The sequence below is a fragment of the Manis javanica genome, chromosome 10, assembly GCF_040802235.1.
Source record: "Manis javanica isolate MJ-LG chromosome 10, MJ_LKY, whole genome shotgun sequence".
Classification (NCBI taxonomy): domain Eukaryota; kingdom Metazoa; phylum Chordata; class Mammalia; order Pholidota; family Manidae; genus Manis; species Manis javanica.
In genome coordinates, this window is record NC_133165.1 from 102035306 (window position 1) to 102107394 (window position 72089).

At 39.5% G+C, this 72089-nt stretch overlaps 1 pseudogene; it reads right to left on the bottom strand.

Moving 5' to 3' along the window:
* Window positions 1-26586: 26586 nt before the first annotated feature.
* LOC108395225 (large ribosomal subunit protein eL43-like) lies at window positions 26587-26967 on the bottom strand (annotated as a pseudogene).
* Between the last annotated feature and the right edge of the window lie 45122 nt (window positions 26968-72089).

Sequence of the window (72089 nt, forward strand, 5' to 3'; positions counted from 1 at the left end):
GGAAATACTGTTCTCTTTAGATGGTGAATACTGTTGAAAATTATAGGCACTCAGTAAAAGTATGAAAATAATACATGGGACTTCTCAAGAGAGATGGGGGGGAAAGAGGGAATAAAGAAAAAGCAGGTCATCCCAAAAAGGCAGTAAAAGAGGGGGGAAAAGCAGCACCAAAAAAGAAGGCATGGGAAAAATAAAACTAAAAATGAAGTCACAAAAACTAATCATGTATATTGGTAATCGCAGGAAGTACGAATTTGTTAAACTCTGTAGTCAAAGACAGATATGTCCAGCTTGAATAAATTAATAAAATCCTGCTCATGCTGCTTCTAAAAGACACTACTGAAATATGATGATAATGAAAGGTTAAAAGTGACTGGAAGGAAAATCATATACCAGGAAAACATTAATTACAAGAAAGCAGGTATAGCACTATTGAAGGGAAAGAGAATTATTAGGAGTAAAGCTGGAGGGAATAATTTATCTGAAAACTACAGAAATCCTGACTGTAAGAACCACACCACACAGATTCACACTACATAAAGCAGCAATTAGATAACAAATTCAGACAACATACCTCTTTGAGAAACTGATAGGTCAGTTAAGCAGATGAAATAATTGGTAAGGTCACAAAACATTTTGCAAAACAAAGTAAAAATTCTTGAATATACCTCTTACATATTAGAATCTTGAATCCTAAAATTAGAGAATAGTATTTTTTTAAGCATGCAGTGAACATTTACAAAATCACACACAATGTCACAAAGGACTAAGGATTAAAGTACACATCTGATCTTTCCCTCCATGACACCAGTAAGTATAGTTAGAAACATCTCAAAGCTTTGGAAATTTAAAAAATATATTAAAAATCGTTTACTGGTTAAAAATGTTATTGAATTATAAAATATTTAAAATTAAATGACAATGAGAACATCACATTTTAAAGGTTATAAAGTGGGGCTATTACCTAGAGAAAACTTGTAATCTTTAACACATAAAGTACAAAGGGAAAAAACATGAAAATTTAACGTTAAACATTTAAGTGAAGAAGTTATGAAAAGAACATTGTAAACCTAAAGTAAGTACAAGGAAAGAAATAATAAAAACAATATATTGATGAAAAGAGAAAAAGAAAAAGAGAAAGAGCAACTAAACCAATGTCCTATTGAAAAGACTAGTAAAAATTTTATTAGTCTCCAGCATAACTGATTTTAAAAAAGAGAGAGAGAATAAATAAATAAAATTAGGAAGCTTAAAAGGGCAAATAAGTACAGACATAGGACATATTTAAGCACATAAAGTGATAAACAGCTTAATGACAATACATTTTTACATAATTATTAAAATGAATAATAGTCTAGACAAATATAAATTACTATGATCAGACAATAATGGAAAAGTAGGAGACATGAGCAGATTTATTTATAATCATTATATAAATTTGATCTACATCCAAAATTTCCTTTTTATATAAAAGAACTGGTTAAGATAATTTTACTGGAGAGACCTATCAAATCTTCCAGGAACAGATAATTGTGCTATATAAACTGTTTCAGAAAACAACGAAGGAAGGAACTCTCCCTACATTATTTCATGAGGCTAATCCTATCTAGGTAGTAAAAGCAGACAAATCAGTATCCAAAAGAAAGAAAACTTAAAAGGCATATCTCATTCACGAATATAAATGCAAACATCATAAATGAAATACTAGTAAACCAAATCCAATTATGTATTTGTGCATGATTTTATGTAGGACTTTGCAGAAGAGGGCAAAGATGATTCAATATTAGACATATTTGCTAATATAATTTATCACATGAGCAGATTAAAGGAGAGAAAAGCTCAGGGTAATTTGAAAAAATATTAAAAATATAACTCAATCAATATTTTAAAACTTCAGCCAGATAAGAATTGGAAGAATCTTTCATAGTCTGATAAAAAGACTCTACCTCAAACTGAAACCAAACATTGTAATTAGTGATAGGATCATTCCCTTCAAAATCAGGAACAAATGCCAATATCAACTTCTATTTAATATTTGTATAGAAGATCTTGACCAGTTGCAATTCAAAAGATGTGGATTATCCATAGACTGAGATAAAATATTTGCAAAATATATATTTGATAAAGGACTTATATCTAGAATATAAAAACTTTTTCTAGAATCTATAAGTTAACTGTAAGTTATTTACTAATAAATCTGAGATGTGAGGGACCCTATAGAGAAAATTATAGAAATTTGTTCAAGTACGCAAGGAAGATGTTAATCTTTGGAGATATATATAGATATATGTCATTATGGGAAGGCTTAATATCATTTAGATGTCAGTTTTCATCTAATAAATCTCTAAATTCAAGGCAACTGATCACAATCCCGACAAGAGTTTTCCACGGGCTTGACAGAGAGCTATTTCAAAAATTATATGGATGAATAAAGGGGTGGATGGAGAAGGGATGGATTAAGAATAGTCAAGACACTTTTGAAGAAGTAGGAGGGCAAATTTGCCTGGTTTGATATGAAGAGTTATTATTGAATCAGATTAATAAATGCAATGTGATATTCTTGCAGGTGTAAGAAACAGATTAGTGAAAGAATAGATAACACAGAAATGAGCCTATATAATGTGTGTGTGTGTGTGTATGTGTGTATGTGTGTGTGTGTGTGTGTGTGTGTGTGTGTGTGTGTGTTGTGAAACTAATATGACAGAGGTATCATTACGGATCAGTGGAGAAAAAGAATTGTTTACTATCTGGTCTGGGACAATTGGTTTGCATTACAGAAGAAGACCAAATTAGATCCCCACTTTATGCCTTTCTTTCACAAAAAGAAATTTTAGATAGATAAAATTGCTGATGTGAAATGCAGAACTTTAATATGTATAGAAGAAAACATTAAAATATCTTTATAGTATCTGAATAAGCAATGCTATCATAAAACAAGACATAGAAAGCATAAACTATAAATGAAAGGACTGATAGTAATTGATACCACATTAAAATGTAAATTTCTATATAAATATAGGCACCATGAACAAACAAAAAAGATAAGCCACAGTTTTAAAAACTATAAATTAAAGGATTAAAAACAATTTATTAGCCTCCAAAATACATAAACAATTTCAATTAATATTAAGTAAGTGGTAGACAATCACTCTCACATCTCCAGCTCCCTGTGTTTTGAGAAAAAGTTATGAATAAGTAATTCATAAAGAGAAAGCAAAAATCCCAATAAGAACATGAACAGTAATCAGGAAAATTCAATAAAGCATCAGTGAAAGAATGTAAGCCCTTCCACTTTGTAAAAATCAAATGTCTGATACTATCAGAAATACAATGGCATCTGGCATAGGGTCTTGATGCTGGAATCAGGATCTCCCACAGTGGGCTACAAACTCTTTGGATAGTAAGAACCACAAGTCCATCCATAAAGGACATAAATACATTACACCAAAATGATGTAAGGCAGAGAAATGAAAAAGGAGATTTGTAAGTATCAACATGGTTAAAACTAGAAAATTTGGTTGAGTGAACAAAGTAATTATCAAAAGTGGACCTTGAATATGATACCATTTATGTAAATTCTCAGGATGTAAATACAAGATTGCCTATTGTATATGGAAATATATGTATAGTAAAAGTGCAGAAAGAGTACACAGCAACCTCAGAATAATAAGAGCTATCTCTGGGAGTGGAAGAGTTGGATAGGAAAGGTTACTTTCAAATCCATATTATTTAAAACAAAAACTCTGAAGTAATTATGAAAAAGTGTTTGTTAAATCTAAGTAATGGGTACAAAAGAACCTGATATGTTACCCTATGAGGTCTTTTCACGTTTAAAATATACCAAAATTAAGATAAAGTTTTAAAAAAGTCATATACAGTTTTCTGACTAATGCAGATACTGAGTAAAATTAGCAAAATTAGAGTTATAGTACAAATAAATAAATAGAAATATCCACTGTCTTATTACCTATTTCAAAACCCTCTGGATTATAGGCTACATTTGGAACCCGGTTTGTGCATTTGGGAAGAGAGATTGTCAAGGGTTTTATATATGATGCTGATATCTTGGAAGCACCAGTTTTCAGTCATTTATACCAAATATGCAAATAGATTTTAAGTGGGTAACACCAGATGGGCTACTTGGTCATTGTTATATGTCATAGTCCCCATGTTCTCAGCACCAATAGTGGCTGAGAGGGCCAGAATGTACTAGACAGCTCTTGCTCTTTATCAAAACCCTATTTGCTCTGGCTGCCAGGAAACAAGTTCACTGAAGTATCAGGCATAGCCGCCAATTTAATCTAGTTTGGGTTCTTATTTATTTATTCCTTCTCTTACTTGGTTTTTCATCTTTGATTTCAACAGTCCTATTTTCTTTTGTTTTAAGCTAATTCCAAAAGCAATAGAAAACAAAAATAAGTTATTAAAAAATAAATGAAATGTTAAGAAAGCACTTGTTCCCTTTGATTTTATGTGAATATGATTTACATATGTGAATATTATTTAAATATGCTTTTCTGACTTCCTGTTTTCTCTTATCATTTCATTTTATGGAGCCATTGACAGTAAATCTTGTTCCTGCAAAAATAAAATTGGAATTCCCACAAATTGGATTGTCCCAGCAATAAACTTTTAAGGCCTTCTATTTTAGTGTTATGTGGAAGCTTGTGTCTCATTATCATTCACTAAACCATTCATTAATTCCACAAATATTTGTTGAATGCCAATTATATACATCTACAGCATATATCAAGATGTTGAAAGATTCACCTGAAAAATGTTGAAAAATACACAAAATAAAAGGTTATTTACTAACTTGGCATGATATAAGATGGCCGATAATCAATTGTAATTTAAGTGAATGTTCTTTTAGAAAATAAAATAGAAAACATTAAAAAAAATCAAAAACCTCTAGGACATTCCTTTTACTACATAGTCTATCACCTTTCCATTGTTTAAAAGAGAAATAGTTCTAATTTTAAACTTCAATAAATATTTTATTTGGGGGGAAGAAAACAAAAGAGAAATTAAAGAAGTTGAAAGATTCAATTAATTTGAGTTCCCTTTTCTTAAAGCCTTAGTTCTCAGTACGTGGCCATGTCTAGGAATATTTTTCATTGTCATAACGAAAGAGGTGCTCGGGGTCTCGAGGGGAGAGGATCTTCAGACGTTGCTAAAGATCCAAAAAACATCGAACAGTCCTCTTCCCCTGCCCCAAAAAGAAGTATCCGGCTCAAATGACAGTAGCGTCATGGTTAAGAGACCCCAGTTTCAAATAAGTTGAAGTTAAATATTAGAGATTTAGAAGAGCTAATTGCTTTTTAAATAACGTTTGATTTCTCCTGGATACTATGGAATCCTTCAAACGTGTGGCTCAGATTCCTCATTTTGTGAACAGTAACAGAGGGTTTGGGGCATGAAAATATCAATTCCAACCAATCTACACACTTACTTTATCTCCTGTATGTCTCTTTTCAGCAAAAGAGGCCACTTACAGAGCGATACCATATACCCAACGGCTTACATTTTCTTGTCAAATCATAGTTAAAAAAAAAATCTTTAATACCATGATTTGTTCTTTCAACTACCCGTAGAAAAAAAGGCGTTTTCCATTTTGGTTATACGGTGTTTCAGTAAGATAGAAAATACTGAATTGTAAAGGTTTGAACTCTTCAAGTAAAACTTTGTGCTTCCCGTTTGAAAGAAAGATGAATTTAAAGTGGCTAAGGGGAGAAAGTCCGCTGGCGTTGCTGCCATTTGTAGTACATGGAATTGTTGTCTAGCGAGAAGAGACCTGGCTTAGGGATCAGAAGGCAGGACTTTCAATCTGGCAGGTCCTCGACGTGTGGAGCAGGGACAGTGTCAGCCTCACCAGGGAATTTGTGAGAAACGCAAGTTCATGGGCCCCACTTTGACCTGCGGACTCATATTCTGGAGCAAATAAGCCCTCCATGTAATTCTGATGCACTTTCGAGTATGAAAACCACAGGCCAAAGATCCTACTTATATCCCCTGGGTAAGTCCGTCACCCTCACTCACCCTCAATTTCTTTCTGTTTTTGTCTCTCTGGCTGAAAACAAAAGACTTGGATATAAAGACCCAGGAAACTGCACACATGATGCTAATACTGTTAATCAGTGACACAGCAGAATCAGGATCCACACGGCTGAAGACAGAAGATCTAGACCTTACTTACAAACATGTCCTTGACTTTTTCTGTCAGTTATCCCCAAAGTGGAGATGTCCACCCCTGGGGCAGGAGGCTCAGGCCGTTTATCAATCAGATACAGGGTTCATGGAAATGACTCAGTGTTTACCAGGGTAAACAGGGAAACTTGCAAACGATGCAAAAAAGGCACCCCAAAATATTGAACAAGTGTTTGATCCTGGCATAACTGTATCCGGGTGTACTCGGTCTCTGTTGATAACAAATTGTACACTGAACTTCAGTCTCACCAGTGAAGTCTGAGAACTAAAAACACACTGTGGAAATGGCACAGGGTCTGATTGGTCACCTACTGTTTTTTAAAAAATGAAGTTTTTATATTAGTCTCTAAATTAATAATGTTTAAATTAATCTCTCATGCTCTCATTTCCTTCTTCATTGCTAAGCTGCTGCAGTGGCAAATGCTCTTAGAATAACACAGGTTGAAGAATCTCAACTGGATCCCTAAGCAGTCACTGGACTATTTTTGATTATGACTATAAAACCACCTGAAGATTTTTAGTGTCTTAGCTGAGGCTCCTACGTGACATTATGAAAGATTTTTCCCCAACCCATCCCCAAGCACAGCTTAGCAAAGGCTCTACTTACTGGAATTTAAGTTCTAAGCTATTTTATTTCCTTCATCTCATAAAGTCAAAAGAGCATCTTAGAAAATTGCGTGGGCATCACACAATATCATCATTGTAGGTTTTATTTTTATTTAGAGCATGGAGAGAAGTCATTTATTCAAAGCTGGTTTTTGTCTTGCGTGGTACCCATCTGTAAAAGTAGGATCCTACTACCTCCCAGAGTTGTTTGGATAATTTAATGAGCTTATAAGATATTTAGTACATGAAAAGATTTTAATGCAGTGGTTGGCACACAATGAATGCTCGTTTAAGAACATACATAGTTATCTCCAAAAGTTGGTTGAAAGACTGGGGCTTGCTTTTGTGAACACAGAAGGATCTCTCCCAACTCTACCCACAGCATTTGGGTTTTCTTGGTAAATATGACTGGATTCACTGGTGAATATCATGAATATAGTGATGGGTATAACAAAAACTATAGTGTTTTGTTTTTCGGTCTTGCTATCTACGTAGGTAGCAAGATGAACAGAATTTTAGTCATGGGGTGCCCTGGACTTGGAATTTGGGTTATAAAAGAACATTTGTGAAACAGAGGATCAATATGTGAACATATCATTGCCCTACTGATAAGGAGAGTCAAACAGAGCAGATTTTTACTGCCAAAATGGGGGTACTGATAAAAGCGTCCTTTGCCTCTTGAGGACCTTTAAATTTGGGGTGATAAGGTGCCTGCCCTGGTCAGTATGTCATAGTGACTCTTAGTCAAGCCTAGTTGTTTCATTACCCTGGGGGCATTGCAGCATGCCCTCCCCCTACTTTGGCCCCAAATCTCTAATACCAGTGAAAGTGACTGATAAAAACAGTAATGATGCACTGAGAAGTCACTCTGTGCCATTAATTCAACTAGTGAGCATTTGTTATGTGGAGACATTGGGCAACATGCTGCAGATTCAACAGTACAAATGACAAAACCATACCCGGCTCTGCCCTGAGTTCCCCATTAGGTTCTTCACGTACTAACTATTGTCTCCACTACAGGGGTGATACCATTAGCCCCATTCACAGATTAGAATGATAAGGCTCAGAGAGGTTAAGTAACTCAGACACCAGATTCAAATTCAGATTTTCTTAACTCTTAACACATTTTATTTTTAAAATACCATAGGGTCTCCAACTATATTTAGTGTGTAGCCCTTTCTGTCATGAGAATTGTAAACTCTAAACACTCTTAAGAGGAGCAATGATAGATCCAGAATAACTTTTTGCACTTAATTTTGCATAAACGCCTACTCGGGGTTTAAGCAATGGCTGCCATTCATGTATAGGTTGCTTATTTCTTCTTATGTCAACTTTTTGCTTACATTTTCTTGTTTAAACCTCACCAAAATCCAAGGAGAGGAATGCTCTTCTCTGTTGTTATTCACATGTGCTGCGGAGGAAACCGAGACCATTCCAACCTAGTTCTCTGCTTGGTGCACTGGATTTACCTTCCATCCTGACGGGTCAGGGGAGCAGTGGCGCACAGCCCCCATGGGAGTGATATGATTGTGTGGCTGTGCATAGTGCATGAATGTCAGACAAACGGATCACACCCCTGTCATTACAGTGATTTCTCTCCTTTCAACAAATGGGTATTTCTGACTAACACTGAGATGAGCTGATTTATGTTGACCTAAAATATCATTTGATTGATATGTGGTTTATAATGACTGCTTTTAACATTTTAAGATTATTCCCTAAATGGATGGAAAGAGAAGTCACAATGGAACAAAGGGTCTAATTTAATTCTGCAGGAGTCTGTGTGTAGAAAGATCCTGGGGTGTATGTCCTTCTGGTATATTTTATGAGTACAATCTGGGTGTAGCTCTGATGTGTAAATAAAATCCTTGAAGTTTCAAACCCTGATCCCTCAGCTTATTACCCCTATGGTCTTGGAAAACTTACGGTTCAGTTTCCTCATCTATCAAAGGAAGCTAGAATCCTTTCTTTCTGTTAGTGTTATAAGGATTAAATCAGATAATTTATGTAAAAATGCTTTATAAATCACAAAGGAAATTGGTGTCCTTAAGTTTTTAAGTTTGGGACATAAATGAAGGAAGAGAAAAGGCTAATGTTTTCTTAACTCCAGAGACTTAGAGAGAACTCATGCCTGGGGGGAAACCATGCCATTGCAGCTATCATTCACATGTCTGCCTCCTTCCCTAGTTCTGAAGATCTGAAGAACAGCCACCATGCTGTATTCACTTTGTTTACCTCCTGCGGCTGGCACACACAGAAAAAAGCCCTTAAGTACTTAATAAATATTTTGAAGAATGAATGAATTCAACTGTCTCCTGGGAGGTGAGAATGTGAAGGGAACATAAAGCCCTGTGGTTCATCATCAGGATCCACTGCTAATTCAATGGCACGGGTGCCATTAGCAATTAGAGTTGGTCCAAGATCACACATGGACCTTTTGTATACTTTGTAATTTACCTGTCTCTCTAGGCACTAGATCTCTTTAAGTACCTGGAACTATGAAAACATTAGCATTTATACTATCACAAGCTATGTCTTGGCCTTATGAGTATAGGGAAACCAAAGTATTATTATACTTTACATTTCTGTGATTTAAATTTCCAAATTCTTGAAGATTCAGTACACCGAGACTGCCCATAAAAATATACAGAATATGGCCCATTTTGCCCAAAAAGTCCCAGCTTATATCTGCTGTCCTGGTCCTGGGGGTAATTATTAATATATTGTTCCGTCTTTCAATTTTAAAAGTGTTCTGTTCTGGACAAGATAAACCATCAAGGATGTGACTTGCCAGATGCCTTCATTGTCAGTAGAACTGGGGGAAACAATAAAATGGGCAAGAGCAGGTGGGCTTTTGGGACTAACAACCTGGATCTTAATTCCATCCCCTTAATTTATAAGCTGTTTAATCTTGGGCAAGTTACTTAACCTCTCTAAATGTCATTAGTAATTTCTGTTATTAAAACAGGGTTGATAACAGCATCTACCTCAGTGGTCATTGTCAGAATTAAATGACATAACAGATAAGGAGAAGTATAAGGCCTGGTGTGCAATAATCACTTAATAAATACTGGTTATCAGCTATGAATGTAATTTTTCTCCCATTTTTGACCCACTGCAGGCAGGACAGCCACTAAATGCAACTGGTCTTATCTGGTCCTATGTTTGCGGGAAAAGCCCAGTCCAGAGACGGGAGCAGCAGAGAAAGTGCGGTGCTAACTGGCCAGACACTAATGAAGAATCATGGTCTGACAGTTCTGGATGATTTTTCAGAGAACAGAATCTCCAAAAATCTGTTCCCCCGCCACCCACTACCCACCCAGTCAGCTACAGGCCTCAGGAAGGCAGGAACGGTATCTAACCTTTTTACTATTTGTAAAATCTGTATTTCCAGCGGAGCCAAGATGGCAGTGTGAGTAGAGCAGAAGAAATCTCCTCCCAAAACCATACATATTTTTGAAAATACAACAAATACAACTATCCCTAAAAGAGAGACCAGAAGACACAGGACAACAGCCAGACTACATCCACACCTGTGAGAACCCAGTGCCTTGTGAAGGGGGTAAGATACAAGCTGCAGCACGGCGGGACCTGAGCGCCCCTCACCCCAGCTCCTGGCAGGAGGAGAGGAGTCAGAGCGGGGAGGGAGAGGGAGCCCAGGACTGCTAAACACCCAGCCCCAGCCATCTGCACCAGAGCGCAGACACAGTGCGTGCGTGAGGTGCTGGATACTAGGGAAACAGGACAGTAACACCTGTGAGTGGGTCCCCACAGTCAGTGCCCCTGGGACAAAAAAAGCGAGTGCTTTTTGAAAGTCTTAAAGGGACAGGGGCCTCACAGCTGGATGGAGGTGCCCCGGTGCAATCAGCCCAGTAACTGGGAATCCCGGGGAACTCTGGGCACTCCAAACCCCTGGACAGCAGTGAAGCTCGGAGGCCCCTCATGGTGATAAACAGCCTCCTGCCTGTTCCCCTTCCAGCGCAACTCTGCCATAGAGGCAGTGGCCACACCCACAGCAACTGGGCAGAGCTTCTTCCACAGCGGCTGGGCAAGAATCAGACATGCTGTCTGCGTGCAGCTTCCCAGCACAGGCTGCTAGGGGTCGCTGTTCTCCCAGGAGAGGAAGGCCACAAACCAGCAAGAAGGGACGTTCTCCCAGCTGACACACGTGCCAGTTCCCACACTACCTCTACCACCATGAAAAGGCAGAAGAATTTGATACAGACCAGACTAACCCAGACATCCTCCCCTGAGAAGGAATCTGGGGAGATAGACCTAACCAATCTCCCTGAAAGAGAATTCAAAATAAAGCTCATAACCATGCTGATGGAGCTGCAGAGAAATATGCAAGAGCTAAGGGAACAAGTCTGGAGGGAGATTACAGAAATGAAACAATCTTTGGAAGGACTTAAGAGAAGACTGGATGAGGTGCAAGAGGCTGTTAATGGAATAGAAATCAGAGAACAGGAACGCAGAGAAGCTGATGGAGAGAGAGATAAAAGGAACTCCAGGAATGAAACAATATTAAGAGAACTGTATGACCAATCCAAAAGGAACAATATCCACCTTATAGGGGTACCAGAAGAAGAAGAGAGAGAAAAAGGGATAGAAAGTGTATTTCAAGAAATAATTGCTGAAAACTTCCCCAAACTGGGGGAGGAAATAACTAATCAGACTACAGAGGTACACAGAACTCCCAACAGAAGGGACCCAAGGAGGACAACACCAAGATACATAATAATTAAAATGGCAAGGACAGAGTTTTAAAGGCAGCCAGAGAGAGGGAAAAGGTCACCCACAAAGGAAAACCCTTCAGGCTATCATCAGACTTCTCAACAGAAACCTTACAGGCCAGAAGAGAATGGCATGACATATTTAACGAAATGAAACAGAAGGGCCATGAACCAAAATACTGTATCCAGCACGATTATCATTTAAATATGAAGGAGGTATTAAACAATTCCCAGACAAGCAAAAGTTCAGGGAATTTGTCTCCCACTAACCACCTCTACAGGGTATGTTAGAGGGACTGCCTTAGATGGGAGCACTCCTAAAAAGAGCACATAACAAAACACCTAACATATGAAGAATGGAGGAGGAGGAATAAGAAGGGAAAGAAATAATGAATCACCAGACAGTGTTTATAATAGCTCAATAATCGAGTTAAGTTAGACAGTAAGATACTAAAGAAGCTAACCTTGAACCTTTGAAAACCACGAATCTAAAGCCTGCAATGGCAATAAGTACATTCTTTCAATATTCACCCTAAATGTAAATGGACTGAATGCACCAATCAAAAGACACAGAGAAATAGAATAGATAAAAAAGCAAGACCCATCTATATGCTGCTTACAAGAGACTCACCTCAAACCCAAAGACATGTACAGACTAAAAGTCAAGGGATGGAAAAAGATATTTCATGCAAACAACAGGGAAAAAAAAGCAGGTGTTGCAGTACTAGTATCAGACAAAATAGACTTCAAAACAAAGAAAGTAACAAGACATAAAGAAGGACATTACATAATGATAAAGGGCTCAGTCCAACAAGAGGATATAGCCATTATAAATACATATGCACCCAACACAGGAGCACCAACATATGTGAAACAAATACTAACAGAATTAAAGGAGGAAATAGAATGCAGTGCATTCATTTTAGGAGACTTCAACATGCCACTCACTCCAAAGGATAGATACACCGGACAGAAAATAAGCAAGGACACAGAGGCACTGAACAACACACTAGAACAGATGGACCTAATAGACATCTATAGAACTCTACATCCAAGCAATAGGATACACATTCTTCTCAAGTGCACATGGAACATTCTCCAGAATAGACCACATACTAGACCACAAAAAGAGCCTCAGTAAATTTCAAAAGATTGAAATTCTACCAACCAACTTTTCAGACCACAAAGATATAAAACTAGAAATAAATTGTACAAAGAAAACAAAAAGGCTCACAAACACATGGAGGCTTAACAACATGCTCCTAAATAATCAATGGATCAATGAACAAATTAAAGTAGAGATCAAGGAACACATGGAAACAAATGACAACAACAACACAAAGCTTCAACTTCTGTGAGACACAGTGAAAGCAGTCTTAAGAGGAAAGTATACAGCAATCCAGGCATACTTAAAGAAGGAATAACAATCCCAAATGAATAGTCTAATGTCACAATTATCAAAATTGGAAAAAGAAGAACAAATGAGGCCTAAAGTCAGCAGAAGGAGGGACATAATAAAGATCAGAGAAGAAATAAATAAAATTGAGAAGAATAAAACAATAGAAAAAAATCAATGAAACCAAGAGCTGGTTCTTTGAGAAAATAAACAAAATAGATAAGCCTCTAGCCAAACTTATTAAGAGAAAAAGAGAATCAATACACATCAACAGAATCAGAAATGGGAAAGGAAAAATCATGACAGACCCCACAGAAATACAAAGAATTACTAGAGAATACTATGAAAACCTATATGCTAACAAGCTGGAAAACCTAGAAGAAATGGACAACTTCCTAGAAAAATACAACCTTCCAAGACTGACGAAGGAAGAAACACAAAATTTAAACAAACCGATTACGAGCAAAGAAATTGAAGTGATAATCAAAAAACTACCCAAGAACAAAACCCCCAGGCCAGATGGATTTACCTCAGAATTTTATCAGACATACAGAGAATACATAATACCCATTCTCCTTAAAGTTTTCCAAAAAATAGAAGAAGAGGAGGGAATACTCACAAACTCATTCTATGAAGCCAACATCACCCTAATACCAAAACCAGGCAAACACCCCACCAAAAAAGAAAATTACAGACCAATATCCCTGATGAACATAGATGCAAAACTACTCAACAAAATATTAGCAAACTGAATTAAAAAATATATCAAAAGGATCATACACCACGACCAAGTGGGATTCATCCCAGGGATGCAAGGATGGGACAGCATTCGAAAATCCATCAACATCATCCACCACGTCAACAAAAAGAAGGACAAAAACCACATGATCATCTCCAAAGATGCTGAAAAGGCTTTTGACAAAATTCAACATCCATTCATGATTAAAACTCTCAACAAAATGGGTATAGAGGGGAAGTACCTCAACATAATAAATGACATATATGATAAACCCACAGCTGACATCATACTGAACAGTGAGAAGCTGAAAGCTTTTCCTCTGAGATTGGGAACAAGACAGGGATGCCCACTCTCTCCACTGCTATTTAACATAGTACTGGAGGTCCTAGCCACGGCAATTAGACAAAACAAAGAAATACAAGGAATCCAGATTGGTAAAGAAGAAGTTAAACTGTCACAATTTGCAGATGACATTATATTGTACATAAAAATTCCTAAAGACTCCACTCAAGAACTACTAGAACTGATATCAGAATACAGCAAAGTTACAGGATACAAAATTAACACACAGAAATCTGTGGCTTTCCTATACACTAACAATGAACCAATAGAAAGAGAAATCAGGAAAACAATTTCATTCACAATTGCATCAAAAAGAACAAAATACCTAGGAATAAACCTAACCAAAGAAGTGAAAGACCTATACCCTGAAAACTACAAGTCACTCTTAAGAGAAATTAAAGAGGACACTAAGAAATGGAAACTTATCCCATGCTCTTGGCTAGGAAGAATTAATATTGTCAAAATGGCCATCCTGCCCAAAGCAATATACAGATTTGATGCAATCCCTATCAAATTACCAACAGCATTCTTCAACAAACTCTCACTCCCCAACTTCAAGCTATATTACAAAGCCATAGTAATCAAGACAATTTGGTACTGGCACAAGAACAGAGCCACAGACCAGTGAAACAGATTAGAGACTCCAGACATTAACCCAAACATATATGGTGAATTAATATTAGATAAAGGAGGCATGGACATACAATGGGGAAATGACAGTCTCTTCAACAGATGGTGCTGGCAAAACTGGACAGCTACATGTAAGAGAATGAAACTAAATCACTGTCTAACCCCAAACACAAAAGTAAATTCGAAATGGATCAAAGACCTGAATGTAAGTCATGAAACCATAAACTCTTAGAAAAAAACATAGGCAAAAATCTCTTGGACATAAACATGAGTGACTTCTTCATGAACATATCTCCCCGGGCAAGGGAAACAAAAGCAAAAATGAACAAGTGGAACTACATCAAGCTGAAAAGCTTCTGTACAGCAAAGGACACCATCAATAAAACAAAAAGGTACCCTACAGTATGGGAGAATATATTCATAAATGACAGATCTGATAAAGGGTTGACATCCAAAATATATAAAGAGCTCATGCACCTCAACAAACAAAAAGCAAATAATCCAATTAAAAAATGGGCAGAGTAGCTGAACAGACAGTTCTCCAAAGAAGAAATTCAGATGGCCAACAGACACATGAAAAGATGCTCCACATCGCTAGTCATCAGAGAAATGCAAATTCAAACCACAATGAGATATCACCTCACTCCAGTAAGGATGGCCACCATCCAAAAGACAAACAACAACAAATGTTGGTGAGGTTGTGGAGAAAGGGGAACCCTCCTACACTGCTGGTGGGAATGTAAATTAGTTCAACCATTATAGAAAGCAGTATGGAGGTTCCTCAAAAAACTCAAAATAGAAATACAATTTGACCCAGGAATTCCACTTCTAGGAATTTACCCTAAGAATGCAGCAGCCCAGTTTGAAAAAAACAGATTCACCCCTATGTTTATCGCAGCAGTATTTACAATAGCCAAGATATGGAAGTAACCTAAGTGTCCATCAGTAGATGAATGGATAAAGAAGATGTGGTACATATACACAATGGAATATTATTCAGCCATAAGAAGAAAGCAAATCCTACCATTTGCAACAACATGGATGGAGCTAGAGGGTATTATGCTCAGTGAAATAGGCCAGGCGGAGAAAGACAATGGAGTATAAGAACAAAGAAAAACTGAAGCAAAACAGCAGCAGAATCAGAGAACCCAAGAATGGACTAACAGTTACCAAAGGGAAAGGTACTGGGGAGAATGGGAGGGAAGGGATGGATAAGGGTGGGGAAAAAGAAAGAGGGTATTACGATTAGCATGTATTATGTGGGGGGCCTCATGGTGAGGGCTGTGCAACACAGAGAAGACAAGTAGTGATTCTACAACATCTTACTATGCTGATGGACAGTGACTGTAATGTGGTTTGTGGGGGGGACTTGGTGAAGGGGGGACCCTAGTAAACATAATGTTCTTAATGTAACTGTAGATTAATGATAACAACAACAAAAAAATGTCTGTAAAAAAAATAAATCTGTATTCCCAGCACCTAGCTCAACACATGGATGTAGAAGACTTTTCATAAATATTTGCTGAAAACAAACAAAAAGAGCTAAGGGGAATGACACCATACATGTGTGTGTGCACACATACATGGAGTCACCATTTCTGACCTCATACCCCTAAGCCAGGCCCCACCCTTCATGATATGGAGAGGGAGGCGACTGAATTTGCCAGCTCCATCCACACTTGGCCATTGGCCTTGCTGTTAGCTGGAGACCCTTAATGAGGTGGTATAGCCATGGGTTACTTCTGCTTCTGGGGAACTTAACTATTGGCCATCTCACTCAATTACCAACTGGGAGTCCCCAGAGCACTAGAGGTCTGGGGACAAGGGGTGGCAAAGAAGGACAGAAAGAGAGAAGAGCCATTTCTTATAATTCCAGAAAACACAGATACAATTTATAAAACCACCCTTTGGGCAGTGCCTGATAGGCACTGGTCCCCACACCATATGCATTGGAGACACAGTTATGAGTAGGACAAGCTCTTTGCTGGGGAGTTGAGTTCGAGGGGACAGACAAGGAGCCTGTTTCTGGGACGGGATAGAAGCCCATGGAAGACAAACAGGAGCACTGAAGGGGGTGATTCAAAAAAACAATATTATAAGAATTAGATAAGATAAATGGCAGCTATTCCTATATATTATTACTATAATAATTATAATTAGTATTACTATATTTATATAGTAATTATTATTTTAAAATACATTATTAATATAAGCATTATTACTATAATTATTGATAGTATTATTGTACTATATTATTGTTATAATAATAATTATTATTTTTAAACTTTCTTAAAAAAAGCCTGGATGTGAAGAAAATAGTAGAATGTTCATAGATTGACAGGGAAAATGGATAAAGACTCAGCATAAATATTTTACATCATAAGTGCTCTAGAAGCTAGCAGATTAAATACTTTGTGCTATGCCCGAAATCATGAACTTCTGGGGACACCCAATCTGGCAAAAAATTTAAGTCAGTTGAAGTGGGAAGAGACTGAGATTTATTTAAATCCTGCTTTCAAATAATTTCCAAGATGCCCTATCTGTAACAGAGTGGTAAAAACAGAGTACAATTTCATCAAAATAATGAAAATGATATATGCTGTCTTCTACCATCTTGAAGCAGAGATCCTGGGTGAACTCACCTTCCAAGAAATGAAAATAATCTACTCAAGCTTAGCAATGCAATTAAAAGCTTAATTCCAACTTCAGAAATGGCCAAAGATGGCTCTTCACAAGAAAGAGATGAAGTAATTGACAAGAAGGACTGAGAGTTGACTTGGCCCTGGTCATCAGGCTGAATGAAAACTTGCGTTTGTGGCTTTGGGATGCTGCAGCAATGTCGGGCGGGACGGCATTCAAAGGAATGTTGTCTCACCGGAGCATCCATGAAATCCAAGAACACACAGCTGCATCAAATATGGAATGTCCTTAGCCTGCACGACTTCTGTGCTCTGTGGCAGGAAGAACAGACAGACCAGGTCGGCATGCAGGGAGACAGCCAACTTTGGTATCTGACTCAGTGGACCAAAGATGGCTGGTGCCCCGGCAACCAGGCCACCACTGTCCCATGGATCCACAGAAGGCCGATCCTCAGGTATTTCTGACACAAAAAGCCTGATTCAGTGACCCTGGTTATAAGAATTGCTATTCCTAAGGGTTTGAGATTTGATTCATACTGGATGAAAAGATTAGTCACTGCTAGGTTTTGTGACTAAAATATCTGTATTACTATATTTTGTAGCCCAAGTGATTTGTATTTCAACTCAGCAAGAAACTAGTAACATAAGCACTGTTGTGTGGGGAATAACATTTGCGTAGGGAAATTTAGATGGAAATTACCTTACCTAATAGAGATAGGCCAGAGGGTGATATTTTTGAGAAAATATGTGAACTGGGGATTAAAGGTATAGTTTCAAAGTGAAGCAAAGAAGTGAGGAAATTTTAGAAATTACTAAGGTTGAGCAAACCAATTGATGGATTCTGATTTTTTGTTATCCGAAAAATTTCCTGAATCCTTTATGTCATTTCCTATGTGTACATACAGCCCTCAAGTCTGTTCAAGGTGGCCATGGTATAATTAGACTTTTTTTCTTGTGAAATTCTGTTTAATTAGGATCAAAATAGGGGCCAGGCCGGCAGAAGAACCACAACAGTAGCATGAAGTGCTTTGAAAGGGATAAGCCAAGGGATGCAAATATCTTTGTTTTTCTGTTCTGACAGCTCTTCCTTCTGTCTGTAAATGTGGGGAGTTGCTGATGACACTCCTTGAGTTTAAAAGGAACAAACAGTGATTTGTGGAGGGATTCACAGTGAATGCATTTCAGGGTCCCTATGACAGTAGAGCCAGCATTCCTGAAGTTTAGGGCATTAGGCTTTCTGTGAACATCCGGGCATTTTTGTTTTCTTTTGTGACCTGGGAGGGCAATTTAGGGCAATGTTTGAGCCATTATTTTTATTCATTCACCCATTCACCAGATATTTATTGAGCACCTACTATGTGCCAAGCACTATACAGCTTCTGGGAATCAAGCAGTAAACCAGACATACGAACTCTCTGGGAATATAGGAGAAAATCTAACAGACCAGAAAAAATGTAAATATAAAAGTAAAATGTACAGTGTTAGGTGGTAATAAGTTTTATGGAAAAAAAAATAAAACAGGAAAGGGAGACAGTGTTGGCACAGCATTGAGATTTTTAATAGGACTATAAGAAATGCCCTCACTGATGAGGTTAACATTTGACTAAAAATCTGAAGGAGATAGGCAAGCAAGCCACGTGGCTCTCATAGGGATGTGTGTTCCAGGCAGCGGAAACACGGGTTCCAAGGTTCTGAGTTAGAAGCCTGCCTGGTATAATGAAGGAACAGCAAGTGTAAGAAAGTGGGGAGGTGCGTTACTAAGAGCTACGACGGGCCAGATTGAAAAGGGTCTTAAAAGCCAATATGAGGACTTTTTTAATTGGGTTATTTGTTTTTTGTTTGTTGAGGCGTGTGAGCTCTTTATATATTCTGGACGCAAGCCTTATCAGATCTGTCATTTTCAAATATATTCTCCCATACTGTAGGGTTCCTTTTTGTTCTATTGATTGAAAAGGGTCTTAAAAGCCAATATGAGGACTTTGCTTTTTTAGTATGAGATGGGAAGCTGTGGGAGGGTATGGACGGAGGAACGGTAGAGCTGCCTTGCATTTTAAAAGGATTGATCTGACTGCTGTGAGGAGAATATAGTGAGGAAGAGCAAGGGTGAAGTAAGACCAGTTAAGAAGCTCGTGCAATAGCCCAGGTAAGAGATGGCAGTGGATATCAGTTCTAGTAGTTTTGGAGTGGAGTCTTTAGGGTTTTTTATGTACAGTATCATATCATCTGCAATAGTGACAGTTTAACTTCTTCTTTACCAATCTGGATTCCTTGTATTTCTTTGTTTTGTCTGATTGCCGTGACTATGTTAAATAACAGAGAGTGGGCATCCCTGTCTGGTTCCCGATCTCAGTGGAAATGCTTTCAGGCTGTTCAGTATAATGCTGGCTGTGGGTTTATCATATATGGCCTTTATTATGTTGAGGTACTTTGCCCTCTATTCCCATTTTGCTGAGAGTTTTTATCTATATACTTTCCTCTTAAGACTGCTTTCGCTGCATCCCACAGAAGTTGGGGCTTAGTGTTGTTGTTGTCATTTGTTTCTATATATTCCTTGATCTCTATTTTGATTTGTTCATTGATCCCATTGATTATTTAGTAGCATGTTGTTAAGCCTCCATGTGTTTGTGAGCCTTTTTGTTTTCTTTGTAGGGTCTGAAAAATTGGTTGGTAGAATTTCAATATTGTGGAATTTACTGAGGCTCTTTTTGTGAGCTAGTATGTGGTCTATTCTAGAGAATGTTCCATGTGCACTTGAGAAGAATGTATATCCTGTTGCTTTTGGATGTAAAGTTCTATAGATGTCTATTAGGTCCATCTGTTCTAGTGTGTTGTTCAGTGCCTGTGTGTCTTTACTTATTTTCTGCCCGGTGGATTATCCTTTGGGGTGAGTGGTGTGTTGAAGTCTCCTACAATGAATGCATTGCAGTCTATTTCCCTCTTTAGTTCTGTTAGTATTTGCTTCACATATGCTGGTGCTCCTGTATTGGGTGCATATATATTTAGAATGGTTATATCCTCTTGTTGGACTAAGCCCTTTATCATTATGTAGTGGCCTTCTTTATCTCTTGTTACTTTCTTTGTTTTGAAGTCTATTTTGTCTGATATTAGTACTGCAACCCCTGCTTTCTTCTCACTGTTGTTTGCCTGAAATATGTTTTTCCATCCCTTGACTTTTAGTCTATGCTTATCTTTGGGTTTAAGGTGAGTTTCTTGTAAGCAGCATGATGGGTCTTGCTTTTTTATCCATTCTATTACTCTATGTCTTTTGATTGGTGCATTAAGTCCATTTACATTTAGGGAGTACTACAGATTGAAAAGGGTCTTAAAAGCCAATATGAGGACTTTGCTTTTTTAGTATGAGATGGGAAGCTGTGGGAGGGTATGGACGGAGGAACGGTAGAGCTGCCTTGCATTTTAAAAGGATTGATCTGACTGCTGTGAGGAGAATATAGTGAGGAAGAGCAAGGGTGAAGTAAGACCAGTTAAGAAGCTCGTGCAATAGCCCAGGTAAGAGATGGCAGTGGATGAGTCAAGCTGTTAGCAGTGAACTGGTGGAAGTGGTCAAGTTCTGCATATATTTCATGGAAATGTTCACAGGGGCATCTATGTGGACTGTTGCATGTCAGGAGGAAGCTAGTGGGTTCAAATTTGGGGATTCTCAGGGACTTTGCCACAGTCTGTATGGAGTGGCACCTGCCCTGGGATTCATGAGCCACTGCCACGCTAGATGTAAGAAAAACTTCAGTCCATTGGCAAATGTTTGCAGACAAGTTGCAAACAGAGAGTCAGAAGGCTTTGGTGTTGCTCAGATTCTCCAGTTGACTGGATCAGAGAAGGTACTGATTTGAAGGAATAAGCCAGAGATACAACATGGCGAATTAGACCTCAACCACCCTTCCCAAAGCACTAATTAAGATAAAGAGCTTGGCTGAGGAAGGATCAGTGAATGACCACCCCCACCACCCCAAAAGAAGATAGCTTATGTTTAATGTTCCAGAGCTGTGTTTCCTGGTATGGTAACCACTAGCAGCATCTGGCTATTGAGAACTTGAGAAATGCCTCATCTGAACTGAGACACACTGAAAGTGCAAACTACATATGGATTCCAGAGACTTCATATGACAGCAAGAAGATAGAATACCACTTCAATAAATTTTACATTGATTACAAGCTGAACTGATGACATACTGGATAAACTTTAAAGAAATACATTAAAACATTATTAAAATTAATTTCACCTGTTTCTTTTTAATTTCTGAAATGTGATCATTAGAAAACCTAAAATTATACTAACAGTTCATATTTGTGGCCCACATTATATTTCTATTGTGCAGACTGCTTTAGAGTGTGCAAAAGACTTTCATAGATATGAGGCCATGCAATACTTTGATGTAAATGCCAATTGGTCTTAGCTTTATTTGCAGAAGTCAAAGTTTGGAGAACACTGCTAAAGGCCCTCCAGCTAGTAATTGAAATTCTTACTCTTTAAGCCAATATAGGAAGTATTAAGAATGGCAACAAAGCAAATTAATTGATACGTAACATCTCCAGTAGTTCAACTGACCCACATTTGGTCTAACCCAACCATGAGTCTCATTATGGGGACAGGTTTTAGATTAAGATAGAGAGCTTCTTCTCTCCAGTGTGATCTTCCGGTCTTTATTCTACCTGGTGTGCTCATCTGGGCCACATGGATTGTCCCTTATTATCAGTGTGTTTAGGAGCACCACAGTCCACAGAAAGTGTACTCTTTGGCTGGGGCACCAAGGCTTCTCTCCATGGAAGCCTCTCTTGGCTGTGACTTGCTCACAATAGAGCGGTCCCTGCTCTTTTGGATACAGGGTTTGGTTATATGACCCCAAGATCCTAGATAGATTGTATATAATTCCTCAGGATTCCAAAGATACTTTTCCACATAATTCCTCTTTTACTTGTGTATCAAGAAGCATGGTTTTGTACTGGAAGTGGTAGGCCAATTACCACTAACAGGCTGCTGACTTGATGCAGAACTCTGGGTCAGACGGCATTGTGTTCATAAGTGATTGTTTCCATCTTCCCGGTTCCCATTAAAACCTCCTACACACTATAGAAGTACAGGTGGGGAGACTCGAAACATCATGGAAAACTGAAGAATGTCACCACTATGCTGGAAACATTGACAGATTTCTACTTGAAGTGGTGCATGAGAGACCATGTTGGATGGAGACATTATCAACTCCTAATTCTTCATCCTGAGAATAAGCAGCATCTTAAGATATAATAGAAAGAGGCCTTGGTGTAATGCCCTAACTCAGTTACTGGGCTGGCAATGGAGAGCACACAGTCAGGGATCTCTCTTCAAGGCAACCGCATATGTGGAAGCAGCTGGCATCTCTGGGCCTCCCTGAGAGCTTGTTCCTATGAAGGCAGAGACAGTAACTGACTAGAGCCTGGCAGGTGCTGTTTCCTGGCTGAAACGGCAGCCCATGGAAGAAATCTTGGCAACCCTTCTGTTTCTACCTGCTCCAGGAAACTGCATAAAAATAAAAGGCAGGTCCTCTTAGGACAAACCTCCCAGTGATGGTTGGTTTATTGAAAGGAGAAAAGAAATGATGCCAAGACAGCATGTTGCTGGGAAGGCCTTTGGCCTCTGGCCTCGTCAATGTCATCTCTAGAAAAAAACCAAAAAGCCGAATGCCCACTCTTAACCCTAAAACAATCAAGAAAAGCCCATCTTGTAACTAAGAATGGGTAACTTCTACATACAAGTAGAAAAGCTGTCTATCTGAAAAGTCAGTAGAATCTTACCTAGTGGTGACACGCTATTTCAGATCTATTAATATCAGGAACAAGATAAGATGCCCACTGTGAGGGTTATTATCAATATTTTCCTGGAAGTCATAATCAATGTAACAGTTCAAGAAGAGGAAGAGAGGTTAAGTATTAGAAAGGAAGATAGATGCAAACTTATTGCCATTTCTGGATATGAGAAAACTCCTTTAACTGAAGAAAGACAAGACTAAGGAAGAAAGGTGCTCAAAATACCATCCTATGTTAGTTTCCCATATAAGAACCAATTTTTTGCTGAATAAGATTTCATTCATTAGAACTACAAAATATGAAATAACTAAAAATAAAGTTAAATGAATTTTTAATGTAAAAAATACACTATCAAACTTACTGAGGGACATAGAGACATGAATATATGAAAGAACATATAATATCCCTTGTTTAAAAATGATAAAATACCAAGTTGTCCCCAAATTAATATTAAATAGAAAGTACTAGACGGAACCATATAAAATTGTCAGTATCAATTATTTTTTACTATAATTCCAATAAAATTCTCAACAGGATTACTTATGAATTTTATAAATGATTCTAAAGAATCTTTAAATGGTTTTAAAGTTTAAAAAAAATTCTTGTGCAACAACTAAAATTATAACTAAAGTTAAAAGACAAATAGATGAGGAACTTGTTGTGTATATGAATATTAAGGATTGTTATATATACCATATTAAAAGGAAAAGGAAACATCCAAATAAAAATAAGCAGAAAACATGGAATGCAATTCCAAAAACAAGAAATGCGAATAGTTAAAAATCTCACTACTAATAAAAAAATTTCAAATTAGCAATGTGATACTGTTCATTTTACCTGTCACATTAGTAGAGATTTAAAATATCAATAATACCAACTGCTGCTGATGGCATGAAAAATAACACTACCATGCAGAGCTGAGAGGAGCATTACTTAATTACTGGATTACTCTCTGGAGAAAAATTAGCAAAACATACATGTAGGTCATCAGCCCAGAAATTTCACTTCTAAGAGTTTATCAGAAAGAAATCTTCCTTCCCTAAGATTTATACATAAGAACACTCACTGCAGTGTTTCTGGATATAATCTAAATGGGCAAAAATAGGGTAATGTTTAGGCAAACATAGTACAGAAATAAAATGCAGTATTCTTCAATACTGGGCATAAAATGCAATATTAAGGCAAAACATCTGGGATATTACTACCTAAACAAAAAAAAATTTTACAAAATAATGTGCATACTATAATCCAATTTTTTATATACACAGAATTAAATGTGTGTATGTGTGCATGTATAGTCACACATATATATGTTCATATAAGCATACATGTACACGTGTCCATTTGTTTATATGTGTGTATATATAATTAGAGAGAAAGACAGTGACAGAGAGACATCTCATAGGGGCATCTTACCTCCCCACCAGGGAACATTTGGCAATGAATGAAGATATTTTTATCGTAAGTGGACAGAGGGGGAAGCTATATCTAGTAGACAGGGCCAGGAATACTGCTAAGTATCCCATCCTATAATGCACAGGGCAACCCTCATTTCAACAAAGAATTATCTAGTCAATGTGTCAAATGTCAATAGTGCCAAAATTTAAAAATGCCTGATATATATATTTGTATTTATAGTACTTATGGGAATATTCTTTGCTTGATTTTTCTTTGCTTCTTCATATTCTTCTATGATTTGTTCTGGCCATAAAGTTAGGTTATTTTTAGAGTCAGAAAAATCATAATATCTAATTTAGGGGAAAGGAAAATGCTCTTAAAGTATCCTTTTCTGCTTGCCTCTTATTCTTCATTTAACTCTCTCCTTTCTCTGAACTAGGATAATACTTCTAGTGGGTATCACATCACTTAAGACAATTACAATTCACTGGGTTTTATTCTGGTATTGTTTTCTGTCTATTTGTCACAAGTCTAACTAAATGATAAACGCTTTGAACTCTGGAACCAGGAACAACTTGAGGGGAGGGATCTTGTTTCCCACGTGCTTATCCCAGAGCCTGACATGGGAGAAGGGCTCGATAGCTGTTCATGAAACCATGGAAGAGAGGAAGGAAGGTGGGAGGGAGAAAGCAGAAAAGCCCGCTGACTTCAGAAATCGTTCTACTTTCCCTTCCTCCCTCCACCCCTGCGCCTGGCACAGCGCAGCCCACAGGACGGGCAGTACGTTGTAGGATGAGAGCAATGTGGTGTGGTACAAAGAGCAGCGGCTTCGAGGTTAGGGAGATGAGTTTAAATTTTGATCCTGCAACTCACTGTTTATATTTGTTTTTTTATTTAGCAAACACACAGTGCCTTCCATTTGCCAAGTACTGTTGTAAACTTTTGGCAAATATTTACTAGCTGTGTTACCTTGGACAAATGCATTAAGCTTTCAGAGCGCTGATTCTTCATCTATTAAATGGGAACAGTGGTCCTTGGATGGTTGCTGTGATGTACGGAAAGTGCTGTGGGCAGGGCAGGAGGCGTGTTCTGCTCAATACGTGGAGCAATCATCATCATCGCGATTGCCGTCCTTACCCTCATCATCTTGATCACCCAGTGAAGTCGTCTCAGATGATTAGTTCGTTATTAGGTGGCCTAATGACTATATGATTTAAAATTTCTTGAAACCATTTCTGCAACTAAGATTCCTAGCCCTCTAGAGAGTAGCCTTTCATACACTCTTGAAGGATAAAGTGTCATTTTCCTCATGTGACGTCATCCTGGATGACTGACTGCAGAGTTTGGGGTGTGATGCACAGAGCACAGCGGGGTGGAGCCACCCCAGCTGAAGCAGCCTAGGGGACAGGTGGGGTGGCAATCCCAGGCATCAGTCACCAGTGTTCTTAGCAAACTGCTTCCTCCACTCTGTCTATGCCCCTTGATAAGCACAGTGACCGCTTGCTATATTCTTGGAAACTGCACTTAATGACCAACAGCAGAGGTGTGGACAGGAGGGTAGGAATATGGGTAGAAAATGCCGACCCAAGGCCCAGGAGAATGCCTGGGACTACAGGGAAAGAGACCATGATCAGATATGGAATGAACAGCAGTTGATTTTTCAGACTTTGCTCATGATTTCAGTGTGTTTCAATATGCAGCGTGGAGTGACATCAGGGCACGCAGACCCTGGACCTTGCTGGAGCTCAGACAGGGAGGATGAAAGATGAGAAGGTTGACAGGAGAAACACAAGCAGATGGGGTGCAGTTTTTTGGGCATACTTCATTGGTTTGTTCCATTTGCCCTCCCTGCCCCCCACTTTTCCAAATCAACAAATCAATCAACCAAAGTATTTCTTGAGCAGCTACTACCTATCAGACTGGTCCTGATTGATTATTGTTTGTGCTGCCTTTTGATAACTTCACTCAGAGTTCAAGGTTCCTCCCTTATTATTTTTTAAATAATTACTTATTATTGTTTAAAACTCCTTTCCCACTTATGATGGTGTGTTCTTCTCCACTCAAACCTTTCTCAACAACCCTGGAAGGCATTCCACCTCAGTGTTCACCATCCACCATACTCCAGAACACTGAACGATCTGTGTCTTTTAATCCTGCAGCTCGATCTCTGGCACAAGGTGACCTTCCACTCCCTGGTCCTTGTACTGGTCTTTTCAGCTCCTTCAGCCTCCTGAGGGTCAACTTCACTGTGATGGAGGTGGTACTGTAGGTCTAGGCACCACCGGCTACCATTTCCATGCAAGAACCACAGGGCCAGACCCCCATAGCTCGTCTCGTCGTCTTGGTTTTGCCACAGAAGGAGCAAGTGTACTAGGCATTATGGCTTAGTTCAACTTTCTTCACCATCTCCCTGAAGGAGGCACCTCAGTGGGTTCCGCATTTACCGATGATTCCAACCTTCTTAGTGCATGTAGCCATGCTGCAGCTAATAGGTGCAAGCGGAGGGTATGAGCACGTCACATGTTATAATCACTCCCACCATATACAGACAACAGTCTTTGCTAATCTCTTCTGATTAGCAAACCTGTTTCGTAATTGTCATTATTGTCTTCAATTTTCAGATGGGAGAGGCCATGTGAAATGAGCTAAGTCACTCTCCTAGGGCGATGGAGTAGAGGTGGTGAAGCAGGGACTCTAAGCCCAATTTGTCTGCCTTCAAAGTCTATATTCTCAAACTCCATACTAGGTGGCTCAACTGAGGGTTTATCTTTAACTGTCATTCTAACAGAAGGAAAACAAAACAAAACTTATTTGTGGTTTTCAGAGGGATTCTACGAAACCATCTCATTTGATCTCACAGTAGCCCTCTGGGTTGGAAGAGGGACCTGCAGCTGAGAAAGACCAGAGTTACTACTGCAGGTTGGGTCCTGTAGAGAGCAAACTCTGAGGTGGGGCTTAGTGTTTAGGGGGTTACTTGGGTGGGTCAAAGATCAGCACCCAAGGAAAGGAGGGAAAGGCAGTAGGTTGGGCAGAAGCAGGAGTCAAGCTCAGCGCAGACACAACTGCAGCCTCAGCCAAGGTCAGTGAGCCCTTCTATCCAATGGGACAGGATGACCTTAAGTGGGGGATAGGGGACTGGGGCTCACTGCCTTGCAGTGATCAGTCACTGGATGTGGATGGCGTGATGCAGAAGGTAGCATGGCCTTGTGCCAGGTAGCTCTTTGCTGCAGCTGTGATCCCTGGCAGCTAGAAGGAACCTAGGAGGTACACTGGGTTTTACCCACAGCAACCAGCTAGTCAATTGTTCAGCAGAGTGAGAATCTCATCCTCAGACACACACCAGAGACACCCTTGTACCTCTCTAGTTAGACTGTAGCAATACTTCCCAAGCATTGACAGCATTCTGTTCATTCTGAGGCTAAATCAGAATCCAATGATTTGTACTGACCATCTTCATACTTTACAGCTGCCTACATGGGCACCCAAAGTAGATGCTGTTGCGTGGCTGGTGGGCATTATGGTGGCAGCACCGACCATAACAAAATTGGTCAAAGTAGAACCTAGGTCACAGTATTCCATCTCTTACCAGAGGAGAATAAACTTTCCTGAATGAGAAATAATTGTGAAACAATGGCGAATTATTTGGTATCCTTGAAAATTCATAAAGGAAGAAAAGGATTTTGAATTCTTTAGGAATACACACAAAATCTGATGTATAAATATGATCACCTTGGCTTCTAACTTATTAAGAGTTATATGTTTACTATATTTCTCTAATCAGAGTTGTCTTCAAAGCATTGCTTTTTCAGCCCTAAACTGCATTACAATCCAAAAGTGATAATCTGGGAAGTGTCTATTTTTGTTTATTTTCATGTGGCATAGTTTGTCAGATTTTTCCCCTGATGATTTCAATCAAATTATCTGTGGTTTACTTAAAGCCCCATATTACTTTAAATTTCCAAGGTTCTTTGAGGTATCTGTATTATTTCTGGGCTCATTCTTATCTTGTTTTCTTAGTAAATTTCTGTAAAAAACTCAATCCAGAGAGACTCCCCTCTGTAGATTTTTCTCAGAGAATTGGGCAGTTTTAGTCATGAGAATGGGAGTTGTGGTGGGGGATGGTGGTGGTGGGAATGATGGGGGTGGGGTAATGAGTTGGGCGGTGATGGTGGTGATGGGTTATGGTTTTGGTAGTCATTGATTATGGTTATAGTAGTCACTGGTAATGGATATGGTAGTTATTGCTTCTGGTGTCATAAGTGTGATTGAGGCTATTGGTGGTGGTAGTGGTGGTGGTATGAGGAGTCTCCTATTAAGAAACTCACACTTTAGACAAGCTATCAAAAAGGAGCTAAATATACCTTAGATATATTTGTTTTCCATCCTGATCTTCCAAAATGTGAGCCAAATATGGGTGAACTCTGTTCTGAGATGCTCATTCAAAATTCTTTCCCAAGAAACTACAGATTCTCCAGAAGAAAACAAATCAGGAAAGAAAATTTCCTGTATTTCCTGAGGAATTGAGATCCTCCTGTCTCTGTCGCCTCAACTTGACTTTTGACTGACGCTGCAGCGTGCCTCTTGAAGCGATCGGACTGTCTCCTTCCTCTAACCCTAAGCAGTCAGGTTGCTCTCCTCTTTGACTTTACTCTCCTCTTTCCTCTCTTCTATCAACTTACCCCCTGCCAATCATTTTCAATTCGGTTCCTGTAAACTTCGACTCAAATTAAACTCCCCTGTGCAGCTAATCCTTTACCCTTGTAGAACTCTTACCATCAATACCACACAGCTTAGCACAGTACATGTACTTGTGTTGCTTTTAGATGGTGCCATGGGAGTTTATCTGGTATCCCTAAACAGAGTTTCAGCTCTACAAGAATAATGCCCTTGTCTTGTACCTTCCCCCATAAGGTGCAGCACTCAGTAGATAATTGATTGAATACCACACTTGACTTCAAAGGCCGCAAAGCACAAAGAAAGAACAATAAAGGGAAGTAAGAACCCTAATCCTAGCTTTGTGCCTAATCTATTGCATGATTTTAGGTCTTCACTTCAATTCTCTGGCCCTTAGTTCTTCCTTAAACAATAAATTATGTTATAGAACCACATGATGATGATAATAATAATCAGCACTATTTTCATATTTCCAAATATTACTCACTGAATTGTAAGCATAACTTTTGAACTCATCATTTATTATTTCAGGTTAAAAAATAGCTTCAGATTTCTTGTTCTGCATGTTCCAGATAGTAACTTGAACACACAAAGAATCATTTCCATTCTGCATCTACACTGATACGAATGCCAGAGGACAGTGTTTAAAAATATTAATAATAATATAGCTGAACTCAAAAATAAAGGTAAGCTAGAGATTTCCAGTAACCAAAAAAGTTACATGTATGTCTCTGTTAGAAAGGAAGGAAGGAAAGAGGAAAGAAGGAAGGAAGGAAAGAAAGAAGAAAAGAAAAGGGACATACAGAAAACTCAGAAGTGAATATGGACTGATTTTAAGGCACAGAGAGGGCTGGAAATGGAGCTGGGCCACCATGGAGGGACTAAATCTGTGAAATTCTTTGGACAATGAAGTCATATATAGTATGTATGAGTCAACATAAAATGTAAACATAGGGTTTAAAAAAGGTCAGAAAGAGAACATGCCCAAAATGGTTTGTAAAGAAAGGTGAGACCATGAAAAATAGCTATTTTCTTCTTTGTCAATTTCTGTACTTTCTAAATTAAAATACAGACAAGTAACCACCACTCCATCTCCTCATCTCATTTTTTACAGGTCTATCTTCATATCCTGAAATAATCACCAAAGTACGAGCAACCTGAGCTCCCAGCCTAACCTGCATGTGGCTAAAATACTAAAATCCAGGGCCTCAGGGGCATCTTCCGGCTGCCAATGGAGTTGTCCTCAGGAAGATCAGGTGGGATTTTGTTTATGGCTTCTCTGTCCCTTCCCCCATGGTATTCTTATACAACAATACAAACATGTTATCATTAAAAGCTAAAAACTTACTGGTTTCTGTTTTTGAGTCATTTCATTGTTTTGATGCCTTGTGGCAAGGTAGCAATGAATGGAGGCCAGGCTGACCTAATCTAGTCTAAACATTGAGAACCCGAGAAGGGAATCCTCTGCAGCAGAATGCCAACCTACATCTTTTAATTGCCTCGGCTCCTGATAGATTGGCTCTTACCCCCTTTGAATTCCTTTGTTGCAGAGGAGTTAAAATTCATGAGCGTCCCATGCCTGGGAAAATTTACTCCAGTGCTGCGATTTTTCTGAGCCAAGCTGGCCAACATCGCAAAGAGTCGGAGGTCTGTCAGGCCATCTGTTACATAATCGTCAACAATCTCGAAAATCTAGGGAAACAGGGATGAGGAGAGCGAAGATGATGAGGCATTTAAACAGAACAGATTGCTGCCTTACTTAGGGGGAAGAAAAGGGAGAGATAATATGCTTTGATTGAAGCAGAGACAAGCTTTATTAGCATAGGGAACAAAACAAACTTAAAAAATGGCACCAATAAAGCTGACAGTCTAAAGAGGCTTGGTGACAAACCCCATGTTGAATTGTAGGGCACAGGGGCCCAAGATGTGATGGGGAGACATGCACACACAAACAACACACAATGTATGCGCCTGCACACAGACGCGCACACATAGACGGCATAGGAGAGAAGCCACTGAAAAGCTGCTGTTGGAGTCAAACGCTAAATACAAGCCTGTACTTGAATTTCAAAAGCTTACGGGCCTGGGAAAGGCACTTGGCCTTAACCACCTCCAAGGAAACCACCTTCATTATGGGGTGAGGGAGAAGTCAGCGCCTACTTTGACTATTTCTACAAAGCACAGGCTTGACATTTGACTAGTTCTAGACTCTTAAATTCCCCACGCAGCTGCCCGTAAACTTTGTAATCTCTACCAAGCACAAATCAGTTCTTAGCAGTGACCTAAAGCATGTGGCCCAAGAAATACTGTGTTTCCAAAGAAGGGGAATGAAACTGAAAGTTACAAAGAGTAAAGGGAAAAAAAGATGTGGAAAGAAATAGCCAAAGAACGTTAAGGAAGTCTGGAGAAGGCCTAATGTCAGCAGAAAGCCCCCACATAAAGAAATAAAGTATGTTCAAAATCAACTAATTGGCAGACAGAAGTTGAACTCTAGTTAATGGTACAGACTGAAGTGTTTTGGGGGGTGTCTGCTGATGTTGGGTGTTTTGGGGGGGTCTGCAACTATGTTGCGATGCATGCAAAAATAAAATGGACTGATGGACAGAAGGATGGATAACTGGATTGCTTTACAGTACAGTTAATGTAGATAAATGCAAATTGTGGAATCTAAGAGTTGGGTATATGTGTATGCACTATACAATCTTTCAAATTGTCTGAATTTTGAAAATGTTCACAATAAAACGTTGGGAATAAAAGAAATGAACATTGTGACTTGAAAAATTAAAATAGAATGAACACTGAAATAAAAATCCTAGGTATCTAAGAAATAGTAAATTTAGAAATGAAACAAATGGGTTAAAGAAAGTGATTGCAAAGTTTGAGTGACTAGTTTGATTATGGTTATCAGGAAACTAAACTAAATGAGATTGTAAGTCATAATTTAGTACCAAAAAAAAGCAGATTTTACTGTCATTGTCTCACAAATAGACTCTTAGAAGTAAATAACACACACCTTTAATTTTCCTCACAGGCTCCTTCTCCTGACAGGTCATCACTTAAAATCAAACATACAAAACCAGTTTAAACCTCCGATATTTTCTGAGTTAGTTTGGAATACTTCGGGCAGATTTCATTCCAGTTGAGAGAATTGTGTCTGGTTTATCTTTCTTGCAGGCCATTCTTGGATCTAAATAACTAAACTTATTTGATGTTTATTTCATTGAAGACCTGGCCCCAAATTTAAGACCCTTGTGTACCAGACACAGAGAGAGGAAAAGAGAGAACTTTATTTTTAAAACTTCCTTTTTGCCCATCTCTTTGAACTAAATTTTCAATGATGGTTTCGATTCAGTGATGAGAGAAATTAGAAAGGAATCAGAGGACAGCAAAACCCTCACATGCACTGGTCTGCATGCACATGCATGTCTCAGAAAGGGTTTACTCTCCATGCTCAGGGCACTTTATGCCTAATTCAAGGGCAGCCAACCACTGTTTAAAATAACTAACAGTACAAATATAATATATAATATATAAATAAAAATATAAACCACCTTGTGTGTCCAACTCACCTTTTTAAGCAGAAAGCATTGGAATTTCAAATGAAAACTAAAGGTGATTCCATTTAATATACAAAACTGCATTGCAGCCTAACCTCCCGACGCAGAACATGAAAACGCAAAAGGGGGCAAGGTTAGGGGCTCGGGTTGGTTCAAGAATATCTGTCTGTGAGCACCACAGTCTACCCTGGAATGTGACAGGCGACAAGGTTATTGTCTGCAAGTTTTCATTCTGAGGGATAAAAAAGAGAGAAAAAAAATGTGCAAGTATTTGAGCAAATAGTAGACACTGTGGGGTGTCCTCTTTTCCAAGTCGGCAGCGGCTTTTCCGACGCTCTGACCCATAAAAGGAGACATTGGTGGTTCAGTGCTTACCAAATGGGGGGTTTAGAATTCAGTATTGGAAAATTACTGGGTAGAAGTAGTTGCAATTTGTAAGAGCAAAATAAGGCGGAGGATGTGGAGGCGGCCCGGTTCCCTGTTACCTCCCGTGGCATTCCTGGCCTCTTCTGCTCCCTCCTCCTTGCTTGGGTCACATCCCAGACTTGAGAAGTCACTGGGTTACAACTTCATTCACCAAGAACCCAGGAAAACTGCTCTCCAACAGGTGGCAGAAACGTGTTCCGGCCTTCGTTGCCCTATCGTTTCTGCATCCTCCATGTGGGCTTGCAAACCCCACCCAGTTTACCTAAGAGTGGAAATTCACCTCATATTTTGGAACAAGCATCTTGTGGTTCCAAATGGTGTCTTCTGCAAAGTCTTTTTCTAATGCGGAAAAGGCCTTTGACTAATTCATCAGGTGAGATAGGTAACAGAAATGTTTGGGGAGATTTTGATGTAATCCTAACCTCTGAAACACAAACAAACCAAACACTATTTAAGAGTCTGACTGCTTGAGTATGCATTGCAGCCCTGCCGTTTTCTACTTGTGTATTTTGTACTAGGTTTTTATTCATATCTCTAGTCTCAGTTTTCCCATCTTTTAAATGGGGATAATGGTAGTTTAATAACAATACTATTACTACTAATCATTATCATTATATTATTATCACAGGGTTATTTGAGGATAGAACGAGTTAATCCAAACACAGCACATACCACAATGCTTCACAGTTAAGTGTTTAAAACTGCTTGATAACCAATTACTGCTGTGTTCATTATATTATTAACTTATGAGTAGAAGGAAGGTATAAACTTAAGGAATGTTTATTTCCTAGGAGACTCTTGACTATAGAGTCTTGGATGCATATTTTTGGAGCTTGGCTTGTAATGCTTTCTGCTAAGTTTCTTTGGCTTCATTCTGTTAACAGGAAAAAAATGGCAGAGGAAAAGAAAGAGGAAAAAGCTAAAAGAAGACATTTGCAGGTAATCTTGGCTCTGAACACAAAGCCTTTTATCTCTGTAAAGCTCTGTGGCTATTTGCAGTCGCCTTGGCAAGATGAGGAAAGCCCCACGGTATTTTTCCATTCTTAAGCCATATTTGAAGTAGATAAGGGAAGTTCCTTAATGAAAAATGAGATACCAGAGAGGCAGAGAGTACAATTTTCTGATTTTGCAATGGGCTAGGCAAAGCAGATGTTGGTATCAGCTTTCACCACAGCATGGCAATGAGAAAAAGTCTTCCACACAGATTTATTATATTTGAGTATTCCTCATGATGCTAAAAAGAAGCTAAAAAGGGGTGGAGGAACATTATTTAGCATTTACAGCTTAAATAAATATATCACATTATCCATTTGTATGAAGAGTTCTTGGTTGCAGGCAGCAGAAACTGTCTTTGGCAACAGGAAGAGAAGGGATTATTCTGAAAGGACATGGAGACTGCTTGAGACCTCTAGGCCTAAAATGAGCAAGAACCATGGGACTCTGGGGGGAGTGGCTCAGCTGTAAAATGCATACCTACGCTGCTCAAGATGCACTACTGGCATCTCTAAAGCCTGTCCTTCCTTCAAGATTCAAAATCCTATCTGGCTGGTGGAGGTGGGTCATGTCACCTGTTGCTGGCTGCTTTAGGGTTATCTTATCCTCAGCACCAGTACTGGGAGTGGGCACTGTAACCTCCCATGACCGCACATAATGAGGGACTATCCAGAAAAGCAAGCCCCTGACGGGCAATTTGGCATTATGTACCAAAAGCCTTAAAAATGTCCACACCCTTTAACCTAATAATTCCATTTCTAGGAATGTATCTTAAAGGAAAAGTTAGTGTAAGCACAAAGATATTTACTGCAACATTATATATAATTGTGAGAAATTAGAAACCGTAAAAGTAGTCAGCAAAAAGTAGATTGATTAAAGTGTAATATATAACCACATAATGAAATATTTTTCAGTTGTTAAAAGAGGTTACGGGTTTGTTAGCATTTTAGGATAATTATGCTGTTCTTGAAGAACACCAAAAAAGCCAAGTTACAAAAGAGTTTGTGAAATATGGTGACCTTTTGATGGGATAAAATTCAAATACAGTTTGTTTGGATTAATAAATATATAGAAAGAAAAATCTGAGAAGTCACATCAAAATGTTAATAATTGTAATTTTGAATAATGGAAAAATGGGTGATTTTTTTTAATGTTTTACTTTGTGGTTTTTTTTATGCACAGCATATGTAATTGAAATAAAATAAGAGTTGTTTACAGGCTTCTTTATGTTAAGAAAATACAGGCTAACATAAATGAGCATGCAGAGGTGAGACCGACATCACAGATACTATTTCAGAAATGTGCTTTGTGTAAATTGAACTTTTTAAAACAAAATGCCTCTTTGCACAAGTTGAAAATATCATGAAAGCGTCCTTACATGTTTATGAGACAGATCATAATATTCTTCCTTATATCTTTGCTTGCAGCATGAGGCTAAGGCATTTTTTCCAAAAACTCTCTACTATAATGGGGTTTGCATAAGCCTTTCATTTGACCATGAATAGGGGAGTAGAAAACTGCATTTTGCCAAATAAACAGAAAGCCCACTAAGGCACCCAGAATTCTTCTAAAAGCCATCCAGGCATGGCATAGATGTGAGATCAATAAAGCAGCAAGCAAAATGGCCCATGAGTTAAGTTTGGCTCAAGGTGCACACTGCAGAGGGCCCCAAGGATGTGAAAGATGTGCCCATCTAGTGCAGCTCAGGATGAATTTGTACATTTTTTATTTAAATTAGGCCTCACTAGCGGTTTCTGCAAAGAAGGAAGCCCATAAAGGATGCAGGAAAGCAAGCATTAATGTGTTTCCCTGTGCTGTGGCCAAAATGAAGTCTCCAAGGAGGAAAACAATTTGGCCTACTTCTTTCCCCCTTATGGGGCTTCTAGCTTTCATTTTTCTAAACAATTATTTTCTAATTCAGATGCTTAAAAAGAACCTTCAGGTCAATATGATGAAAGGCACTTTGTGAAATGAAGAATTAGCATTATGCCAAATTAAAGTTTGAGCCTTTGCAATGAATGAACCATTTTCTATATAGAAATCCATGGCTGTGACCCAGGGGCAATGCAGAGGTTGGTTTTTTTCTTTTTTTTTTTTTTGCTTCTTTCTAATGAAACTTTCTCTCTCTCTCTTTCTTGCCAGTTGTCTTTGTGTCTCAGAATTGAATGCAACCCACTGGACTTCACCACTGGTTCCCTCCCGTTTCTGCATCGCACAACAGTAACTACTACACAAAGTGTGCTCTGTAAAGCTGCAATTGTGCGAGGCTAGAGTTCGCTTGGAGTGTTGGTACAGTACATGTCATCTTGTTTAGGTCCCCGGCCCCCTTTTCTATCCTGGCTTTGAAAAACCTTGCTCAGCCGTTACAAGAGAGAACAAAATGCCCAGCAAAATGCAGGGAAAGACTGCAGAGAAAGTCTGTTTACTGAAGGCGCACGGACCAGTGGCCAAAATAGCCTGACCAACTTGGTGGTTTAACTTTTCATCAAGTAGAAACCACAGGAAAAAGCTCCTGGGGAACAATGGGAGAAATAAATGTTGGGAGCATCTCCTCCTTTTTTATTAGTCATACAAAAGAAGGGCTGAATCTAAAAAGGACTAACTAGCATGGGTGGTAGAATCCTATCTTTTCCTATGTATTTTTGATAGGTGATAACAACAGCCGGATGGAAAAATGAATTTGCTATATTTAATAAAATCTAATAATATATGTTTGTGGCATTGGACCCTCACTGTAATACACCAGGGATATAATCAGGCTGATGTGGGGTCTATTAGAAGTCCAATTCTTTTAGGTTTAGATTCTTGCAATTAAAGAAAGTTGTTGCTATAGTTCCCACTATGTCTATATCAAGTCAGGCTCTTAAATATGACTTCAGTACCAATCTCAGACCGAACTGTTTAACTTTAATCCAAGCCACTTGCATTTTTCTAATTAATTTTTTTAAAGGTGTAGTTTATAACCTTGATTTGTTACACTATTGTCCCATTTTATTTATAGTTTGGTGCTCTTTATTCCCCCAACTACTTCTTAACTTATCATCATTGATTGAAATATTAGAGCATTTTTGAAAAGTGTGAATAAAAAGGGTTCCTTTTCTTTGGATGGTTAGATTCACATGGTAAAGGCCTTTTACACTATGTCTTCTTGTTCTCTGGGTCCATGGACCAGGAACTGAGCAGATGCTAAATGAGGCTCAGCTTAGCTACTGGGATTTACTAGCAGATACAAATAATAGCACTTAGTTTAAAAAAATGAAGTCCCTTGGAATAACCAAAAATCAATTGGCATTAGTTTCATATTAACTCAGTATTTCTTTAGTTATCTCTGTAATGTACTTGGGAGTAGATTATAGTTCCACTTTCCATGTGCAAATCTAAATGGAGATTGGTTAAATATTATAAAAATCATGCTTTAGCTTACATCTGATTGAAAATCAGGGCTAGAGAAACTTTAGAACAAGCTCCCTGAGATATGTATGTGCAGCGAATTACTGTTCATTGGTCCATTCTCTCTCAAGAAGGCACTGGTGTATCACATTTCCTGATTCAGATTGACCGTAAGACTACAAATTAGGATGCTGAGCATAGTTGGTGCATAATCTCTGTTCTCATTTATCCTGAAAGGCAACTATCCTTTGCAGTGGGTCAGGGAGCCCCAGGGAGCCTCCTTGCTACCTAAATGCTTATTTGCTCTCAAAAATCAATTTTGAAGTACAGCTGAAGTAAAACCATTTTCAAATACTGGGCTTAAACTACATCCTCTTTTCACTTATTTTCAAAAGAAAACTCTCGCTTAGAATTAGTTTTCTGTAAGCAGAACTGAAATGTTCATTCTGTATTTGCGACCTCCCCCCCAAAAATAGTTATTCTTAAACTGTGCTCCCAAAGAACATTGTATGACTTAAATTGAGTTAAGAAAGTCAATTGCTTAAAATGATATATTTAGAGTTACCAGTTTAGCAAATAAAAATGCAGGAAGCCCAGTTAAGTTTGAATTTCAGATAAACAGTTTTTTTTGATATACAAAATATTAGTACATCCCTCTGCCTTCTGAAAATACTCAAGAACCAATCTAGTCCTATAATTAAGATTTCACTTTTATTTAGTCTTTGTGACCAAGTTCCTTTAGGAAAGAAGGATTGTTAAGGTTGAAATTAATAAATGTGGGTGTGTGTATTTTGTGTCTCATAAATATATCCATAAATTTTGCTCACTTTTTGTAAAGTAGTTTTCCTCAAAGAATGGTTTATTTCTGCACCTATATTAAAAATGTCAAGTCATCCCAAATATAAGGAATTTTCAGAGTAAATCTTGGGGGATGAATTGTTAAACTAAAGTTTGACTATAACATGGAATCAAGAAGCCAAAATATAAGATTGAATGAAGTGACTCATAGTTTTTGTTTCTTCACAGCAGATTCCCTGAGGGATCACCAGTAGCAGCGCACTATTTCTAATGTGAAATAATGGAACAGTCAGAATATTTTTGGATTAATACAATTTTTGTATTTTTCCCTATTGGACTGACCCATTATTTTTTTTCTATCACCACCCTTTTGCTCTAAAAAATCACCACAGATTATAGCCTAGAAGTCATACCTTGTATATATAGATTTCCTCAGCACATTAGGTCATCTGAAGGGAGAGTATCTTTCAAAGTGATTAATAACTGACAGACACCCAGATGGCTTCACCAGTGAATTAATTCAAACATTTAGGAATGAGATAATACTAATCTTGCACAACTTCTTCCAGAAAATAGAAGAAAGTGTTACTTCCTAACACTTTAGGAGGCCAGAATAATTCTATAACCCAGCAAGAATAGTTGAAGATAGCAAAATTATCAATTAATAGCTCTCATAAAAATAGAACAAATATTTGGTTGAACCATATAGACACCATTTGTAGGTCAAGTGAAGCCAAATGTCAGCCATTTCATATGGTTCAAACTAACATTAGCAAATTGCACCTAGCTATTTTCAAAAAGAGAAGCACCGTAATCAAGCAAGATTTGAAAAACCAATCAATGTAATTCACACATTAAAAAAGAAAAAAAGTATTACTCTTCTTGATAGATGCAGAAAAAACATTTGATAAGATTTAACACACATTCGTGGTAACAACTCTTGGCAAACTAGTTAGAGATTAATTAATGAAGAATACTGTGGTAGGCAGAGGTCTAAGATGATGCCCAAGATGCCGGCTCAGTGTATTCTCTGTACAATTCCCTCTCCTTGAGTGTGGGCAGAACCTATAAATATGATGTTTTATCACTCTCATGATGAAGTTGCTAATCAGTTGATGCCAAGTAAATCAAAAGGTTATCCAAGCAGGCCTGACCTAATCAAGTGAGCCATTAAATGGCATTGGAACCTCCCCGATGTCAAAGAGATTTGGTGTAAAGGAGATTCTCCATTGCTAACTTTGAAGACGTAGGAGGTCAAATGACCAGGAATTGAGTGTGGCCACTGGGAGCTTGGAGAAACTCCCAGCTGACAGCCAGGAAAAAAATCTGAAAACAAAACAGAAACCTCACTCTTACAACACAAAGAATAGACTTCAGCCAGTGGATGATCTTAGGAAAGAACCCAAATGTCCAGGTAAGCATCTAGCTCCAGCTGACACCTTCATTTCAGCCTTGCAAGACTCTGAGAAGAGAATCTAGTTGAACCACTTTGAGACCAAGTATACATGGAAGTGGAGCAAATGAAACTCTAATGCATTAATGGCTGGCATGTAAATTGGAGCAACCATTTTGGAAAACTGTTTGAAAGGATCTATTTAATGACCTATCATTTTCACTCCTAGCTGTGCAAATGCCTAATGCAAATAAAAACATATGTCCACCAGAACACAGGTACTAGGATATTTCATGGCATCACTATTCATAATAGTAAAAAACTGGAAACCTCTCAGGTCTCCATCAACAGCAGTAAGTAAATTGTAGTATAGTCACACAACAGAATACTACACAACAGGGGGAATGAGCAATCTACAAGGACATCCAAGAATGTGAATGAATCTCAGAAGAGTAATGTTGTTAGAAGAAACCAGACATACGAGGTCATGCTATATAATCCAAATTACACAAAACATAGGAAATAGGCAAAATGAATTGCTGCTGACAGATAGCGGGACGGTGGCTACCCTTGTTGGGGGATATAACTGGATTGGGGGATGGAGTTGGGGGAGGGGTTTCTGGAATGCTGGTAATATTCTATTTCTTAATCTATGTGTTGATCATTGAGCTAGGTTTAGTTGGTGAAAATTCATCAAGCTATGCCACTATACATGCATTTTTTTATTGGAACATTTTATACCAATAAAAAGGAAAATTTAAAAATAAGCAAACAAAAAAACTCACACCTTGCAGACAGTCCAGGCATCTATCAGCATCATGACCGGCCTAGAGGGGTGTTTCGAGCAGGAGGAGGCAGCTCATTCACACTGGGTGATAGGACCTGTCCTGGTTTTAAATTCTATCAAAAATTATTTGCAGAAATGCAAAACAAATGAGAAAATCTTTCAGCCTAATTAGTAGTCAGAGAAATGCATATAAAATGAACAAATATCATTTTTACCTACCCAATTGGAAAGTTCTTTTTTTTTAAGGTCATAATGAATGCTGGTGAACATGCCATGAAGGAGCACTGATATATTTTGAGCAGGATACAAACTGATTTAAGCCCATTTGGAAAGTATTTTGGTGACATAGAGCAGGAATATAAGTTATTTTTATTCTTTAAGCCAGTAATCATTCTGGCAATGTAAACCAAGGAAATAACATGAGTTACAGAAAAAGCCTATGATGAAAATTGCCTATAAAGCATTATTTATAATGGTGAAAGACAGAAGACATTCAAATATCTGACAAAAAGAAAACAACTAAACTTTGGCATTTTCATCTATTCAATAAAACATTAGGCAATCATTAAATATTATGCAGGACTTTCCAATAACATGGAAAATAATTAAGTTAGAATGTTGAATAGGAAAAAAATAGATTGAACTAGTAACAGTGAATGCTTTCTTTTTTCCTCTTCAATGTGTTTGTATTTTTCAGATTTTCTTTACTGAGGATAAGTTCTTTACATAGGGGAAAAAATCATTTTTTTTCCAGAAGACAGTAACAATATGCCCAAATAAACCAGACAGAAAATGATATTTAGCATATTCTTTGATTAGCTAAAAATAACTTTCCATCTAAAAGATAAGTTGGATTTATGGTTATATACCTGCAACTCTCTACTGGGTTTTGGCTGCACTTTAAATTTCACACATCTGGAATAGAACACGCCATCTCTACCCCACTACCACTCTGAAAAAAATTCCTAGTCCTGTGTTTTGTCAGTGAACTCGTGCGCAGAGCTGAAAACCTCTCTCTCTCTCTCTCTCTCTCTCTCTCTCTCTCTCTCTCTCTCTCTCTCTCGCTGTCCTAAATCAGCGTACACCTCTATATGCTACTATAAACATTTTCCTGGAATTAGAAATCTGAATGCACCAGTTTTTCTTCTTTTCTCACTGCTCCTGCCTTAGTTCAGGCCCTTTAAAATCATGCTTGAACTGTGACCTCCTAAACTGTTTTTTTTTGCCAGTAGCTTCTCCTTCCTCCAGTCTGATGGGCAAACCGCAATGTTGAGTGGCGAATCCCAGCTGAGAGGGTGGGATTGCGGGTAGGTGGCAAGCACGTCCAGTTGCTATGGACTATGGAGATCTGTAGGGAACGCCACAGGAACACCTGGCCCCAATTGCTGATCTGCGTCTTCAACTATATTTTCTGGATGAACTACACAGGCACTAATCATGAATGCTATTCAAATCATTCACAATTAAACAGAAACGGTGAGCTGATTTTGTGAGGATAGTGGGCTTGGCAGGGAAATGGCCAGGACCATTGGAGCTGCTATTCCTTATCTGATGCCATCTCCCTCTCCCAGAGATCCCAACCAAATGCAGAGATTGTGCACGGATATTATTTCTGAAGAATTTATTAAGACTATTTGTTAGTGGGTCACAATTGTACATACACCTCCTTTGAAGAAGTTGCCCTTTGCAATCTTCTACATCTGGTGTTTACTACTGCATTACTAGAAAACAAATATTTTCTAATGTATTATTAATGTTTATTAATATCATTAAAAATTATTTTAATAGCGATAATTATATTATGTATTATTATAATCATAATTCCTATTATCTATTTGTTCATAGACTAGGGCTTACTGCTTTGAGGCAGGTCAAATGTGAAAAATTATCATTTCCAAATTAGTTTGAATGTTTTAATCACCAGGCCACACAGTGTCTTTTGACATTAAAAAACATAACTTTTTCAATCTAACCACAAAATCATACCTAATGTATGATTCTATTTATGTAAGAATAAAAACAGGCCAAACTGATCTATGATTGTAAGAATAAAAACAGGCCAAACTGATCTATGATGTTGGCAGTCAGGGTGGTGGTCATGGCTGGGGGTGGCAGTGACTGGAAAGGGCCGTGAAACTGAGCAGGGCTCTGGGTGCTACAGTGCTTCTCCATGTGGGTGCTGATTACATGAGTAGGATTCTGATTGTAAACATCCACTGAGCCATGTAGGCCTGCATGCACTTCTGTGCATAAACATTATACTCCCATAAAAAGTAAAATAAAAATGTAATTTGTTTAAATCCTTGTCAATAAACAATTTACATGAAAATTACTACACACACTAAATGGTATGGAAATGTGGAATTTGTGGTTTTATAAAATTGTGTTGGACCTGTGCTATAAAATTCTCCTCATCCCTCCAATGTGTCATTTGTACTAAGAAACATTTGTTTGGCTATGTATATTATTTTTTTTAAATTTCCACTCTATTGTGTTCCAAAGGATAGTAAGAGACAAAGACAATGTCTCTTCATTCTGGTGGCAAGGGGGCCATTATAAAAAGAGCAGTTATCACTTCTTGAATGTCGTAAGCACTGCAAGTGCTGTTTCTAATTACCCAATAGCTAGGGAGATGAATTTTGTTATCCCTTTTTGCAGATGGGCTAACTGAGGCTCAGAGAAATGAAATAATTTGCCCAAGGCCACACAGATACTTTCTCATTTGTTTCATTCCCAAATCTGTTCTTTTTGCACCATACGATGTTGTCAGTATGTCTGTGCCTCCTTTTCCATTTCCCTACTGAATTCTTAGGCCATGAATCTTTTTACTTTTGTCTTCATAAGTCATTATTCCTCCTATTTAGATGTTGCTTGGAGCACCACCACAATGTATTGCTTTGAGTTCAGCTTTAGCTTTTAAAAATTAAAAAAAAAATGGATCAGTGGTCTAGATATCTTGAAGCTGATTTTTTTTATATAAAATAAAATTAAATAATGGGACATGAGTTGGGGATGGTGGGGTCTACGGTTTTGTCTACTAAATTATGAAGAAAAAAATCATCATGTCAAGGCCCAAAACAGGAAACATAGATCCCATTTTAATCACCACACAGAACGCTCTATAAACTTTTACAACTCTCCTAGAGGAGAACAAAAAGATGTTTTATCTGTCTCTTCAGAAGATTAGGAAGTAGAACTATTTATACTGGGCTCTTAAGAAAAAAGGTACATAAAGACCCAAATTAGGCTGATATGATTGCTTTCTGGACAAACTTCTCTCCTCCTCCTCTTTCACCTTATCTCTGCTCCATCAAAGCCTGCTTCTACTTGAGCACAAGAGATGTATGTGGGGCTCCTGGGATAAAGCGAAGCATGACACAGGAATTAAGTTTGTCCTTCATCAGAAATTCACTGCATGCCTGCCATATACCAGATATGCTTCTTAGGGGATGATGAGGATACAATGGTAATAAGATGTTTTTCCTGTCGTCAAGAAGCTTCCAACCTTATCACCAATGGGTGTGGGATCCATTGGTGGATATCTTCAACACCACCTCAGAGCTGGCCTGAATCTATATAGATTACTTCCAGATCCATTGGTTTCACTGGATCAAGCCAGCTGAGATATACCCAACCTTTCATTTCACAAGACATCTGCCTTCTGCAACAAATAGTGTTTGCCCTCCATTTTAATCCCCACTCCATGCTCATGTTCACACTTCCCCTTTTCATTGTCCCATTTGTCTACAGACTATGTTTATGTTTACAGTGCCCCCGAGTTGTATTCTAGGAGTGTGTCTGTGTGTGCACACATGTGTCATCTCCCTACTACTTTTTGAAGGTAAGGAATCTGTGTTGCTTAGAATGCCTTGGTCAGCCAAGTTAGCTTAAGAAGTACTGTTGCTCAATCAAGTAATTGTCTAAGTGACCCTGAGATCACCTGTCTCATGTAACCAATTGTTGATGAATAATTCTGAGACCACCCATCTCATATAACCAGTCAGGCCAATCCAGAAGGGTTACTCTGGAATGAGGCCACATGCAGTGAAACAACAGGCTGCTATTCAATGGGGTGATCACCTCTTGGTGTCTGATGTGCTATCCCTTGCCAAGAGTTTGCCATAGGTGCCTGATAATGAGCACTGGGGTTCCTTATTAAAATTAATTCAGTGAGAAAAGGTATCCAGATAGTATTAAATAAAAATGCCATCTTTGGTCCTTCCCAGAATCTGGCCAGAAAAAAAGGTTCTACAACAAAGTAGAATGGAATAATCCCTACAGCCATAGGGGAACATGTAGGATTCTTATGAGCAAAACTGTCCAATGTCATTCCCTCTCCACCCCCTCTATCCTATCAAGTTGTCCTGGTACTCTAGAGGTTAGTGGGAAAGGTATGTAAGGGGATTGCCCTGTGGGATAGACTAGTTGTTTTCAAAAACAATTTGTCCCCAAATAAAGCAAAGAATAATCACTTTGAGGCTGAGGTCACCATTTGCAAGGTATGGGCTAGGCACCCCAAAGAAGTGCGCTCGAGGTTACTGCAAACACAGCTCTCCACATTTGCCCATAAATGTCTTGCTGGGTAGCCGTTAGACAGTGAGGCACCCCAAATTTGTACGGAATCTCAGCCCATATCCTCCCAAGGCAGTTAGATTTCTACCAGGCTGGTTTTAATATCCTCAAAGATTTCAATCTCCATGGGAAAACAGTTCTGGGACTCAAGTAAACTGTGGCTTGGATGAGGCAGGATAAACAAATATGTCAACATAGCCTCGCGGCTAAAAGTCAGATTGCCTCATCTTGTCCCAGACACACTGCCTGAGTTTGTATCCTGGCTCCATAACTTGTCAAACAATTTCACCGTGGGGCAATTTGCTTAACTTCAGTTTCCTCAGCCGTAACATGGAAGTAGAAATCCCCACGAAGCTACTTGGAAGACTGCACTAGACCACCTGTGTGAAACATTGAGCAGAGCATCTGGCACACTTGAGTGCTTGGTCCACTCTTATTTGTTCCCTCCACTGGATCTCAGACTCAAATGTGTAACGCCTTCTGTCCCCTCCCAAGGTGGAGCAGGCTTCCCACTCTTGCCATGAAGTGGCTTCTAACTCTCAGGGCTTTTTGTGAGATTCTCCAAGTCTTGTAGACTGTCTTTACTTCTCACCCCAAGTTCCAAACTAGGATCTTACAAGCTTCAAATGTTTAAGCATTAGAAAGGTTGACTTGGAGATGTATCCTTTTAATGTAATTCTGAGGAAACAGCCTTCACGCTAGCATGTTCCAAGCCAAGTTCTGTCCAACACTGGTTCAAGGTGATCCTCACCAAGAAAAGGCTCTTGTGGCCAAATACATTTTTAAAACACTGCTACCATCTCCCTCTCTTGGAGATTCTCAAATGTATCAACCTTCAGCTTGTAAAGATCATGCAGTAAAGAAACCTATTTGACCTCATCTCACATAGTATTGCTGCCACTTATTTTACTACAAACCCTTTGTCTGTTAGTATCTTGGAACTTGTGGCCTTAGGAAAGATATGTTGGAAATGGAGGAAGATGTCAAAAACAGGTGATGTTACTGGAAGCAGCCACCATTCCTTTTTCTTCAGTTCTCAGGAAACATCTTTGAAATGTTCTCTAGTCAGTACTGGCCACACACAGTTAAGTTCCCCTTTGCAAAAGGATATTACCTGGCCAGGGATCTGAGGTCTTATGACTCTGGGATAGTTACAGCATTACAATAGATGACCTGTTTGTGAGAAACATTATGTCCTTAGTAAGCACAAATAGCTTGCATTTGATTTTGACTTTTCAGAAAAAAGTCATCTTCCTTAGAAAATAGATCATTCAATTCCATTCTACACCAATATGCTTTCTCCTCTCGGGCTCTCTTTGTGTAGTAATCTACTATAGAATCTGTTCCCACAGATTTGAGGAAGGAAAAAAAGCTTCCAACCCTCCAACCCCCCCCTTTCCCTTTGCCTTCCAATGCCCCCGAGCAGCTGGTAGGGTTTATTGCTCTTCTCCGACATTGGCTTCCTTCTATACGTGCAATAAGATTAATTACCCTCATTCTACAACGTGAAGATCCAGCGTATGGCTTTGTCCTGCTACCTCCTGATAGGGAATTGGCATAAGCAGCTCTCGGTCAAGAGACGGCACTTTTGGAGCCATAAGCAGTGACAGCAACATATGGAGAAGGCATACAGGGGCCACGCCGCCACCCACCATCCTGCTCACCTCTCCATTGAGCTCAGCATGCACAGGGTAGGCTGCTGCCTTACCAGACAATGCCATGGCAAGGGTTTCCAAGTACAAATCTTACTTTGCAAGGCTGGCCAGGGGGAAGCTGTCACCACAGCTGAAATGGCCTTTCATTCAAAGCCACCTTCAATTACAACTCTGGGTCTACACTGGGATGGAGCTGGATGTGCCGATGTGTGTTAGTGTGTGTGTGTGCATGCACACGTGCACATGATACATGCAATGTCTGCGCATGTGCAAACCCATGCCCACAGTGTCTGCCTAAGTCACCCCAAAAACAGGTTGCATAAACCTGAAAGATCTTGCCTGGCCCTCATTTTTCCTTTCACCAGTTTGACCAAAATAAAAACTCAGAGCCTCCACAGTATTGAACCACCATGCCAGAGCAAGCCAAGGTTTCGAATATAAAGGGAGCCAAACGAACCAGCGTGCAGGCAACCCCGGGAAAGTAATTGTTCTTCTTAGCAGCATGGTTTAGCATCTGAACAAGTTAATTTAGAAACACAGCCTTCTTGAAAGAAATGACACTCATCTCAGCATCCTGTGGATTCATGGGGAGATATGCCCTTTCACCAGGTAGAGACAGTAAATTATATTTGAAATCCATTTCTATTGAAGGGAAAAAAATACTTCTTCTTTTCCCTAGGAGCCACTTTTTGCCTGATGGCACCATTTAACATCACTTGTCCAACTTCAGAGGTACTTTTTGTTCACACCAGTGTCTGGCAACCAAGGGTAGAATTTTACTAATTGAACAAGAATGATTTAATTAAACACAAATTCACATAAAGGAGTTGCCCTTTGCCAATCCTGGGCTTTAAGGAACTGATCTCAGCAGCATCTAAATCAGACAAATCGGCTAAATTGATCCTGCTCCATAGAAAGGATGCTTCATCTAGAGCCAATCAATGGCAGATTGAGGTGTGATGTGAGATGAGGGGAAGGAATCAGGCAGACCACTGTTCCTGGGATGGGAGTCAGACTTCAAGGAGCAAAAAGACCTCCATTTCAGGTTGGTTTTGTTACCCCCAAAACACTGTTAAATTGTGGCTCCAGGACTGCCCTTTCTTCTGAGCAGAGAGATAGATGGTAGTGGGCTCAGAAAGGAAAAGCCAGAGAAATATGATCTAGATATTGTGCCTTGTGTTCTGTCGACAGCTTTGCAAATCTGCATTTTACCTTCCATTACCAATTAATGAAATAATAACAGCAGAGAGGACCTGCTACATTTTTGACACTGAGCTGGACATTTTACAAAGTGATTTTCATACCACAGACCTGAGAAGTCAGCTATAAAGTAGGTTTGCCTGGGGGTGAATCCCAGCTTCCAAGGATTTGCTGTGTGATTTGGGGTGAGTCACCTAAGTTCCTAGAACCTCAGTTTTCTCATCTGTAAAACTGGGGTAGTAGAAGTGATAGTGAAAGGATTAAGGGTGATAATTCTCAAAAAAGCCCTTCATTCAGCTGTTATGACTCTCATTCCCATTTCACAGGTAGGGAAAGAGGTTCAGAGAAGGTCATTTTGTTGTAGACCCTACTGCTAATAAGTCACAGAGTTGGGGGGTCCAAATATGAGGTATGGGAAACCGAAGTCCATGCACCTTCTGTTACATCATGTGGCCGTGATGAAGAGTGACTGTTACATGCTCAGTTCAAGCAGTACAATCAGCACTTATTTTTGGTGTATACCATAAGCAGATTGAGAGTCCCCAAAAAGACCGTGTCAGTACAAACAGTGACAATACTATTCCAACCTCTGTGTGATCCCACACACAGCCTAGAGTCTGGGGAACATTTAGAAGGCGCTTCTTGCTTCCTGACCTCACAGCTGTTTCTATGAACTTCTACAATCTTACCTCCCATTTTGTGGAAATTATCCATTTACATACACTTTCTCTTCCTCTGGGAAACACCTCCTTGAAGGCAAGTCTTGTGACAGACCAGATCATATTTGAATTTCCGGTACCTGGCACAGTGCCTAACGCATGGTAAGTTCTGAACAAACATATGGATGAAGGAATGAAGGAATGAATGAATTCTTGTACTTTCCACAGGAGGATTGGACATTGCATAACTTCTGTGTAGATCCAGAGGGTGCCAGCATAAACACACACTGTCTTGAACAAATTTACATATCATATGAATATTTTCCACATGCTCATATTAATATTTTCATGCTTGCATTGTTCTGTGTGTCACTTTTATAAGCCTTTGCCTCCCCCCACCACCAATCCAGAGTCTTAGCTCTTAGAGAGAGAGAACCATTTGCTTACTCTGTACAACACCCTGCACAGGAATAGGCTTGCATTAGGTCACATTGCATTGAATTACTGGCTCATTAAGAGAGATAAGATAAATGAGAGGTAACATGTGTTCATTCATATACTCCCATATGTGGACTATTAGGATGCTAGGATCAAATATGCTTAGAAGTAAAGGGATTCAGGGTGATGGGACCCATGAAAATTAGGATAAGTATTTATAGACAAAGCCAGTAAGAATTACCACGCATGCATATGATCCAGTGCATTTTCTTCATGCTGAAATTCACCTGTGAGGTGAGGCAGAGGGTTGCAAGTATATGTCAAAGACAGTAGCTATAAAAGATCTGAAAGAGGCATGTGGGAGCAACAGTAAATAGACCCTCACACTTACGTAATGTGACCAACGAATGGATGGTTTGCCTCCTGTTCTTTGATAAAGGCCAGGAGAAAACCACATAGTTTATTCTTTCAACATACTATGCTCCTGGTATTGAAAAAGAGCTGTACATACAGCGATGGTCAGGCCAGACCAGATCACCGTGTGTAAGCGGCTCATAATCTGAGGACACCGCACAGCACTGTGGTCAGGAGCCTGGGCCCTGCAGTCAGCCTGCCTAGGTTTGAACCCAGCATCCCAGTAAAAACACCATTTTATTTCCTAATAAACCAGACCCAGATTTTTATTGGCCTATTTCAAGGACATCCTTACAAAATCTTTCCAACAGTTTTTGGTGAGATTTTTCCTGGAATTTTATCCAAAAAAAGAACATGGTGTAATAGCCCAATTCTAAAGCCAACACCAACCTCATTTGTGCCTGGAATCTGAGTCTCATCCAATGTATCTCTTGAACTCATACCTTATGTTAATAATTAAAGTTCCTACCACATAGGTGTTTTTGTTTGTATTGCCCAATAATTGATGTCCAGGGACAGAGCTTTCCCCAAACAAGTCCTTGAAGCATGTGTCCTCTTCTCTCCAGGAACAAAATGGTTCCTTGAGAAAATTAGCACGCTAATGGCTATTAGAGATGGTTCAGCCCAGGTTCCTCAATAACACACTGAACCAAAGGTACCACAGAGTTTAGTGATTTGCTCTGATTTGCTCAAGGTCTCAGAGCCGTTAGGGCATCTTATTAAATTCACATGTTAGTCGTTTTGTCTTTTTATTGGCCTCTGTATACCCTATATATGAAATCACAAAATCTAATAACTGACAGTGGATTAGCTAGTTTAATGCCCCAGAGGCCCAGAGGGACTGTGATGAGTCTCACTTCACAAGGAGAATCAGTAAAAGAGCTGAAATCCAGGTCTCCCGAAGATCTTCCACAGGATGGTGTTTCTCTAACGACAGTCCACAGATACTTGCATTTGTTAAAAGATAATCTGCTTCCCAGTCTGGACTTACTGAGTCATGATTTCTGGTAATAACTCAGGAATCTGAAAACCTCTGCCTGGGGACTTCTGAGTCCTGACATTGACATTATTTCATGCAGGTCTGAGTAACTCATCCAATGAGAAGGCAACTTTTGCTTTTCCCCTGCCTCTTAAACCTTCATGGGGAAAGCAACCAAAGTGTCCTTGCAACTTTCATCAATTTTCCATTCCTTGGGCTTTTTCTTGCATCAGCACTTTCCATCAAACAAGTGCTTTCTCTGCTCTTTAAAGCCCTTTTCTTGTGATTCTTCCCTGTGAGATGAGAAGGCAGAGGCAGGCAACACTTGCTGTTCACTTTTTCTGCTTCCTGATAACAACCTTGACTCTTTCTCCACTTCAGTCTCACACTCAGTTTTCTCTCCGCAGGATCTACCAGATCAGACCTGTTCACTGCAGCAACTCCCAAACTTTGTGCTTTTATTGTGCCTATTCTAGATATTTATAGATTTGGGAAGCAAATGAAAAAAGATGATGGATTTGAGTAAAGGGAAGCATTCTACTTGGATTTCCCACTGGGGAAGGCAAGGCATTGACTCCATTTGTCCCACATCCAGAAGATTATGAATCTGGACTGGAGGCCAGCTCTCCAGATCTCCAGATTCCTCTCCATTTCCTCAAACAATGCTGTTATTGGTCAATAAAAATGACAGTTACTGCTTGGCGAGCATTTAACTGGGCTTTGCACATTGTGCCCAGTGCTTTATTCACAGCATCTAATTTCATTACCATAAAGTCCCATAAGGTAACTATTATCATTCCCATTTCATAGATGAGGAAACTCAGAAATGAAGTGCCTTGCCAAAGGTCTCACAAGCAATAGCAGAGCCTGTACTTGGATTCAGAGTTAATTGAGCCTACATTCTTAATTATCATATTTCAAAAGTACTGATAGGGAGTAAGAATGAAAGGACCACTCAGTGAAGGTCGATCTGTGCCAAAAGAATAAGGTTCAATGTTAAATTGAGAGCTACCTGCCAAGCACTGGTCTAAGTACTTTACATAAGTAACATAATTCTCCAAGCAGCCCATGATTAGGTACTCACATCACCACTCCCATATTACAGATGAGGAAATAGAGATAGACGAGCTAAGTGTCTTGCCCCAGATCACAAAGATCTAAACCCAGAGAGTCTGTTTCTAACACTGACTCTCAACCGCTAGTCAACATTCCCTCTCAAACCCATTAGTTAAGAGCAATCGTCTAATGCTTTAACGGATTTGAACACCATTTTGTAAACAAAGTATATGTAAGTGCATTTTATTTTTAAATTATCTTCTATCAGTTTTAAGGGGTATTAATAAAATTCAGTAATGATTAATAATGAGAAGCTAGAGGAAGAGCTCACCAAGTGATGCTAACAGTTCACAGAACCTTGAATTTTACTCTAAACGAACCAACATGACATGCATATTGTTTTTATGGGTAGTTGCTTCACGTATCCAATGAAAAGGAAATTCCATTTTGAGTAGCCACAGATACACCTATGTATGAAATTCTTCCAGTTACTACTATTTAACAAATCAGTAGCACAAATAAAAATAGTAATTACTGATATCCAACCAATTCAGATGCATTGTCTTCATGTATGCTCAAAATACAAACATATTATATGCTGTGGGGAGATTTTTCCCTAACAGGTAACCTAGGACACTTCCTAAATGCACACTTTAATTTCAATTCGAAGTGTAGAGAAATAATCCATTATCATGAAAATCTCTAACCTGTTTCATTCAAAACTGAAATGGGATGCCATACCTTATTCTGCATGTTTGCAAAATTCTCTCCTAAACTTTGGTCAAGCTCTTCTCAGCTCTCTTTTTGACCAGGCCTTGTATTGGACTCCCATGTTCTTCACTGTAGAGTCCTGTCCTAACAAGAATCCTGCTAAGTCAGTTTAACTGGAATCCTCACACTCGACATTTGATCACCTTTAATATCTGATCTGATGAGGCCCCATGTGATGTCTGATGACTGTGACTGGCCTTCTGCAAGAATCTTGTTAGATCGGTTTAGCCAGATCCCGCCAACCCCTGATGTTTCCTCTTAGTAATTTTCTATCCACCAACCCGCCCCCTGCACTGCTCCCTGGCTATTCATTTTCCTTGTATTTGTGGTTCACCCCAATCTCTCTTCCCTACTACAAAACCCCATTAGAGTAGCTCCCCATGAGTGAAGTCTTCTTTACCACTTTTAACAAAGTGTCATGACTAATTTCTCTTTTAACAACGTAATCTCCACAAATGGTCTATCTGTGGGTCTCCTTTTTTTTCTAAAATTGGTGGGATAAAACTCAGAGTCACCCTGCTCCCAAATTACAACTACAGTGTAAAGACAAAGCCCATTTATGCGCAAGCCCACTCCTCAGTGTTATGGCTAATAAGCCACCATGAAAGGACAGTTCAAATAAGGAAACGTTGCAAAGCTCATCTTGGCCAGGAATTGGTGAGCCAGAAGTTTTAAAGTATATGCACCCTAAAAATTGGGATCTCATCTTCACTACCATGAGAATAAATCTCCAGGAGTTTATGTGGCCTGGACCATGAAGGAGACTGGAGTGAAGCTCAGGAATCCACCGAGTTTTAGAATCCAAAGAGCAAAAAATGGAATCATGGCTTCCTCCACTCCACTTTCAGCCTCCTCAGATGGGTGTGAGATGGCAAAACATCTAATGGACAATTGTACAACTTTCCAGGTTGTATTGAATGTATGATAATGAGAGAGGCGGTGTTTATCAGCCCTGGAATACCTTTTCAATGCTGATCTCTGGCAAGGTAACAAGACACCAAGACCCAAGCCAAGTGGATGATTTAGTTAGCCAGTTAACAAATACATACTGAGTCTCCAAGCAGGGTAAACCAGCCATGATTACAACAGTTAGCACATTTTCCCAGTATTAAGCTTTGACCACCTTAGATCAGCATCCTGACAGGGCTCCTCTATTGAACCCACTTTCCTTACCCCTGCTCCTAATGTCCTATAGCCTCCATCAACCACTGTGGCACTTCTCTGTCTCCTGCCACTCCCTGCCATCCCCTATATCCCCCATCTCACTCACTAAATACTCCCTCTGTAAACACTGGCTGGCTGATGCACTGCATTCTGCCCTACTGGACAATACACTCTTGGAGACAAGGTAAATATTTTCAAATATACATTGCGTAAGGAGTGGCTGAGACATGTGCTCTGAAGTCAGACTACCTACATTCATAGACTTAACTCTGTAATTTACCACTTTCTACCCTGCAACCTTGGGCAAGTTAGTCTCTAAGCCTCAATTTCTCACCTTTAAAATAGAGAAAACAACAACTACATTTTAGGTTTGTAAACAAGATAATAATGCACATAAGCATTTAGTAGAGTGCCTGGTGTATGGTAAATGCTCAGTTTACCCAATTCACATATCTGTCCCTGTTCTATGTCTTTACATGTCATTTAACTTTCACAACAACTTCTGTGGTATCATTAACCATCCGCATTTTGTAATGAGGAAACTGAGGCACAGAGTAATGCACATTATGCCTAAGTTCCTGAAGCTAGGAGTGGAAGAACCAGGATTAGAAACCAGGCTCTTCAGCTTCAGAATCTATGTTCTTAATCCCCACACTGTACCATCTCAAAACAGAGTCCTATCTGGTAACCACATGGGGATATTACACATAACTCTCTCAGGACTTAGGAGCCAATAAAACACTGCTACCATTTGCATCAGAAAATGATGTCTATGAGCAATTACTATTCATCCCTCACCCTTGAGGTGTAAACAGACCTGTTTCCATTAGCCTCTGATGTCCAGTGGAAGCTAAGCTTGAAGCCAATAGTACAAAAATACTCCAGCCATCGCTCCCCACTCCATTCTAGTTCATCATTCCACAGTTTATGGAAACATACCCTTATCTGTACAGAGTAAACTTCTTTTGGGGTAGCACCTCCTGAACTACAATCTTTATGTAAAGGCAAATGGAAGACACATGTCTCTAAAGAACTGCTCGATGGACATTCACACCCTACCTCATAATAGAAGGATGGCTCCCAGGAAGGAAGCGGATATAGCAGCCTGGTTCCTACACAACCCGGCCACCTCATCTCAGCTTCTAACACAATATGCCCCTGATCTTTGGTGAGATGCCTCTATTCTTGAGGTAAAATGGGCTTTATAAAGAAAGAAGTGGGAAACTTTCCATAATAGAAAGCATGGTAGGGCCTTTGACCTAGTCAACCCAAAGCACCCACCTACAGCTCCCAAAGGGAAAACCATCCCTCTTCCCTACATCATCCCTTCTGACCTCAGGTCTCCAAAGGGCTGAAGAAAGGTAAGGATGCCCAAGGGGCTAAAACTATCTGAATGGCTTTTGGAGCCAAAGCTTGAGGAACAGAAAAGCAGCTTCAAAAGGGAAAAGAAACAGCTTCTAAAAATAAAGCACAGAGCTGCCACCCTGAGCCTTCCAGGGACACACTCAGAAACCCTGTGGAAAAACTGACTTTCTTGCATTAGTAATCAGAAATAAGACTCCTTTAAGAAACTCAGAGTTCGCTATGCTTCAGAAGATTGGAGACTGACGAGAATTAGGCTTGGGGTGGATTAATGATTGTGCATTGAGCACTGAGTCCCCTATACAGAATTTTATTGTTGTTAACAACCATTTGATCAATAAATATGAGAGATGCCCTCTCAAAAAAAAAAAGAAACTCAGAATAGTTAAATTCATCACCACAACTTAATTGTGCAGGTTATTAAAGAGCAGTTCGCCTCCCCCCTTTCTCCGGCGCTGCTTTTGTGTATTAAATTCAGACTAATCAAATTGGGGATTCCAAGAGGACTGTATTCGTCATCCCCATCCCTTTTAATTTGTTTAATGGCCTCCTCTGTGTGTGTGTGTGTGTGTGTGTGTGTGTGCGTGCGCGCGCGCTCTGACTGGCTGTACATTGCTTAGCCTTACCACGACATGTAAATAAAGGATGGACAGGGAAACTTGCAGAAAAGAATAAAGCGTGCTCCATCCTAAAGTTACATTTGATGTTTGAGTAATTCATGGGACGTGTTCCGCAAGCAATGGTGCTTATTATTTCTGCTTAGTGGTCTCCAGACACAGGAGAAGAGAGAGGGCAAAGAAAGGAAGGAAGGAAGAAAGAAAAGGAGTCTGAATTTACACTCACTGCTTCAAAAGCCCTTTTGTACTCAGCTAACTTCTGGCTGGAGATGCAGTATTCGTCAAAAAGTCGCCTGCAAGGAAGCACACAACATAACAGAAGTATAAAACAGTCCATTAAAGGACTCCTTTTCGCGCGCCCCCCCCCCCACCTTCTTTTAATAATTTTTCTTCTACGTGGATATACTTCTAAAAAATGGCACTTGGTGCTCAACAATGCTGACTGGGATTAGAAAATTCACCTCATTAGTGAAGTTTTGAGCTCGATTTGGCTGTTTGGGTCGATTGTCTTTTCACCTGGCTCGGGCCACCACGTCAACATGAACCAAGAATAGGAGTTATTTAGCATGTGGAGCCCGTCGGAGAGCGAGCCTCTCTGGGCAGTGGTCGGAGGGGAGTGAGAAAGGCTGTCTTGTTTGGGTGGTTGTTTTTCACTGCTCTTACACATTCAGGCTTTCGGTCCATTCAGCCAGAGAGGCCACGTGTCTAAAACCTGAAAGGGGCTAGTGCTTTACAGCAACTTGGTTAAACTTGCCTTTTCAGATGTAGGCTTTTCCATGTGGGTAATTTTAGGGAATTTTCTAGCCAGTGTAGGGGATTTTCTCAAATACTACTGTTTTTCAATGTTTATATTTTCACACGGGTGCCAAAACACCAGTGTAGGTTGCAGGGTGTGTGGGGAGTGTGGGGAAGGAGGAGAAAGTAGAAATAAACAAAGAGTGATCAGTAACTTCTTCCATCACAGTCTGCATGGACACCTGCTGAAAAGCCACAAGTCTAATGAGATGACTGCTTGAATGTTTTGGTCTCCATGATGCCAACTGGCTGACTTTTCCAATGAACTGACCAGTTGTTTTGGCATCTTTCAGAGGCAACTCTGGTTCAATCTGAATTATTTAGAAGTAATTATTTCATTGGTGGATGATCAAGGTCTATGCTTTCTTTCTATTTCCTTCCTGGGCACCTGCTTTTTTGGTCCATTTTAATACTAATTAGTACCCCCAACCTTGGAAAGGGTAGCTTAGCTTACTTCAATGAACATTTATTGAAAATTTGTCATGTGCCAAGTACTTGGCTAGCTTTTGGAGATAGAAAAATTGAAAAAAGGTGGTTGCTGCCCTTAAGTTTGGGATGATAGTAGACAGGCATGGTTTCAAGTGAATGCCACAAAAAAGGAACCCAGAGTGTCTGGGATCCACTGGGGAGGAGTCTTTAAAGCAGTCCAGGCTCGCAGGAAGTGAGAGCATTTCCAGGAGGTGAAGACTGAGCTGCATTTTGAAGGATGTGCAGTAATAAACCAGTTAGTAAGAATGAGAAAGGAATTCCTGAAAGAAGGAACCACGCGAGGACATAGTGAGGTGATCAGTTCAGTCAAACTGACACAAAATGGGAGGACAGAAACATAGGGCATGGGGTCAAGGAACAGGACAGGAGACCAAACACTGGGGGTTAGCCACCATTTTAAAGCCTCGGTACATCTCAAGGGCATGAGGGAGCCACTGAAAGGTTAAAGCAGGCACGTGAGTGGATCAGGTCTGAATTTAGTTGAGTCTGCATGTAAGTGGATTTGAAGACTGGAGATGGAGATTGGCTAGGAGACCACTGCAACCATTCAGGGAAGAAGGAATGACATTCACAGTGAGGGATTCGGTGGTTGGGTTGTGGGAGCAGATTCATGTTTGCAAAGTGTACGGCAGGTAAAAGTAGCAGGGTTGGGGAGAAGGCAGAGACTAGGATAATTCCCAGATTTCTCGCTTAGCCTGGTGGCAGAGCTGTTGGCCAACAGAAGACCCTCTGGGAGGATGGCCTGAAGGTGGGGGAGGGGAGGGGAGGGGAGTAGGAAGCACGGTGCACTCGGGGGGCCCACTGGCACAGTGGGTGGGGGACAGTCAGGCCGCAGCACAGTGAGCTTTCAAAAGCCGTTGATTCCAACCATGTATTCCCAAAAGGAATAAAACTCCCCTTGAGCATTTGTTTATGTGTGGGGGCAAAACACTTAAATATTACAATGGTGTGTATCCCTTCAAAGGGTCATAATATTTTACATAGACCTATTTACAATATATTTGTGGTGTTAAAATTTTGTGGCAGGATGAGGAGAAGGTGGGTAGTGAGCAGGGAAAAATTCCTAAAAAAGTTCCTCGGGAGGGCAATAAATGAACTGAAAGTTGAGAAACACTGACTTAAACTACAGTGTTATTGTAAGGTGCTGAAAGCTGAAAGGGAATTGACTTCATTGGCATAAATGGACTTTGGAGCAGGATTAGCATCTGGCTTGCTTATTGAAATGCAGATTCCTGAACTCCCAAGTCCTGTGATACTGATTCAGAATTCCACATGAGTAGAGCCCACAAACCTGCATGTTAAATAATTGGCTAATTGCTTCTTACTCTCTGTCCTAACCAATTAGAAAATACAAGGATCTGAGATTGGATTTGGAGGCAAAAGCCTAATGGTGCCTAATGGTAGATATGAAATGGAAAGGAGAAGAGGCAGTGTAAAATCACTAGCATCCTTCAACTGGAATTTAGGTCCATGGGTCTCACTTTCTAAACTTTAGAATGGGTAGCCCATAATTCTGCATAAATAAGAAGGACAGAGCAGAGAAAGCTCTGGCAATATTGCTGTAATTGTTTCAGCTTGAACCATCAGTGGCCTATGTAAACTGGAAAGGAGGAGTTAATCCGTTGGCAGACATTGGCCCTTGTGGGGGACCCAGAAAGGTTATTCTATATAAACCATGAGAGTGCTAACACGCTCTTCATTCACCCAGCAAACTCTGCCCGGTACCAGGCAGCACCTAAGCTCTAGAGTTGCACAATACCCATCAGAAACTCATCAAAGAAAGCATCTATGGAGATTGCCTGAAAGATACGTAATCAAACCACTTATCTGCCACTCAATGAAGCTAAACCATCACTTCTTGGACCCCTTGCTCCTAACCTCATCCCACAAGGTAGTCAACTTAAGACACATTTAGTAAAATGCTAAACTGACTTTAGGAAATGCCATAGACCTATATGGAGTTTCCCTACGAAGAAAGATCTTTCCTGTGTTGTCACCATGTTCTGCCTGTCACCTAAAAGACTCCTAATTAATACATAGATTGTAAGGATGCTCTTGAGTGTGTACAATACATTGCCCAGCACGCTCTTCCAATGATTACTTCTGCTACGTAGTAATAGTAGGACTCTTCTGTTATTTGTTTTAATCTCATGGACACTGAGAATTAGACAACTGATCTCTTTTCTCCCTTCATCTGGGTTGCTAAAAAAGCAAAAGCCAGACTTATTCAGCACCAACAGCAACTAGAGGGGACTCAATATTAATGTATTTGTATTAGCCTTGTTCTTGCTTTCATTTTATGTCCTTAAATAAAAAATAAGCCAGGGCTCCTGCATTTATGCCTCTTTAAAATACTTGTAAATGAGGAAAAGGCATTATGTTATCTGGAAGTTACCAGCTGAGCAAGGATTAGTTATCTGATTGATCCATCCTCGCTTAGGGCAAAGCTGCAAAGAAAGAGATATGAAATAGGTAAATTCTAAAGAAAATGGCATGGGGAGGGATGGAGCAGGAATGGTTAGGTCAAGAGAGCCATATTCTACTCATTCCACCCATGTTATAACATTGAATTCATTGTTTAAAGATTTCTGAGTCAAGCAATTTCCACTGAATTGGTTCAACAATAGATACCTAACCCTTACAGATCCAGTGAGGAAAAAGTAGACATTTACCAGAGTTTTGGGGAGCAAGAATCTTCCTTCCTTTCACTTGATTTGGTGGTGATTTAATGTGAAGTTTGGAGTCACAGCAGCCATCTTGCTATCATGAGAGATGTCAAATCCCTGGCATGCTTCCTGGTGCCTCCATTTCTCTCCTGGTAAAACAATCCTGAATTTCCTTGAGAAATCTATCCCTCTCATCCATGTGTCTTGGATGGGATCTATCTTGCCAATGGATTTCAGTGCTGGACAAGTTCACTATGGATTCAGTGTGACCAAAGAAATGACAGTAGAATGTTCTTGGGGTGAAAGGGTTATACCCAACTTTATTCCCACGGTGGCAGGTCAAGCACTAGAATCCCATCCACTCAAAGTGAGTCTGCATGCAGCAAGCCAGTCTCTGCCTCTGGGCCTCTCTACCCATGGAGCCCTTTCAGTCTCTGTCCTCAGTGCTGCCACCATGCCAACCTCTGCTCTGCTCTCCTGCAGCCTTGCAGCCATGCCACCATGTCACCCAGAGCACTGGGTGGAGCTCTTTATATAGAGTCAATAACAACGTATTGCCCACACATGTGTAGTGAGCCAGCCAACTAGGACCAGGTGAGAATCCTGGCCACAGGAACTTTCACTTTATCCACAGGATCAATCTCCTTAGGTTCAGATAGGTTGAGTTGAGTTTTCTGTGCATTGCCAAAAAGACTCCTAATTAATACAGAGATTAAAAGACAGAGTAAGAAACAGACAAAGACAAGGCTGGGTTAATGTACAAAATGCATCCACTTGCCTCAGGTAGGTCACTATCTTGCCTGAGGGTTTCATCTATGGACAAATTCACTATGGATTCAGTGAGACCAAGAAGTGACAAAGGAACGTTCTTGGGATAAAAGGGTTTATACCTGGCTTTACTCTCCAGGCAGTAGGTCGAGCACTAGAGTCATGTCTACATCCAGCAGTCTGCAGGTCTGTAATCCTCTTCCATCTCTGCCTCCACCCAGAGCACTGGGCAAAGCTCTTTATATAATAGTGACTCAGTCAATAATAGTTTATTGCCTATGGGTGTGGAACCATTAACCTAACAGTAGGCCAATTACATCAAGTAGTTTAGGGCCAGGTGAGGATCCTGGCCATAGGAACTTCCATTTTCCCTACAGTCACTAATTTGAATCTGAGCTTTTTAGCAGCCAGTACAGAGAAATGTGTATGGTTATTGCTATAGACTGAATTTGTGTCCCCCCCAAAGTTCATATAATGAAATCCTAATCCCCAGTGTGATCGTATTTGGAGGTGGGGCCTTTGGAAACTGATTATATCATGAATGAAATTAGTGCCCTTACACGATTAAAAGATGCCCCAGAGGGCCCTCTCTTTTCCACCTGTGAGGACACAGCAGGAAGATAGCTATTTGTAAACAAAGAAGTGGGCTCTCACTGATCATTGAATCTGCCAGCACCTTGAGCTCAGACTTCCCAGCCTCCAGGAATTGCAAGAAATAAATTTCTGTTGTTTATAAGCCACCCAGTCTATGGCATTCTGTTGTAGCAGTCTGGACAGATTTAAGATAGTTGTTTTCAGGGTTTATACATCTATAGATGAAAACTCACCAGATGCTTAGAAAAAAAAACTATTATTCCTAGAAACAAGAGCCTAAGAGAAATTCCTCCCATGGGCCTTCATAAAAAGGACACTATTTAATGTGACAAAGATTATTCTCAACAATACTCTTACAATAAACATTAGTTTTGTATGTTAGTTTTTTCATAATATACTATATATATATATATATTTACACATATATAACCAAATATAATTTAGGAAAAGTAACTCTACCAGTCTAAAACCACAGTTTAGAAATTTGGCTTTCTGCAGCCCTAGGGAAATACACCTGATTCTCCAGAGCAGTGATTTCCTTCAGAGCCTGGCAGGGTCCCAGTGACCCATGGAGCTCTCTTTGAGGCTTATAAGAATCAGGGATAAGTGAAAAAGGATCTGTGTCCCAGAGTCCCACTGCAACTAGGGTTTCTGCTTGGATGATCTTGGATTTCCACTTTCCAAAAATACATATATATTTTTACTAAAGAGTTTTTGAACAAAATCCTTTTGAGAACCACTGACTTAGAGAAATAGATGGTCTACTCATTTTTCAGATCGGCCTTACTGCTTCTTTCTAAGATTTGCATGTATAGAGGGACACAGGATTTGAGATCATGCACCCAGAAAATACCTAGAGGGTACTTAGCATACACCTGGTCTAAAGCCATTGGCTTAAACAGTTGAGTCTAATTAGAAAACCTGGGAAGAATAAACTACACAGGCTTCACTTAGCTCTTCCATTTTTCCTCTTCAAAGAGTGGTGCCCTCGGGAAGTCCTTTGCTTTCCCATGCCATGTGTTTTATTCTGGTTGTCCTTCCCCTAATTATAATGTAGGGACTATTGCTTATTTCTGGTGGATAAATCTGTCTACTCCTTGGATTAAGGCAGCAGGCTTAGTTTAGTTGTCTCATACTAAACTACTTCCTTCAACTTAGCCTTCATCTGCAATAAGGGACAGGAGGCAAAAAAGCTGCCTTAACATAGTGGGACCAAACAATTCAGTCATAGAATCCACAGCCAGCTAATTCTGAGATTGATGGAATAATCAGGCAAGCCTGAAAAGCTGGCTGGCTGGCCATTCTGGTGTTCCAAATTGTGACCTAAATCTATGCTGGCACCACTGCACTGAGGATAATCCATTCAAGGTTTGTGGCTGGTTGGTACTTCTAGGGTGATGGCAGCAACTCCAGGCACTGCCAGCTATTTGATACCTGTTTTGTTTGTACCAGGAGAATCCTGGAGACATGGAGACCCACCTTTTACCTCTCCATTTTTCAAGATGGGGTTACCTGAAGTTACCTCCCGTGCTTTGACCTTCCTTCCACATTCCCCCTCCCCCTGAAACTGGAGAAGGGGGCTGGGCAGAGAACAACCCCCAATCTCTAATCCGGCATGATCACACGCATGCTATTACAGGATTTTTATTACAATCTTCATAGTTCTCAGTTTGGTTCTAAACCTAGACAGTGAAAAGAATACTTACTGGGTACCTATGGATAAAGTGAAGGTTCCTGTGGCCAGGATTCTCACCTGGCCCTGGTTGGCTGGCTCACTACACATGTGTGGGCAATACATTGTTATTGACTCTATATAAAGAGCTCCACCCAGTTATCTGGGTGACACAGTGGCATGGCCACAAGGCTGCAGGAGAGCAGAAGCAAGACTGGAGTGGTGGCAGCGCCGAGGACAGAGACTGAGACGGCTGCACGGGCAGAGAGGCCCAGAGGCAGAGACTGGCTTGCTATGTGCAGACTCACTCTGAGTGGACAGGATTTCGGTGACTGACCTGCCACCTTGGGAATAAAACTGGGTATAAACCTTTCACCCCAAGAGCATTCTATTGTCATTTTCTTGGTCACATTGAACCCATAGTGAACTTGTCCGGGACTGAAACCCACTGGCAAGACAGCAACTGAAAAGGCTACTAAGAAATGGTTGACTTTTAGTTATGATTGAAGCCAAACACGTTAACCTTATCAAAACTTGTGGAGTCTTGAGCAGTTAAAGCTTAAATGACTTAAAGGACTTCCTCTCCAGATTAGTTAGTTGGAAGCCATGCTTTGCTCACATCCTTTCCTGAAACTGAAATGGAAATTTAACTTTTCAGAGGAAACCACTTCATGAGACAAGGGTACATAAATGAGAATTTACCAGTAGTGATATTGTAGTACAATGACAAGTTGGGTTTCTCAGACATGAGAGCATAGAGATTCCCATGCTAAGTTGTAAGAGACAGTGACAAAAGGAAAGCCATGGTTGCTTGACATCAGTGACTTTCTACTTTGGGGTTATAGCAGAGATCAGTGTAATCAAATGTCTACTGAAAATGGATGAGCATCCAACCTTTCAGGCAAAAGATCAGGAATTTATTTTGGGTAAAAAGGACACACTTGGGGAAAAAGCCCAGCCTCAGGATCAGCTGACATTCCTTCTAGACGTTACAGCATCAGTGATAATGAATCACTCCTTCAGCTGGCAAAACTGGCCAGATGCACAAGTCCAGCTGCAACTTGAAGGCATGGATTTGGCCTCTGCCATCTTAAATTCATGCCTACATTCTTGGCCCTGGGAGATGCATAGGGTAAAGGGGAACTAGCAGTTTGGAATATGTTTGGGTCAAATGGCCTCACTTACATCCAACGAGATGGCTGGGAGTCACTGCTCTGAGGGACATAGCTCTTAAAAGGTTATGGATAGACCCTAAAACTCTCAACCTCCTCAAATAATCCCATTATAAAACCAGCAGTCCATGAACTCATCTAACCCCTTTTGAATCTGCTCATTTTTGCAGCCTATATCCAAGAGATTTTCTTTACTGCCTCTTGCTAAGAGTTAATTTTGTTTCCTTGTAACCATTCCAATGATCATGCCTCTTGAAAAGAGATTCAACTTTAAAAACAGTTGAATTTGAATGACATTCATGCCTCCTTGTAGGTTGACCTCTCTTTTCTATTTAAATAACTGGCAACATTTCCTTACGGAGTCAGTGGCCAGAACTGAAAGAAACTGAAGTTAAAATGAAGATAAATTTGTCTCTTTGCAAAGAAAATTATTTCTCTTTCCAGATACTCAATGTGCTTTTCAAGGAAAGAATAGCACAAGATACCTTCTCAGAACCAAATGAGACATAGTGAACCAATATACCTATATATTTCACAAGGTATCTGAATCTAAACTACTTATGAAAGCCTAAGGTCAACCTATTTCACAAGACACAAAAAAAGCAATAACAAAAAGAAAAAAAAATGATACGTTCTGTTACTTTAGAATTAAGAACTTCTGAGACATCGTTAAGAGAATCAAAAGGCCATCATATAGTACAAGAACATATTTGCAATAGTTATTTAATGTGTAATATTTTATACGTCTAAATTATATATAGATCTTATTTAATTCAATAAGAAAAAGGGAGCTCAAAAGAAAAATGGACAAGAAAGTCTCCTCAAAAAGGACGAAATCTAAACAGATTAACGAAACATATGAAAAGGTGCTCAAATTATTCACCAAGGAAATGGAAAATAAAGCTATGATGAGACATGGATGGATACCCACCAGATGGCTACATTAAAAAACAACAACAACAACAACAACAATGAAAATACCGCGTTGATGAGGAATGGACATGCACATGCTGTTGGTGGGAGAATAAGCTGCCTGGCATTATTTTGGAAAGTTGAAAGTATGTGTATCCCATATCCAGCAATGTCACTCCTCATCTACTCTAGATGCACACACCGAAATGTGCACCAGGAGCCAGTTATGCTGATATTCATAGCAGCATTACATATACAGCCGATTGTCTCTCTACAATAGAATGAATGAATACTTGGGGGGATAATGAAACAGAACACAATACTGTCATGCAAATGAATAAATTACAATCACAGGCGACAGTGTTGAATCTTAACCACATAATGTAGAGTAAAACAAACCAGACATTTAAAAAACACACAAAAGGCATACTTAAATGTTACAAGTATATAAGGAAAGTGGTGACTGGAACAGCTAGTGCTACGGCTGCTGGCTGCCCTGCAGGACCCCCACCCCCCTTCAGAAGCCCTGCACCATTCTCAGCAGCTGAGGCTATTCTCTGTTGATGACTCAGAGCTGAGTCCCTCACTGGACATTACCCTTGGCCCCAAGAAACGTACACACTGCCTCCCTGGGGGGTTGGCTTGTGCCGAATGAATGGTCAGTGGGGAAATACGAAAGCCCAGCCCACGTGCCTCCATCCTGGACAACTCTGCAGGGTTAGCCCGACTCAAGACCCCTGGAGGACTGGCTATGGCCTCTGGGCAGCCACGCTGTGCACCAGCTTCTCCTTCTGCTCATCTTGCCTTCCTGACTCCCCTACAGGTCTATCTAGATCCCAAGAACATGCACAGCAAAACTTCTGACTACAACATTCAATCTCAGAGTGTGCAGGAAACTCTGAGTGGCTACACCAGCTACCTTTGAGTAAAAGATGAGTGAGGGGAGCCATTGCTGGGAAAGGGACACTTAGGGGCTTCTGGAACACCAACAATGTTCTGTTTCAGGCCTGGGTGGGAGCTGCATATGTGTTCTCTCTATTAATAATTCACTAAGCTGCACATTCATCTTTTCAGGTCTTTTCTCTAAGTGTTACATTTCACACGCACAAAAGGGTTGATATGACTGTTGTTCCTCATGGACAGTGGAAAATTTTTGTTTCTAATTTAAATAAAGTGTAATATTTGAAAACAATTTTTCTTAGGTTCTTTCGGGGTTTTTTTTCCCTTTTCCACAACTATTATGCAGCTGTGACACACAAACCTATCAGCCAGCCAAGCTGGAATTCCACATTCATCAGCCAGGTTATGATTGTCCCAGAGCTTTCTCTGCACTGGAGCATCCCCATTGGAATTCTGTAGCCAGAACTGCTGTCTCACAGGGCCACTGAATGGAATCAGACAACAAATTCCCTCACATTACTAAGGGGGAAACTGAGGCCTGCCAGTGCTTATAACACTGTGCCTCCAAAATGTGGAATGGAAGGCTTCTCTTTCTCCACCCATGGTTCCCCCCCACACACACTCCCCTAATTAGCTCTGTGACATGCTTTGGTCAAAGAAATGTGGAACTGACATATGTCTTTTGTCATCAAAGGTTTTAAGAGTCATTGCATGATTTTTCATTCTCCCTCTGTCTGTCATGACACAATGTCCAAGGTAGAGGCTACTCTATCCACTGGGGTCCCAGGGTTTAGTCAGCACACAGCTGATCCATGATGGCCACGGGTTTAGTCAGCTCAAGCGGCTACAGCAAGTAAGACTGCATGGCTTAAACAACAAGCATTCATTTCTCATAGCTCTGGAGGCTGTGAAGTTCAAGATCAAGGTGCTGGCTTACTTGGTGTCTGGTGAGAACTCTCTTCCTAGTTTGCAGATTTCTGTCTTCTGGTTATATCCTCACACAGCAGAGAAAGTGTTCTCTGGGCTCTTCATCCCCTTATAAGGTCACTAATTCCATCATGGGGGGTTCCACCCTCATGACCTCATCTAAACTTACTTACCTCCCAAAGGCCCACCTCTAAATACCATCACACTGGGGGGTAGGGCTTTGCCATACAGGTTTGGAGAGGACATAAACATTCAGTCCACAGCAGACATAGAGCATGGACAACAAATCACCCTTGTTGTAAAACCACTGAAATATCAAATTTGTTTGTTTATCAAGACACAACCCAGACTATTCTGGCTGGTACCAAGTCCTAGTAAGGGATCCCCAAACCCCAACCACCATGTGAAAACATGGCAGCAATTGTGCATATTCTCATGCAAAATGAAGTTCAGAAGTTTCCCTTCATTGATAGTTGAAATGCACAAGCACACACATACAAGGGCATAATGATCCATCATTGATAAACAGACACCACTTCTAAGTTAAGCTTCTCTGGATAAAAGAAAAAAAGAAAAAAAAGCCCAAGAGGAGAACAATTTATATAAAATGACTGCCACAGATTTTGATCTTGCTTAAAAATGCCTAGCCCTTCTGCAATCAAGCTGAAAAATTTCAATTACACCACATTTCTTGCTCCCATACCTGAAAATGGTCTATGACTGCTGTATAAAGCCACAGCCTGCCTTTTTGTCTGGTTTGATCACTTAAAACAGTCCTTGGCACAGCTGATATATCTTGAATACCCAGTGTTCACTGCCACTAACACCACTTAAAAAGAGGTTTTCATCATTGATACTCATAGGCAAGCTTAATAGAGGAGAAAAGAAATGCTCATGGGCTTCATTTGTAACTTGCTTGAACTCCATGAGACAGGTGGCAAAAACTTGATCAAATCAAATCTTCAGAGGCTGCTTCTCTGCCCCATCAGGCCAGAATGGAAAAGCTTTTGTTTGAGCCGAATCCAGGCCTTATCACCCCATTCTGTCACTCACACTTTCTCAGTCCACCACAAATCCTCCAGGATTTATTGCAGATGTAGCAAGCTTGCTGGAAATAATGCTACAAGCAAAGAGGCTAGTCAGCTATCAACTCCAAGCTCTGGGTAATACCAATGGGAAATTATTTGCACAAAAGGTGCGCTGGGGTGACAAATGAAGAGAGGGCTGGCCCATTGAAGATGCTAGGACTTAGACAAAGCTAACACACTAATACCAAGCCACTAGCTTTATCTGATTACATTCTGAGGCTAAGGACTCCACACACCCCCCTCAGACCTTACCCACCCACACTTTTGCGTCAAAGACGCAGGTTGTTTTCTCTGGTGTGCTGTGTACCATGAAATGGTAATCTAGAGAATTACTACATTTATAGAAACCACAAAGTGTTTTTCTGTCCCACAAAAAAACCAATTTTCAGATCTGCCATAAACTTGCTTATACACTGTTGACCAAAGGAAAACATAACAGAGGACAGCATGAAATTATGACAAAGGGAATTAACACTGATTTTTACCCCAGAAAGAGTAATTTTTTGACCTTATCTTAAACACATTTTCCCTGGACTCTGGTCAGACTTGATTAAGGAAAACATTTAGAACAATAGCAGTTCAATCATTCTTCACCTATGTTTTTGCAAAAGAGAATGTGTTTTTACTTTCCCACTTTAATGTTCCAGCAGGGGCCCATTTTGGGGTGACTTCTTGCATTCATTTTTGTTATTTTCCACTAAGTATGCTCTCACTCCAAGCAGGTGGCAATGCTGGATTCTCTGTGATGTAAAATGGGTTTAGCATTCCTCATTAGTACAGCCCTCGGCTCTTAAAATGAGGAAGAATTATCCTCATGGACAGAGTTTCTTTTTCTAATCTCCTCATTTTCATAGAAACAAAGTGAAATTATTTTTTATCTGAGTCCCAGTTGACTGTTAATGCTTTCAACTGATCTAGTCAAGATGGACTGTTCCTTTCCATGTCTTCTCCACAGTGCTTTTTCTCAAGTTTGGTAAAAAGCAGAATAAAATGGATAAAGGATGAAATTTGAGGATCATTAAAAAACCTTAACGTGGTTTCTGGGTGGGAGGTTACTGACAGAATGTGAAACATTGATTTCAAGAATGAACTTTCTTCAGAATGTACTTAATACATCTGTATTTTCTGTAATGATACAGCTTCAACAGTATGTAATAAGATATATTTGAACAGGCAGGCTGTTAACCTCACTCAGAAATAAGAACGTTCCTTAAAATTTCAATAGTTTACGATTCATTCATTCCATTAGGTGGAATGATACCCACTACAGAGCCATTCATCTATTATATGCCTTCATTGTAACATAGTCTAGGAAACACAGCAAGGACAAAACAGACTCCTGCTTTGATCTTTAAAATAGATATAATTCATTAGAAAGCTGCGTAGGGAAGCACCTCTCCAGCAAAATTTCTTTCTCTGGTCTCCATTTGTTAGCTTATGTCACACAATCCTTAGGACATAAAATTAATAAAAGATGATTTGCAAGCCAATAAAATTCTACTGGCATCATCCATTCTTAAAATATCCTGAATCTGACTCATAGCCAGACAACAGCCAGTATTGAGTCACAGAATCGGGACCATTTTTCAAAGGAGAGGTCTCAGAGGGCAATGTTTGGAGAAACTTTCATTCCTAAAATTATCTCCCTGCAGATCTAGGAGGCTCAACCCTTCCCTCGTCCTTGATGGTTGCTTTGCATTGTCCTTTCTTGTAGCACACGGCCAGTCGACCCTGTGGGTCTGGCTTAAACCTTCAATTCAGTAGCCACACTTCTAAGTGTGGGATGAAAAGAAGTGTGGTCTCTGTTTTTTATTTTAGTTTTTAGCCTTCAATTTCTTTTCCAATGAGACTACATTTTTCTTTTAACAAAGAACAGCATACACATAGTTTGAGATAAATAGACCAAGTGTGTTAGAAAAACAAAAAACAGCAATCTCCTGCCCCTCTCTTTAAAGGCAACCACTGGGCTCTCTCTTCCATATTTCTAAACAATATACTTTTGCTGCTATGTCAGTTTTAGACATTTTCTACTGTCTTCCTAATTCAAATGATGACAATCTTATCACTTTTATGTTTTCCCCTGCCTATCTTTCCTCTCCCATTATTTCAAATTCTAGTTATAGCACAATTTCACATTATTCACATCAAATATTCACATTATTATGTCTAGGTATATATTGTTCTTTGCTGAATCAAGTCATAAACTATAATTATATTTTCCTCATGCCCAACTTCTACCTTGAGTCAACCACCTGATTTTCCATTTGCATAATTTTCCATATTTCTATATTTGTGATTCTTCCCAAACTCACCAACTAAACTATAAATCCCTTCTCAATATTCTTTTCCACATAGTCAGATACTTAGATTCTACCACTTCCACTTTTCCCCACCTAGGGACTGTGTAATGCCCTCCCAGACTGTTTCAGGGTTGGTCTCAGAGACCAATAGTATATGGCAGGACTGAGGGTATCTGCATCAGTTAGCTCTGGCTGCCATAACAAAATATCATAGACTGGGTAGCTTAAACAACAGAAATTTATTACCCCCTGTTCTAGCAGTTGTAAGCCCAAGATCAGGATGCCAGCATGGTCAGGTTCTGCTGATGGTTTTCTCCTGGCTTGTTAGATGGCTGCCTTCCTGCTACGTGTAAACACAGCCTTTCCTTGGTGCACAAGTGTGGAGAGTTCTTTCTCTCTTTCGTTCTTTTCTTATAAGGTCACCAGTATTATTGCATGAGGACCCCTCCCTTATGAGCTCCTTTAACCTTAATTACCTCCTAAAAACCCTATCTCCATAAGCAGTCGCACTGAGAGTTGTGAATTCCAAGAAGCAGAGAGCATTGGAGGCCATTAGACAGGCTGGCTGCTTTAGCTTACATTCAAAAATATGTGAATAACTGGTTTACAAAAATAAGATAAACACCCCAATGAAAAAATGTGCAAATAATTTTAATAGATACCTCATAAAAGAATATAAATAGATGGCCATGAAAGCACATAAAAAGATGTTCAGTCATCAGGAAAATGCTAAATTAAAACTGCAAATAAGATACCCCTATATACTCACTAGAATGTTAAGAGTATAAAGACTGACAATACCAAGTGTTGATGAACAACTGAAGCCATCATATACTGCTGGTAGGAATATATAATGGTATGTTTTGGTAAAAAGTTTCACAATTTTCCCATAAAATTAAACATGTATTTTCAAAAAAACTTGGAAATCTCATTCTTAAATATTATCTAAGAGATATGACGGTATATGCCCATATAAAGACTGTATTCAAATATTCATAGAAGTATTATTCATAAAGGCTAAAACCTAGAAACAACTGGATGTCCATTAAGTAGTGAATGAACAAGTAAATTCTGGTATATCCATACTATGAAATACTTCTCAGCAATAAAAAAGACTAAATTGTTAATGAACATACCCACATGGGTAAATCTCAAAAACAGTATGTGAAGAGAAAAAAAACCACAAAAGACTATACACTCTATGACACGAGTGATACATAATTCTAGAGAAGGAAAAACTATAGTTACAGAAAGCAAATTAGAGATGGGGCCAAAGGTTGAAAGAGAAGATTATCTACAAAACATGAGACGCATCTTTTGGAGGTGATGGAAATGTTCTATATTCTGATTTTGGTAGAGGTTACACAAGTGAGTAGAACTATTAAAACTCAACAAACTGAGTACCAAAAATGGATGAATCATTAGGGGATAAGAAATAGTAAGATGTTGATTCTATCATCCCATGTTCATTTACTACCTGGAATTCTTCTATTCAGGAAAACACTTATCATCTATTTGACTTTCCTGCAGTATAGTTTTAATAATTTGTGTAGGCATTCTCCTGACTTTAATTGGCCACAGAAATATGTTTTCATGTTTTAAGTAACCTATTGTTTTATATATATATATATATAGTCACATGGACACATATACATACATACATGTAAATACATATAATTAAGATGATCTATATTTCTTAGTGATGATATGATTAAAGTTATATAATAAGATTATGCACACTTTGTATATTTTCACCAAATCTCAGGATAGAGTCACAATTTTAAATGTTTGAAAGAAAAAGAAAAAGAGTTTTGCCTACCTTCAAGGCAGTGTAACTGAAGTACACTTAGGCTTGCCATGTTCCAGGTACTATGCTAAGTATTTTTCATAAGAAATCTTATTTTATCCTCTGAACAATAATACAATGCTACTCTCATTCCCATTTTACAGGACAGGAAAGTGATACGCAGAGAATTATTTTCCCAAGCTCCAGTAAGTGATGGAGCCAGGATTGGAACCCAGGAGGTCTAACTTCAGAGTCTATGCAAGACTATCTTTGCTCACAGTGAAACAGAATTTTTAAAAAATTGTATTTACTGAAGAGAGGTTCAGCAACTTGCCCCAAATTGATGAGTTAGACTCCAGAAGGGATTGAATTCAGTTGGGAATATGCATCTGTGTGTTCAAAGGGAAGTCTGGATGTCTGAAGCATATGTGCTCTGACATAGCAAAGCAGAAGGCTTCAGAGTCAGAAAAATGGGAGCCAGCCTAGGAAGACTGCTCAGCACTTCATCCCCCCTTGATCTTTGGGTGGTTGGGCCATCTCCAGAGATTTCTCTAGGAGCTTAAGAACACTGATGTGAAAAACTGCCAATGATCTGAAGAAAGGGCAATTGTCTTGGTAGCAATAAC